Genomic DNA, 72,089 nt, shown 5'->3' on the forward strand with positions numbered 1-72,089 from the left:
CAAAAAGAGTAAATGGTGTTTCAACAAGTTAAAATGAAACCAATTGCATCAATTTGGTTACAAGCATCTCTAGAGCTTCGCTCTAATATAGATCATTGCTCATCTTTTCTTTATGAGCCCACTAGATATGTCATTTTCTTGTAGTCAAGTAGTTTTCTTTGGCACTTTCGCAAAGTTGGTTGAGAAGTTATCATGACTTAAACTAAGTCTAAGGTAAGTGTCGAGACATTAAAGTTTGATAAAATTGTTCCTGAGTTCAACCCTTACTCTTCTAGATGTTTCATCAACATAAAGTGTTGTCAAGTTATATAATAATTTATGTTCACTTCTACTTATTATTAGATGATTGTTCACTTTTTTAATCATATATTTTTATTTTTATAGTTTTATAGAACAATTTTTTCATCCAAAAAACAAATACTTCAAATACTTCACTAGGCCCAATTTTTAAACAAAAAACTAATCACATCACATAAAGGTGAAAATGATATGTAAAATGTTATTTTCTTTGCTCTTCAAAGAATAGAAGTGAACTTTATTAAGAATTTTGCTTAATAAATATAAAACATCATATGAGATCCTCATTTCCTTTCTATAATTCTTCAGAAAAAAGTGATAACAAATACTCTGATAATTTTGAAAATTGTCTCATCACATATCCTTTTTATTACCATCTTTGATCAATGTTATCTTATCACATATCGCATTTATTATTGTTCCTGAATCATTGGCTAATTCTATGACATATAATACAAATAGATTTTCACGCCAATCTTGTGAATATTGATTTTATTTAAGAAAATACTTAAATCTTTAGACTTGCTTAATTATATTAACGAGGTCTTAAAAATGATAATATATATAATATATTGATATTAAAATCAGTAAATTACAAGTAAACCAACACAATGTACATAAAATAAAATAAATAATTTTTAAAATAATAAGCATAAATATATTTATAAAATAAATCTATTAATGATTACAAATTTAGACCATGCAAATTTACAATTTCAAACAAATAGGATATAATTTTTCAAAAGTATATAATCTAATGACAATATTTAAAATTAATTTGTATTTAATTTTTCAACATTAAACTCAAATGATATAATGATTGTTCTTCCTACATAAAAGAATTTATTCATGTCTTTTGGTCATGAATGCATAGAAGGTTATCCCTTCTCATAAGAACACATTGTGACACAAGTTGCTACTAAGACACTACTTGAATATATGAAATTTCTAGAAATGACCAAGATAACTACAAACCATCCAACCTAATGTTGAAAAACAGAGGTATCACTACCTATAGCTAGAGATACCTATATGAAACTAAAGCCACAATTTTGAAGGAAAAGCAAACAAACCCTCCAATAATTATCTTTAGAACAAAAAAAAGACCCTCTTAAGACTAAAACCATTATTTTGATTTTTCTAAAAAAAAAAAAAACTAAAATACACAAATTGATTAATCAAAAAACCCAAACACATGAATCAAAATACAAGACCTTTTTTGAGTAAAAAATGTTAAAACGTGTTATAAAAAAAAATTTGAGGCAAAAAATCACATAAAACCCACAATATTTTTTTATGGACAAAAGTTATAAAACGCTCCCAAAATAATTTAAAGAAAAAATTTTACAACCCAATCCATTTTTTTTGGAGAAAAAATATTAAAAACACATAAATAATTTTGTAAGGGACAAAATTAATAGACTCATGAGACCATGATTTTTAGGACACTTTGCATAGTAATTAATCAATGACCAATTTCATCACATAGTAAAATAAGAAAACACTTTGTGGAAAAAAGACAACACATGCAAGCAACATGCAATTCACAAGCATATATAAGTCCATGCGACCCACACAATGTTATAAAACTTGATCATTCCATAGTTAAAAATAGAAACACGGTCTGGTCAATTAAATACAAAAATAAAAATTTACTAATAAAACTAAACTAATTAAAACTAAACTTTTTTTGACATCTCCTGCTCTCTCATCCTGATGATGGATCACGTAGTGTGATTCGAAACGTTGATGACAAAAATCTCCACACAATCTAATCCAGAAACTGATTAACATAACTAATTAAGGATAACCATTAGAAATATTACAGTATGATTTTAATATTATGATAAAACGATTTAGTTGTTTAGTTGTTTGTTCCAGATATGAAGACTACACTAAAGTCTCTTCTCACATTTGCATATGGTTGTCTGCTCATAGAGAAAACCTATTTAGACAATCTCGCACACAAGGCCTTGAATGGCTTCCAAAATCATCATATCAGAAAACAATTAAGAATAACATGATAAAGAGCAAATAGACAGATTCCAGCTTGCATGAATAGCCACTACATGAGAGATCATCTATTTATCCATGCAAAGACACACACAGAATACTTCAGACACTGTAATAGATACTCGTACATTATAACATCGAAGTCATCAAATTTGCCCAATTTATATGAATGCTCATGAAAGTTTTTGGATTTTCAATTGTGTAAATCAAATCCAAAAAACTTTCATTAACATTATAACATATCAGAATTCAGTGTAAAAGAAAACCGAACTCTTATTGTAAGCCCCCACTCTTACGAAGGAATGATTTTTAAGAAATTAAAGCCCTCTATAATGATAAATGAGGGGGCATGATGAAGCATCCTTTCAAATACATCTATCCTTTCATGAAAATCTATTCAAGGTATTTCATGTTCGTTTAGCAATTGCATTGATGATTTTTCAGTTCCACTGCTGTTTGCCAATTTTCATCATGTATGTCCATCCCTGCTGATTCAAGTACAAGATGAACAACAGAACATAACTTTCCGTAACCAAGATAGAATAACAAAACAAGAAATGAGATCAAGAGACTGCAGCAGTATAAGTCAAATAAAGAAGCTGCTAACGTTGTATACTCCTTGATACCCTTGATAGAATCTACCTTAAAAGCTATTCATTAAAAAACTCAAAGAAATTAAAATGGCTTCTGCAAATCAATATCAAGACCCCCATGAAAAACAATTGGTATAATTACAAAGTATACATCATACTCATGCACAGAAGAGAATGGCAAGAGCTCTTTGATGCATCACATGTACATAGTTTCCCATAAATAAAGACTTTGGACACAGCTTAGATGCTCTTCCATTTACCAGTTCTTCATTTATAGATACGCATGGTTCAGCCTAACATACTAGTTTGCACTTTTCTTCTAATAACCATACAAATACTTGAGTTTGTCTCTTCCAGAGTAAATAATGTTGACATCTGTATAGATCCTTTCATCTTCTAAGCTTTGTTGGATGATACACATCAAAATTCATTGGTTTTCAGCCCTATCCATTTAACATTTTCCCTTTTCGAGTACAATAAATATCCAACAATTAAACCACATAGAGTTCCTACCAGGAATAAAGAGCTCGCCTTCAGGAACCAAATCCAATTTGAGAAAGCTTTTGTGCCATTCTTTAGATGTATGTCTAAAACATCATGGACCTGTCCATCATGATTACCAATGTAAGAAAGTGTCAGTGTTTCCCTATTTGCATAGAGTCTTGTATAACCAAACTCGCTGCTTCTATAAACAGACCTAGCAGGTTGTGGGAAGATTGGATCTGTTGGATGGTCAGGCCTAGGCTCCCATTTTGGTTGCCAGTCTTGCCCCCCCATTCCAATCACAATGTGAACTGGAAGATCGGCACCATTGTCTAGGGTTCCACATGACATGTTTTTTATTGGGCAAAATCTCTCGTACTTGTGAACATGGCCCCATAAGACAAGATGGACTTTATACTGTACTAGAAGAGGTTCCAAGTGCTCCATCATTTTTTGGCGTAGGGGCGCATCCTTAAGTTCATAGTTACTGGTATACATGGGACGGTGACCTTGAACAACTACAAAGGGAGTCTTTCTTCTGTCAACATTTTTCAAGTCTTGCTCGATGAAGGCATATTGATCACTTCCATGTAAAAAATTTGTTTCGGTGGATATATATAAGAAATGTACGACTCCCGAGTCAAATGAATAGTAGAGGTTTTTGGTGGGTGGAGCAGCAGCTCCAGTGGGAAAGGAAGAATTACCAGGCATATGAAACTTTAGGCTGTAAGGCACCCCACATTCACCGCCCCCATCCGTACCGTAAAGTTTACTTGCCCATTCAGGCTTCCATGGTTGTAATGGCCAATCATACTCATGATTTCCTATACAAACATGAAAGGGAACCTTGGACGCAAGAGGCTCAATCTGAGTAAAGAATGAATCCCATAACCATTCATAACCTCTGGCATAGCTGATATCGCCAATATGTGAAATAAATGCAGGCTTATCCCCAAGTCCTTCTATGTCACGTTTTAGCCATTTGACTGTAAGCTTGCTCTCCTCTTGGGTCCAGAGAAAAGTTCTATACGGAACTGACGTTCCCATGTCACCAAAAAGGAAGGCAATGGTTTCATCCGAATTTTTGTCTCGAGATATAAAACTCTGAACCGAACTCCAACCACTTTGATCGCTTCCAACCTGTCAAATGAATAATGCTCACTAAAATAAACTTAATTCTGAAACAAGAAGCACTGAAGAATGAAAAGAACTTAAGAAAGTATTGAGGAACAAGCATAGAAGAACTTATGCCTTGTTTATTTTTACTTATTATTATAATATATGATTTCAGAGTCGTCTTTACTAGAGACTACTTGCCAACATTAAAATCATAGATGAAAAAACAAGCACAGAGATTTTTACAGCTTTTTCAAAGTTAAATTCTCAGAATTTATACAAGAAAACAGTGATAAGGTGAATCTTCTTGAGTTTGTCAGGGTAACATATCATTGCCCACCGTTGCAATGCGAATCCCTTCAGAACCATGTTTCAGACAGCTTCCTAACAAAAACATAATTGGTGTAACATTTTACAGTCTCATTAAGAGTTTTCAAATTCCAACCACATGAAAGTTATGATCTTCAAGAACCTAAATCTGAACAGTTTTGCATAATCTTCAGACTTTCTATAATTGAGAAAAAAACTTGTGGAAAAACTGAGTGATTTATTTGTGAAATTTAAGACCAAATTGCCAGCTCAGGCATGGAGTACAGGTAGATTCTATAAATCTTCCTTCAATCCAGTGCCATTGGGTTCTACCCCCTGCCTAAATTCGAGGGCTGAATGGCAATGCTTAGGCAATGTTGCTGTATCATACAATCAAAAAAATTTAAAATAGTACCAAAAGAAATGAGAGATTTGCTTGGTCAGGATGAATACGCCATCTGCCAAAGTTCAAACCCCTGCATGTGTGATTGGTCTGGGTTCAGCTCCTAGGTAACGTTGACTGACAGGATCTCCTGCTCATGGCTGTTCTGCTAGAAAAACAATTCTCAAGGAAACATGGGGACATATCCTCAACATTGTTTGAGCCATCCCCATAAGTAGAATGTTCCAAGGATGTGGAGTTGCCGAGGGAACATTTCCAGGTTATCCCCAAATTGGAAAGAATGCAAGGGATGTCCCAAAAAATCAAAAAGATGGCCTTCCATAACCAGTATGGGCAGGGATGACCATCTTGGGGACAGCCTGGCATCTCCATAATAAAGTAGCAGTTTGTTTTTAGAAAAACCCAACAATTGAAATTTAAGAAAAAGTAATAAAATTGTGAAAATGGTGTCATGAAGGTTTGCATAGTTTCAAAAGACTTATTTCGGGTTTGATGGCAGGGACTCTACCTCTTGATCCCACTTGTATCACGATAGGGAACATACCCATTTTTTAGACCATTCTAGAAGCCTGTCCAAGTTAGCAGCTTTGTTCCAACAGCAATAGGAAAATGAACTTAAGATAAGCAAAGAAACAAAGGTTTTTTATGTATAGAAATATTGAGAGCTTTTGGAGATTCCACAAGGTGTTGTTGGCAATTTGGCTAAGGTAGACATTGGATGTTGTCATTTATGGCAACATATCTTCAGCATGAAAAAGGGAGACCTTGAGGAATATGTTATGAAGTTTATACTGTAATGTCCCCATTGGTTCCCAGCATTAGTATTTCAGGGATTAGCCTAATATTGGATCCTCATAAGCTAATGAGGATGGTTAGAGGGTCTTCTGAGGATTGGTTCATCTCCAACATTCAGCAATGTATGGATTTGGCCTTTATTCGATGTCATTTGGACTCCAATTGTCATACTTACTATGTATAGTAAGTCGAGGGTAATTGAGATGGACCCTTTCTATTTTTAGAAAGTGTATTTGGTTACATGGGGAATTATGAGGAGAGATTCCTATTCCAGACGGCATGCCAATCAGACAAGTATTTCAAGAGATTTTAAAATTTAAGTGATTTATTTTCATATTTTAATGTTATAAAAGTTATAAAGTCACTTAAGTGACTAAAAGACGAAAGTGGCTTTTAATCCCACATTGCCTAGTTGTTTGTGTCTTCCCTCATATCAATGTTATAAAAGCATGGAGCTACATTGGGATTGAAACAAGGAATATATGCTTCTATTCAAATTTTAAACTGGTTGCCTTAATGTGATTGGAAATTTTTCCAAAGGACGAGACCCCTGAGGAAAGTAGTGAGACTTGACGAAAACCTAGTGGCTCACATTGCGATTTAAGGGACTAGAAGGTTGATATGAGAGCCTTAAGACAATGTACAGGTATAAGGTGATTGAACGCCTAGAATACAGTTGAGTTATCAGTGGACGACAAGTAGAAGTTACATTCAAATGGTAGCCGAACAGTCCTCTTTAAATGTAAGTATTGTTCCTTGAGAATCAATATTCCGTAGTAGTAATTGGCTGGCGTTAGAACAACAATCTTTTGCAGTGCAATACTGCCATATAAATGTGCAGATTGCATTAAGTTGGATAGGCATATCTTAGTTGCCAGATTGCAAAGACGTCTATCACCATTATCAAACGTGCTTGGATGAAAGTGTAAGGTAAAGCAGTGGGAGTTAGACTATCCCATGTTACAGAGATCATCAGAGCTACTGTACAGAAACTCCACAGGCCACATACACCAAAGAGTATTCAATCGACAGCAAGAAGTTGTATTCAGATTTGCAGACCAGTATGAGTCGGCATGTGATTTGAAATGAGTCTGGCAGTAAAGAGATACATTATGGTATTTGGAAGTACGTCTGAAGGTTGCAGGCGGAAGGATTGACTTCAACATCAGCGTTTGAATATACTCATCAACAATAGACGGCTTACCACGTGAGACACAGCAGTTCGATGCAGAATAATCACCAATACGTGGAGTTCCAGTGGACGTGAGCATGACAGTAGGCTTATTCCGCATATTAACAAGGCCAACTTGCTGGTGGCATACTGGGTCTTCGATCTGAATTACTAATGAATTGTTATTAAATGTGAAAGACCGTATTTTTGTCCAAACCGATATATGCATTTTGTTTAGTTCAATAGTGAACTGTTGTGTAATGGACAGTAGGGGAGAAGTATGAAAATTTGGATTGTATGTTAAGGATTAAAACTAAACTTAATACTATTCTGGAAAGCTTTATCATTTTCAGTGATATCACAATTTTACATCCAAGGTGCACACCAACTGTTTGATAAAATTCACAAGTCTAGATTTAAGTTTTTGTTGATCAGTTTTGGCAAAGATCATTTCAGTGGTATCGGAGCAACAAGACCTACCATCTTGTGGGAAAATAGAATATTTGCAAACTGATTTTTATCCAAAAATGTCAGCCGAGAAAGAGTAAAAGGCATTATAAATTCAGCCATCCTATTGGGTACAGTCAGAGGTTCGTTCAAAGTTCAGTTATGGAGTTATAAATGGAGTAATGGCATTTACAGTTCTCAAAATTCTATCAGATTGGAGTAAACGAAGAAGTACAGATATTTGCAAATCTGTAGGATTCTTAATATATTTTGGGCTTCCATATTATATCCTAGAAATTTTGAGTGCTTATGTTTGATAAAAGTTTGATCCTTCGGTGCTATTATAAAGTCTAAAAATGGTGCTTAAGTTGGTTATGAGCATGGAGTAAATTTCTGAAGCAGGCAGTAGGAAAGTTATTTTATTTTTAGTTGTGCATTTGGAGTGACCAGCACTCTAATTTTTGTTTCCTATGGATAGACATAGGAGGACTGGTAGTTCTAGAAGCAGGTGGAGTAATGCGGAATTTAACACGAAAATGAATGTTTTGCAGGAAAGTATGGAAAGACTTAAGCTTCATCAACAGAGGTTGGCAGAGAGTTTGTCAGATCTAGAGATAATTGAGAGGACAACGAAGTATAGAATTTCTACCTTTAGAAAGCTGACTTCAAGGTTTCAAGGAAGGAAGCTTCAGTTCTTTCCGACAGGTGTCCATGATGCAAATGTACCTGTATTTAGTACGAGACTTGATAGTCCTATCTGCAATGTTGATGGTGGAACCATTTTACAAAGATCTTGGTGGATAACGGCACTAAGCTTCAGCACGTTGAGGCCCCTAGAGTTGTTGCAATTAGTGCAGAGACAATTGATGCAGTTATTACTATTGATACTTCACGCTCTCTTGAGGAGGGAGATATTATTGAAGATTTGAATGGGAGTTGTCATAGTGTTGCTTCAGTGCAGGAGGCAGTGGCTTCTTCAGGTGGGACCGATGCATGTATGGAGTCACCCAGCTGTGATGGCAGTGATTTGGGGGTTACAGCGGAGTCAGTAGATGTGGGTTCATGCTCTAGCATTATTGATTCACAGCCTGAAATAGAGTCATGTGTGCAAAGTCGGGTGACGACAGTTGAGAGTCTATTAGGTGATAGGGATGCAGACAGTGTGGACACCTTTGGTGATTTGTTGGATGATGTTATGATTTGCACTAGGTATGATACCCCTTGTCAAATATTGGGTGACGACTCTTATGAGATTATGGATGAGTCCCGGAATCAATGTTTATAGTATCTTATTATTGAGATGGAAGCTGAGACGTGTGGAGATTGAGATTGCGAGGGCTTCTATTTCTTCGGGGGAGTTGTTTGAGGTACATAATAGTTGTGTCTCAGATGCAGAGTTGTGCAAGGACGATAGCACGTATATGAGTGATCTTGTGGTGGACGATTTTGATTCAGTTTCCTATCACAGTACAGTTAGTGAGACACAGAGATTGCATAGGAGTCAGGAGTTACAAAGGCATCATGTGATTTCTCGGCTGAAGGTGAGTGATAGTGACATATATTCATCTCTTGATCATTATGATGCTATTTGGCATATGCTAGCTACATCTGGTTTGGGTGCCCCAATGTCAGATGAGCACGGTGAAAGTAGTTTTTCCCTAGTAGAGGTTCATGCGCTTCGAGAGGTTGTTAGGATCTTGAAGCATAGTTACTCTCAATTGGTTGATGACAGAGATTACCTACTAGAGTGGGGTAGCACCTGCTATGAGGCATTGTTAGGGAAAGAGGAGGTGGTTGAGCTCACCCAAGAGCTTGAGGTGACGATGGACTCTCTTCAGTATACTCAGTTGGCTCTTCAAGAGTCATAGTCACAGTTGGGTGAGGTTACCGTGGAGTTAGAACAGGTACAGTCTACACCAGCCTCAAACCCTGTTCAGTTACATATTGTGGTTGGTGGTGAGTTTGCTTGTTAGAATCTGATAAGATTAATAACCCAGAAAACTAGTGCAAAGAATAAATATCTAAACTAAATGCAAATGATACAAAATCAAAATAGCATCATAGAGTTAGTCTCCAAGAGAGTAATGCAAATGCTGGAAGAAAAATAGCATTAAGAGGATGCAAAAAATAAGAGATGCAAATACAAGCCAAGTAGCATGCTTATATAGGCTAAGAAGAGGGAGGAGGTGGCAACACCAACCAATGAGGAGCAACCATCTATCAGACTAAAGATAGCAAAGTATCTTCCCAAGATAGCTAATGGATGCTCACATGTAGGAAGGTGACACCTCACAACCATTCACCTAATAAGACATGCTTTATTAACCTAAGAGAGATTATTAAAAGTGTAGAAAAAACCTAGCAAAATAGGAAAAATAAAAAACTACACTAACACCCCCCCATAAGCGAAGCTTAGGTGGATGTAGAAATGGGTCCCGGCAAGTCAAGCCTAATGAGGTACCCATGTACATAAAATTCCCCCAAAAGAGAGAGAAAAGAGACTCCCCAAAGAAAATTAGGACTCCAAGTGAGAGGAAGCGGCCCCCCCAAAAGATGAAGCATCCCATACCCCCAGCAAAGCTTGCAAATTTTGTCCGATAGATCCACTTACATTGAACAATTTTTCTTCCCTTAGAAAAAGGGACAAGATCCCAAGTGTGGTTCCTCATCAAGAAACTATACTCTTCCTGCATAGCTGTATCCCACTCAGAAATACCAAAAGCCTCATGAAAGGACTGTGGATTTGAGGCAGTAGCAATGAAGATATGTAGAGCATCCTGGAATTGTGAACGAGTCTGCTTGGTGTCTGATGGATCCCCAACCCAATCACCTGCAAACTGCAAGGTCTGTCTAGCCCAAACTAGACCAAAGAATGGAGAATCTAGAGGAGAATCATCAACCTGTGAATGATGACTAGGAGAGGAAGGAGGTGAGTCCTCTGAATCACTCTTTGCATCAAAAGTGGAGGTAGAAGACTGCTCAAGTGAATCTGACCCATCAAAAGATCTATCATGTATTCCAAGTGACTCCAATGTCAAAGTAGAAGGCAACCCTGTGACAATGCTCTGCTGGTTAAGCTGATGCAAGTAGTGAAAGTTAAGATGGCCAAACCGCTCATGCCATAACTTGCTCACATCATTAAAGTGAGTGAGCAAAACAGTCAAAGGAGGATCAGAAACAAAGTGAGAAAACATATAGAGTCGTGACTGATAATCTGCTCTCCCAACTGCAACTGTAGAATCATTGTGCAACTCACGTATCTCCACTAAATCAGGAGTGAACTCAACCCGCTTGCCTAAACCTGTGTGAGTGATCTGGTGTACCGATAGGAGATTAGTTGACAATGAGGGTACATAAGGAACATCATGGAATGTGCCATCCCCCGCATCAACAAACCCTCTCCCACACATCTCAACAAGAGTGTTATCACCCATCAAAATAGAAGGCATAGTACACGGTTCCAAAGATGCAAGTTCTTCCTTAGATGAAGCCATGTGGTGTGAAGCACCCGAATCAAGAACCCAAGTGGATGGTGAGGAAGCAACTGCAAAAAGAGCCTTGCCCTTTCCTTTCCCCTTGCTATTTTCTTTTTCTTTGTTAGACCCTTCATTAAAACTTTGTTTGATAGACTCAGGAACACTGATATTATTCTTCTCAAGAATGTATGTTAAGTGATCAAGTTGTTTCTACAAACATTTATGTTCATCATGACCAGGTCTTTTACAATAGGCACATTTGACCTTTTCTTTCTTAGGCTTATCACCCTTGGAAGATGGTGTATCAATAGTTGCTTTTGAAGAAACCAGCATCTGATCCTTCTTCTCCTCGCTATTCTTTTGTTTCTTGTCTTTACTATTGTTGTTACTACTTTGTCCTTGTTGTTCTTTTGTGCCTTGGTTGGCAGCCAAGGCATGTGACTTAGAGGACTTAAGAATGCCCATTTGGATTAGCTTGTCCTGTTCTCGAGTGAGATTGACAGCAAAATCATCTAAAGATGGCATGGTGAATTGAGTACCAAGTGCACCCTTAGTAGCATAGAAGGTAGAGACAAACACAGAAATTCTGAACTTAGCTTAGAGAGGATACTAAGAATCAGTTGTTCATCTTTCTTTTCAATTCCACATTGTTTTAACTGCAGCCTTAGTGATTTCAATTTGGTGAAGAAATCTTGGATTGTGTTGATACTATTTATGCAACCAAAACGGTTACAACGGAGCACATGTACGTGTTTTTTTGTTCAGATGCCTTTGTTTCCTTCCGTGGATCCCCTTCCCCGACAGTGTTCTACTACGCATCCATAGTCATTTTCTTTTCGCGCCATGGTCTGCTCGTGCTCGTTTGTCCGCGACTATTGCCTTAGTCACAACTTGTCGTTGCCTCCACTTGCTAGTCGCCTTGACCTGCTCTTTTCCGACTTGCTTACTTGCCTTCACCTCACCTTGCTATACTTATTTCACTCCCCCACGGCCTGTTTTTTTATAGGACTTGGTGTCCATGGCCACCTCATGTCTGCGGCTTCTTTTTTTTCTTTTTCTTTTTTTTGACTATTGGACCTTGTTCATGCCGTTGGTGATAGATTTTAAGTTTCAAGCCATTGACCGAGTCAGTGATCTCCTATCCGTCGAGGGTCCACAACTTGATTGCTCCATTGTCACCGACTTCTCGTACCTTGTAGGGTCCTAGCCATTTCACCTTGAACTTCCCAGGCTTAATCTCATTGCGTCCATTGTATTTTAGTACCAACTATCCAGGTTGAAACCTTATCTGCTTCAGGTGTTTATCGTGCCAAACCTTACAATGAGTCTGGGCCACCTCTGTAGCCCATTGCGCCATTAGTCTTCGTTCATCTAGTTTGTTCAGTCTATACAACCGCTCCCGAAGACTTTCCATGTCGCCCAGCCTATTATCAATTGCTATCCGAAGGCTTGGAACCATGAATTTTGCCGGTACTACTGCTTCTTGTCCGAACATTAATTGGAATGACACATTTCCAGTTGTCACTTTATACGTTGTTCGGTACACCCAAAGTGTTGATGGCAGTTTCTCTTCCCAGTCAACTTGCTCAACACCACATGACTTATAGATGACCGACACAAGGATTTTATTTGTTGCCTCTGCCTGAACATTGGCCCCTCGGGTAGTACGGACTCGACGAGGAGTGAAAAAATTTAAACTCGGTCATGAACAAGTGAATCACATGGTTGATGAAGTGACCTCCTCTACCACTGGTCAATTGAATAGGAATGTCTTAACGAGTGATAATCTGCTCATAGATAAACTTCGTTGTGCTGACCACCAAGTTGTCCCTTAATGCTCGTGCCTCAACCCACTTCGTCAAATACTCTGTTGTAACCATGATGTAGCGGCACCTTCGAGTCCTACTTAGCTTAAGGGGCCCCATAAAATCTAAGCCCCATCGTTCAAACAACTCTTGGGGATGTAATGGATTAAGTGGCATGAAATCTTATTCAAGGGTCTAGCCACACGCTGGCAAGTGTCACAACTTACCACCCACTCCTTGGCATCATTATATAGTGTAGGCCACCATAGTCCTGTGAAGAGTACCTTCCTTTCTGTTGTGTCTAGTCCCATATGCCCTCTTGTCAAGCCTTCGTGGGCTTCCCAAAGGACACTTGGTACCTCCTCCATGACACATCATCTCAATATTTGGTCTGGCCACATTTTGTACAACAGACCATTGATTAGAGAAAAAGTTTTGCTCCTCAACACTAACTTCCGTCATTCTCCTGCTAGCATCTCTCTCACAAATTGCGAAGTGGAGAGGTAGTCGCCAATGCTTTTATAGTATACCACTCTAGAAGGATTGCTATACGGAATAGATGCGCAAATGGGAAATCATCACTGACTCCTTCTAGCGGCTCCCTCGTTCTGATTCGAGAGAGTTGATCAGCTATAACGTGGCTCTCCCCAAGTCGTGCCACGATTGTGAATGTAAATTCCTAAAGTAGCAATAGCCACCAACTCACCCTCCCCTGAATAATGGGTTTGTTTACTAAGTACATCAATGCCTGATGATCTACATAGAATATGAAGGGTGTCGCTCACAGATAATGTTTGAATTTTTGTACAGCGTAAACCATTCCCAGAGCCTCTCGCTCTGTTGTGCTATACTTCCTTTCTGCCCTCGATAACAATCTGCTAGCAAAATATGATCACCCATCTGTACAAGTATTGCGCCAATTGCAGAGTTCGAGGCGTCCACATGCACATGAAACTCTTTATCCCACTTTGGGAACGCCAAGATCGGTGCCCCTAGCAAACTCGTATTTAATTCTTGAAAGGAGGTTTCTTGCTTCGAACTCCAAGCATAGGGTTCTTTTCTTGTCAGCTTGTCGAGGGGGAATGAAACTTGGGCAAAGTTCTTTATAAACCTTCGATAATACCCAATGTGTCCCAAAAAGGATTTTACCCCGCTGACATCAGTCGCTGCTTCCATCTCTACTATCACGCATACCTTGTCAGGATCAGTTTTAAGTCCAATCTTGCATACAATGTGGCTCAGCAGCTTACCTTGAGGTACCATAAATCAACACTTCTTTGGGTTCAAGGCTAGCTTGGCCTGACGACACCTTTCCATGCATTCTCCTAGTGCTGCTAAATGCGTGTCTTGTCCACTAAAGATAGATCAAGGTGCATGGCTTGATTTGTTTGATTACGGGTGACTACCAATAGTCTTTTCAATGTTGAGTAGATTCACCCGCGATTTTGAACAATTGGCTTCCTCGTGATCTCCAGGACCACCATCAACACAATTTATGTGGTGTCATTCTTCTCACAGTCTCGAGCGAAGTGGCCCCACTGGTTGCACGCCCAACATTGAATCATCGACCAACCCTTCGAGCCATATTGTATCCGGCTTTTGTTTTCATCACCTCCTCTTCCTCCACATTGGTTGTTACTAAACCCGCCAGATGATGCATTATTTGTTTATTGATTGGTGGTGGCTGCCCCGAAGGTAGATGGTTGCTCTTGGGTGAAGAGTACCTGAGGACCTCTTGTCCATAAGTTATATGGGCAGTCTTTGGTAGAGTGGCCCATCACCTGACAAATGTCACATATTGACTTCTTAGGACATGCTCCTTTTGTGTGGTTGTTTCCTTTGCACTTTGTGCACCATAATTCTCCCTCTTCACTTCGCCCGGTGCCTCCTTTCATTGTTTTGAACTCCCGCATCATACACTCAATATCTTTTTGTACTGCTGGTACTTTTTTATTGGGTTCCTCATTGCTGCTACTATCCTCACCAAATGATTCATCACTCCCAGGCGATGACTTGCTTTTCTTCTTCTTTAGTGTTTTGTTTTCACTTTCCAAATTCATATCCCTGTCATATGCATCTTTGTACGTCGGCAGTACTATCCTCATTTTTCTTCTCAAAGATGCATTCAATCCATCGACGAACCATCTCTTCTTCAATTCGTCCACGGGTTTGGTTTCCATTTTCCCAAGCAACTCCTTTGACCTTCTATTATAGACTCGGATAGTTTCCTTTCTCCCTTGTTTAGCAATGTAGATCTCTGTGACGATCTCATTATCGTCACGAAGCAATTTGAATTCCACATGAAGTGCCTTCTTAAGGTCAGCCCATGAACTTATTTTGTTTTGTCCATGTTTGAGTACCAGTCAATGGCAACACCTCGTAGGGTTGCAGGAAATGGTTAAGCCATTCGTCGTGATCGATCACCCCATTTGCCGCCTAGATAGTTTTATAGGTACGACAGTGTCTGATAGGATCTTCCTTCCCATCACCAATAAACTTGGGAAGTTTCTGTTTCTGCGACATGTTTCGCCGTAGCACTTGACCCACTTCTTGTGTTCTCGAACTGCTATTGCTAGGATTGGATCGTGGAGGGTTTCCCTAACCACCATGCAGTGTCCTTCCAACACTTCTCACTACCTCGAGGACTTTTGTCTCCTTCGCTTCCTCTTCCACTTCTTGTCAAGTATTTTTGTCTCGATTTTCTTCCGCCCGAGGTGTGATGGATAGATTTAACAATTCTTCACACGTCTGTTCTATCAAATCCAATCTATGCCGTGTCTCTGCCAAGAGTTCCTCACTACTTCTCGCTCGTCAGCGTTCTAGCAAACCGAACCATTCTTCTTTAGTCACTACTCCTGCAATATGCTCGTGGTCACCCTTTGTGACACCTTCGTGGTTCCCTTCGGCGAGTTGTTTTAACCTTCGTCATCACTCAATTTGTTGTGCAAGAATTAAGGCTTGATGTTTGGCTTGTACGACATTGATTTGTTCTCTTCTATTTCTATCCTTATTTAGTGTGTTTGGCATATATACTTTTCATAGGTGAATTTGAAAACAACACATGTATAAAAGAACACTTTTATTTATATAGTCTCCGTACATCATTGTGGTCGTCTGTGCGACCGTTACAAAGGTTAGTGCTCTTTCCCATCACACTTTACTCACATTCCCACGGCCTCAGGGTCATGGGTGGGAGCGTCAGTGGCTTCCATCACGCTCTTCCGATTCTCATCGAATGCGTTCTCGAAAGTTCCGAAGGGTCCGTTGCCTTCATTGTTTCTGTTCATTCTCCTCACGCTGACATTATTGTGCCAGGAATGCTTGTGCAAACAGTTTGGGAAATTGACACAACAGTCAGTTGACAGTGTGCCTCACGTTGAGGGAATCCCACACTATGTCCTCTAGAACCTCTTCCCGTACAACTTCTCTCCGTACATAGGTTTCAATGCGCCAAATGTTTTCCCTACTGGGTAACAGAATTAATGCATACAGAAGGAAAGGTACTTTTAACACAAAATGGAAGTAAAGAACAATCATATTATATTCATTGCTTAGTCACCGTACACAAATGCATTCAATACCAACCTCTCTCCATGAAAGGCAATAATGATTACACATAGTATCTGAGGGGTCGCGAGGTGAATCGTCAGGACCATGTAACTCCTTCGAATATGCCAATTGTCTAACTACCCATTACCCCAGCAACAATAAGATTCGAAACAACAACGACGCCAAATGTTTTACCTACTGGGTAACACAATTAATGCATACAGAAGGAAAGGCACTTAACACAGAATGGAAGTAAAGAACAATCATATTATATTCATTGCTTAGTCACCGTACACAAATGTATTCAATACCAACCTCTCTCCATGAAAGGGAATAATGGTTACATATAGTATGTGTAACTCCCTCGAATATGCCAACTATCTAACTACCCATTATCCCGGCAACAATAAGATTGACAATGACGGTTCTACAAGATCTACTAGTTCTGCAATATTTTTTAAATATGTGAAAGAATGGGAAGAATTTGAGGAAGAGAAAAGAAAGCTAGATGAATTGGAAGCTATGATTGCAAATAGGATATCGAGAGGTAAAGCATGAAGGAAAACTGTCTTTGAAATGCTTCAAATGCAATAAGATTGGTCATTTTGCATCAAGATGTCTTGAGAGGGTCTTCAAGCATAAACCTAGGAAGTTCAAGCCTAGATATCAATAGAAATGTTATTGCATGCTACTGATGATAAAATCTGAAAAGAGTGGGAAAGATATTGTCTTTATTGCTATCAAAGATGAAAGCCCTATGATTGAAGAAAACACCCCAATTACCCGAATTGAAAAGGATGAACAAATGATGTTCACATCATACAACAGGAGACGTTAAAAAAATTGTAAAGCTTGATAAGTATGATGCGGTGTTACTAGATTCGGTAAAGGAAGAGGTTCAATAACTCTTGCTAGTAAAAATAATATTAATGATGTTTTTGTTGATGAACTAAAGCATAATCTTTTGAGTGTTCAATAGTTGGTTGACAAAGGCTACAATATGTTGGAGTTTATAGCTGCAATAGAGATCTTTATCTCTGGGCGTTAATTCCGTTATAATCACTAGGACATTTATGATAAATTGTAATATTAAATATAAAAACATGTCATTTAACATGCTTTAAGGCATGAAAATACGAAGAGTTGTATTTATAGTAAAGAATTATGTTTTGGAAATAAAAGAGACCTTCAGTTGTATTTGAAGGCTTGCTCCTTAGGTTATATATATATCGTTTAAAGCAAAAGGCATCGTACACTTGAATTTTTCATTATTAATAAAATGATCTTTTGTTGTGTGCCTGGTTTTTCCCTTCATGCTCGAAAGGTTTTCTCAGGATACTTATGTGTGTCTCTTGCATCTTTTCTGGTTTTTCGTTATTATTGTTTATCTAATTTCTGGGATAAAACCCAACATGGTATCAGAGAAAGGTTTTATTACAGCAATAAAGGAGAGTGTCTTGTGCTATATGTGGTCATTATTGTTTTTTGATAGTTTAAATGTTCGTTTTTCTTTATTCTATTATGGTTGAAGTTGAGCTTCATTTCTGTATGGTATGAATTTCTTCCTTTCTATTTGATCTTTGTATATTGCTAATGGTATGATAAAGTGGCCCTTGTTTGAATTAAGAGAGTTTTTCTCATTATTTTATCGTGAATTCTTCTCAAACCCACAAACAGGTGGAGGTTCAAATCCATGTTGCTATTGTAGCTTTATTTTGTCATTTTTCTTTCGGTTCATTCAAAGGTGTCATTTCTATTGATAAATTTGCATCCTCTCGTGTTATATCTATCTACCTGGGCCTCCTCGTCATGGTTCGGTTGTGTAACTGTTGCTTTATTCTTCTCCATGCAAGTCTTTGTAATCGCTTCTTTAAACTCTTTCCTTTCAACGTTCATCCTGGTCATAATATCATGGCAAGTTTTAGCATTCATTTCCAGCTGTTTTAATGTTACAATGACTTCTACCTATGTAACGACAAGGCAAGATTTTTAGTCGTGACTCTTTCTCTTTTTGTTAATTTAGCAGTGTTAAGAAGAATCTTATGTGGGTGAATTTGCGTCAGTTAATATGATGCATGATGCAATAGATGATATCAATCCTTTGATACCAAGCTCCTTTTGCTTTTGTGTCTTTATCATAGTTACGAGACTCGGACTCGCCTCTGACTCAGAAAGTCAAAATCGAACTCGGACTCGGCGGCTAGACTCGACAAAGACTAAGAAAATCGAAAAACCTATGAAATTCAAAGATTTTTAAGGATTAACAATTTTTTCATGCATCATTTAGTCAATTAACATCAAATACACAATAATTGAGATAAATAGAAGCTACTTAACACTCATACACAATTTTGCATAGATCACATAAGTATAATAGCGAATTTTTGAAGGAAAAAAACTGAATAACATAATATAAAGTTGAAGATTTAAGATTTAAGATTCAATCCTTAATAAATTCCTGACATATCACAACATCATTTTCAGAAATTCATATACATTGGAAAAAAAACACCTTCCAGAAATCTCTATCTTTTTAAATTTTAAAAAAAAAAATTCAAAAAAGAAAATTCGGAGAGTCCTGGGCTTGGGACTCGACAAGTCCACGTGGACTCTACCAGGACTCAACCGAGTCAGAGTCCAGAGGCCATTTGCCTCAGAAAGGCCGCCTCTACCTTAGACTTGCAGAATCCCGGAACACTAGTCTATATATCATGATTATCTTCAATGTCAGATAAGGTGTGCTACAATATGGCACACATATTTGAATTAGGGAAAAAAATCATCGTTTTCAATATCGTTCAATGACACCTTGTGTCCTTGTCCATTGAGCAACATTTCACTATCATCACCTTCGAGTATCGCATCATTTGATTTCCACACAATATTGAGGAATTAAAATGGCATCAAAATTGAAGGAAATCTCCTTCTGCATATTGCAGATGATCCAAGACGCCAAAATGAATCCCAATAATTAGACCTATCAGCACTTGATGAGGGCACATTTTAGGTAGGAGAAATATGAGGAAGTTATGATAAGAATCCCAGTAATTAGACCTATCAGCACTTGATGAGGGCACATTTTAGGTAGGAGAAATATGAGGAAGTTATGATAAGAAATTGTCTTCATTTACATCTGTAGGTGCTTCGCGTGGTTGAAGCAAGTATCGTGATTTCATATCAATGATGAATGAAAGATCATTTATTATTGCAAAATGGTAAGACTCTATCTAAACGGCAAGTTCATCCTTTATATCTGAAAGAGATATTTTATTCTCACATAAACTCGAAAAATCTATGATGAGCGTGTACTTCCAGTGTGGAGTATTGTGCCTGTTCAAAAACATACCGGAGTCTATAATATTTAGCAAAAGTGTCTTCATGTTTTGAGCAGCAACAGATTACTATTGTTATTTGTCAGATTTTCATCTGATAATTTAATTTGTGTTAACGTTCCTTGATACTGATCACATTTGTCTAAACAAAATCAGGGATTTTGGGGGTGAAACCAAAACATTTTGTATTGCAATAGAGACTGTGTGTTTAACCAAATGATATTTTTTGTAAAGTTGCAAGAGGATGGACTGGCACCAGAATAGAGATGAGTAATCTATATTTTATATAGCTTGTAATAGTGTTTTCCTTTCAGTAGTCACCTCCTTATATGATAGATTGGTTTACTAATCTCTCTTCGTTGCAGGATGCCATAAGAAAAGCAATGATTAAGAGGGAGATGTTTTAGGTTCAGAGGGAGGCTTCAGTGCTTAGGAATCCTCATCATTCTCATATATGCTTGTAATTCTTGTGGTATTTGTTAAATTTGACACTTAAATGGAACTAAGTCTTGTTTTTTATTATGCTTATTTCTATTCTTGTGTGAATAATTACGATTGTAAGAATCAGCTATGACAACTCTTTCACTCTAGGAAGTGAACATATGTTGAGAGAGTACATGATGCAATCCCATTGAGAGATTTCATAATGGGAGTTGGATGTCATATTGAGACATTCCATGACAGTTCACGTTGAGAGAGTTCATGATTATAGGCTTAGCTATGATTCTTACAAGTCTATCATGTTGAGTGATTTCATGGTTACGAGTAATTGTTACAGGTCTATCATGTTGAGTGATTCTATAATTATTAACAATGGGTAAATTGATTCTCTTAGTGTCATGTTGAGAGATTCCATGTGAGTGATTCCATGAATTTTATAGGATCTATGCAATTAGATTTTATCATTGACATTTTAGTTGCAGCCTTGACTAATCAGCTAAAGATTTCCCTCTTGCTAAGAGGGAGTATTGGAGTTTATAGCTGGGATAGAAATCTTTATCTTTGGGTGTTAATTCTGTTATGGTCACCTTCACCTGATAAATTGTAATATTAAATATAAAGCCGTGTCATTCAACATGCGAAGGCATGGAAATACAAAGGGTTGTGTTTGTAATGAAGAGTCATGTTTTGGAAATTGAAGAGACTTTCAGTTGGTATGTGAAGGGTCTCTCCTTAAGTTATATATATCGCTTCGAGCAAAAGGCATTATACACTTGAATTTTTCATTATCAATCAAATGATATATTGTTGTGTGTGGCTGGGTTTTTCCCTTCATTCTCGAAGGGTTTTCCAAGATACTTTTGTGTCTCTTGCATTTTTTCTGGTTTTTCGTTATTGTTGTTTATCTCATTTTTGGGCTAAAAATCAACACAATATACATTTTAAGGATGGAATGTGCACTTTCATAAATAAATCCAAAGTGAAATTGCATCTAGAACAAAAACCAGAGATAGTGTATTTCATTTGAATTCAATAGAGAATAGATGTTTGGTTGCAACGATTGATGATAGTAGGCTAGAACACAAGAGATTGTCATGTCAATTTTGATAATATTGTGAAGATCAGTCCTCCTAATGTTGTGAAATATACGTCAAAGTTGATGAAGCCTACTAATAGATTATGCAAACAATGCACTATGGGGAAGCAAGCAAAAACAACTTTCAAGAGCAAGACATATATTGCTACTAGGATTTTAGATTTGGTTCATACAAATTTTTGTGGTCCTATTGTGACAAGGACTTGCTATGGTGAGATATTTTATTGTTTTTATTAATGATTATTCTAGAATGATGTGGGTTGCATTTTTGAAGAAAAAGTCACAAGCTTTAATAAATTCAAGATATTTAAAGCCAAAGTTGAGAATGAAGCTGAAATGTCTGAGACATGATCATGGCAGAAAATTTACATCAAGAATTCAATGCATATTGCAAAGAACGTGAATAAGGAGACAAACGTCTTCCCTAGAACCCATCAACAAAATGGGATAACAAAGTGAAGAAACAGAACAATCCTTGACACTGCAAGGACTATGATATTGGAAGGAAAAGTGCCTGAGATGTACCAGAGAGAAGTTGTTACTATTGCAGTCTACACATTAAACAAAGTTCAGATAAAGCATGGGACCAGTAAGACACCCCATGAGCTATAATATGGACATCCACCAATAGTTAAGTATTTCAGAATTTTTAAAAGCAAATGTTACATTAAGAGAGATGATGACCTAGGAAAGTTCGACCATAGAAGTGATGAAGGAATATTCCTTGGTTATTCTACTAAGAGCATAGCCTACCAATGCTATACTCAGAGGTTAAAGAAACTTGTTGAAAGTGTTAATCTGAAATTTGATGAAAGATTTTAAATACAAAAAAGAATGTGCAAGAATGAATTAGATCATGATCTGATACAGGTCACAAAAGAACAATATCAAATCAGCATAAAGAACAAGAAGGTTCGGTTGAGGAGATTGACAATGGAAATGAAGTTGATGGGTCTCATGCCCCTAGGACTCCAAGGTATATAAAGCTTAGTCATACTGAAGATCAGATTATTGGGGATAAGAATCAGGAATTTATGATTAGAGGAAGGATTGTAGAGATGAAATTTGTTTGATTTCAAAAATTGAACCTAAAGTATTAATGAAACTCGCAAAGATGATAATTGGATTAAAGTTGTGAAAGAAGAATTAGACCAGATTGAAAACAATAAAACATAGATTCTAGTTCCTAGCCTAAAGGATAAAAATGTTATTGGAACTAAATGGCTTTTCCGAAACAAAGTGAATGAAAATGGTGAAGTGGTAAGAAACAAAGCAAGATTGGTTTGCAAAGGATGTTTACAAATCGAAAGTATAGATTTTGATGAGACATTTGCACCTATTACTAGAATTGAAGTTGTTAGAATGTTTCTTGCTTATGTTGCTTACAAAAATTTCAAGGTATGTCAGATGGATGTTAAATTGGCATTTTAAAATGGAGATCTTGAAGAAGTCTATGTTGAACATCCCGATGGATTTATCATGGATAATCAAAAGGACATGGTTTATTGATTGAAGCAAGCCCCTAGAGCCTGGCATGCAAGAATCGATAAATATTTATTGAAGCTTGGATTAAATAAAGGTACTATTGACAATAATTTATACTTTAAAGTTAAATTCTGATGTTGTTGACAAGATGCGGAAAGAAGCTAAAATGTCTATGATAGGAGATTAAATTATTTCTCCGTTTGCAAACAACTCAGACTAAAAAATCTTAGTAGCTACATCCTGATGATGGATCATGGAGTATCATCCAAAACGTTGATGCTAAAAAATCTTACACAATCTCACCCAAAAGCTTGAATACAAAATATCATGGATTGTGGAAATTTGTTGCAATTAAACTCAAACTAAGACAAGGATTTTCATATCACAAAGGGTATGTGAAAGAATTATTGAAGAAATATGGTATGGAAGACTCAAAGTTAGTTGAAATAATGTTGGTTATAATATGTAAATTGACAAGGGATGATGAATCTCAAAGTACTAAGCAGACTAGATACGGATCTATTATTGTTATTGCAATACCTAACTCATTCAAGACCTAATAGTCTAATGCAATTGGAATTGTTGCTAGATTTCAAGTTGAACCAAAGGAGTCACATGTTGCTGCTATTAAAAGAATATTTAGATACCTTGAAGGAACAATGGATTATGGTATGAGAAAGCTGATAATTTTACACTTCATGCATATATAGATGTTGATTGGGTAGGAAATGTTGAAGATAGGAAGAGCACTAGTGGAGGAGCATTCTTCTTAGGAAGAAGGTAGGTTTCTTGGTTAAGTAAAAATTAGAATTGTATTTCACAATCTACAACTAAAGCAAAATATGTTGTTGCTATTATTAACTGTACACAAGTTATTTGGTTGAAGAAAATGCTGAAGGATATCAGAGTTATTTGTGATGAAACTATTACTATTCATGGTGATAATTCAAATACTATAAATATTTCAAAGAATCATGTGTCGCATTTGAAGACAAAGAATATTTCAATCAAGTATCATTTCTTGAGAAAGAAGGTGAACAAGAAAGTAGTAAAGTTGGAGTGTGGCTACTAAGGAACAAATTATTGACATCTTTACAAAGACCACCCTTACTAAAGGATGCCTTCGAATATTTCAGAGGTATGCTTGGGCTGATGGCCCCAATGGTCTTAACTGGCTTATCCTATATCTGGACTTGATGTTTTGGGAGTTGCTCCTAAGCGGTAGTAGTTGAGTTGTTGGTGCACTAAGGTATGTATGTCTTAGGAGGAATGTTTTTAACGAGATCTATGCAAAGGAAGAACTAAACCTTTTCCCTTGATATCAAAGGGAGAGAGAATTATGTGAAAAATAGGAGAAGAGTTATGGGAGAGAGAGTTATCAAAGAGATATTTTAACCAGAGATAATGATGTTACTTTGTACATTGGAGGTTTTTCACATCATATGTTGCCATCAATGCCAAAGGGGAAGATTGATGTATGTTGGAAGAGATTTCAGTTAAGAATTGTTGTTGGTTATGTTTGGCATTAATGTTTTTTCATTGATGTCAACATATATGTCTGTCAGACAGTGCTCCCATTGATGAACAATATAGAGGGAGTTTCAATGAAGACACAATTTGTTGTGCTTCAGCCAACAAACCTTATAGAAAGATGTTTGGTGAGTCTACATGTTATATTTGTCCTCGCGTGTGTTTATGAGTTGATTCGGAGAAGTTATAGAGGTTTTGTTGAAGACTACTTACAGACAGTATTTACTGGTATTTATTGAGAACTATTTCAGATAGAGATGCGATATACTCTTCGATGAATTTTGGTGGAAAAAAATATTAGTATACAATTAGAGTTACATCATGAAGACTTTGATTTGCGTCTACTATCAAATTTGTTCATGGATTCAAGAATTGGAAATCCATTTGCTCGTTAGACAATACAAGGGAAATTATTTTCTTGTCGACTTAGTCAAGAAACATGTTGATTGGACTATTATGATTAATTGGTTGATGGTAGCATGCCATTTGATATTGTAATCTATTCTATATGTGTTCTAGCCAAAACTTATGTGTTCTAGCCAAAACTTATGGACTGGCATTGATTGATATAATTTATTTGATAATTAGGTCTCATATTGAGCCAACCTAATAAGTGTTAGAGACATGTATAAAGAAGTGAATTCATTTGTGAATTCATGTGGGTTTGCACACATGTGTGTAAGATGATATGATGTAAAGCTGATTATGTGAATTTGGATCAGAGATAATGATCAAAATAGGTTGACAAGAAGTATTTGTGGAATCTATTAATGTACTTCAAAGGAATTGTATTGGCATAGTTGATGCTTTCAATTAGTTCATCACAGTAGATTGTTGCCTATCTTATCTCCATTATCATATCCCCATTTTAAGATATAATTTTAATAATAATTAAATAAATAATGATAAGAATGTCTTTATGTCCATAAGAATGTCTTTATGTCCAATCATCCAGATTGCCTCTTTTGGGTTCCAGCTAAAGATGGTAAATACTCTATTAAACTAGGATACTTGGCTCTCCAACACAACCATTATAATCAGACCACATATCGTGCTTTTGAATTCTACTGAAATAGCTCAGTTCTGCCAAAAGCAGGATGCTTTGCATAGCATGCACTAAAGAACCGAATTTTAACTAGTGATCGTCTTCACAAATTGAACATTTATGATCCCTTTAACTGTGTGCTCTATCTGCAAATTATAGAAACAACCGATCACCTCCTCTTAAAGTGCCCTTTTGCCCAAGATTGTTGGCATTTTGTCCTTGATAAGCTTAATTTCCATATGCCATTACCTAATTCTCTATGGGATTTATTCCAAGCATGGCCACTCTTATACTCTAAATCAATGTTTTCATGTCTTTAAAAGTGGATCGCTGCATCTGTAGTATGGGCAATTTGGTGGGAAAGAAACAAGAGAATTTTTAGACAGACGTCATCTCCAATACCTCAATTTTTGGAAGGATTAGAGAGATCAATTGTTTAGCTTGTTAATGCTTCAATAAGTAAATATAAGGGTAAACATGTTTTTTCTCCTTGGGATGGCTATGTTATTCAACGGGGGAAGGGTTTACTTTTTCCTCATCTTCCTACTCCATTGTGTCCATCCAAGATTCCTCTTATCCAAGCACAAACCAAGTGGATTCCTCCAAGTGAGGGTTATTTCAAACTCAATTTTGATGGGGCCTCTAGAGGAAATCCAGGCAACTCTGGCTATTGCATAGTCATTAGAGATTTTAAAAGTCATGTGATTGCAGGAAAATCATCTTCTCTCCCTCAATGTACTAATAACAAAGTTGAGGCCTTGGCCTTGTTTTTTGGTTTGAAACTTGCAAAATCACTTTCTATATCTAAGCTACATGTTGAAGGGGATTCATCAATTATTATTAATGTGTGTATTAAACGTCATGTATATAATTGGTCCATACAGTATATATTACATCAAGTATGGTCTCTTCTTGATTCAATCTCTGAATGTTACATCATGCATACTTATAGAGAAGGCAATCTTTTAGCTGATTGTCTAGCTAATTTGGGTACTGACGGGGTTTATATTAACTCTTTAATTTCCCCACTTAACCTCTTTGATCTCCCCAACTTGGTTAATATTATGACAAAAGAATATGTTTAGAATAAGACTGAGTCCTCCTCATATTTTATTTGATAGTAAACCATGACTTCTCTATGATTTCGCATGTTTTTTTCTTTAATGGATCTCGCTTGTTCTTTTGAGATATTATATGCAGGTCAGGGTCTTGGATTACACTTGCATCAGATGGCTTTCTAATATCATGGTCTTAATTGAAGTTTTGGATGTAGATTAGTGATGGTAATCTCTGTGACATTTTTCGCTAGGCTCTGGGTCTTGTCTCTGGCACCAATCAATCAATTGTATTCATATGAGTTTTGGGCTCTTTGTAATTACTATATTCTCGATCTGAGAATCTCTAGGACAAGATTCATTAGTGTTGATAGATACTCTCTCTTGATGCAGTATTTCTTCTTTTGCATTGCTTTTTTGTATCAGGCAATGACTGAAGTTTTTCTTTTCTAGTTCTTTTCTCCAAGAGCTTTTTTGAACCAGTTATTATTAATATAAATATAATGTTTCGCCAAAAAAAAAAAATTATGATAATAAAATCATATTCAAGTATAGAAATACGAAATAAAAATTACACATATAATATATTATCAATAAAATAATATTTACTATACTATTGAAATAATTAAATAACAATAAATTTATAATGATAAATGAATAATAATAAATATGAAAGAAAGTGTTATATCTTTCTAAAAAAGATTTAATAATAAATGATAATAAATATGAAATAGATAAGTAAACAAATAATATAATATAAATTAACTAAATCTAATAAAAGTTAACAGATGTAATAAAAAAATGTGACTTTTTAAAGTTAAGGTATAAAAGGGAGGAGAATTCATTTTAAAGAGTAAGGAAGAAAAAAAGAAGAGAAGAGTTAAAGAAGGATTTTTAGAAAAGGGATGAGAAGAAAATGAGTGACATTTTTCAAATATTTTCCATGATGGAAGGATGTGACTCTTTGAAAGGGTTGTAATAATGAATTCTTGTGACTCTTTAAAAATATTTTAGCTATGAACAATTGTGACTTTTCAAAAGGATTTTGATTATGAAAGGTTGTGCCTTTTTTATGGTATTGCGAATATGAAGTTTTGTAAATTTTTGGCAGTATTATGATTATAAATTGTTGACTTTTCAAAGGATTTTGATTATGAAGTGTTATGACTTTTCCAAAGGATTATGATTATGAAAAGTTGTGACTTTTCAAAAGGATTGTAATTATGAAGGTTTGCAACTCTTTGAAAAGGACAGTGATGATAAATACAATATGGAAGGATTAAAAAACAATTATACCTAAAAGAGTTTAACTACAAAACCATCAGAGTAGAGGAAGTAAAGAAACTAAACTAATATATATTGAATGTTGGGAATTGAAGTAATACATATTCTATGAAGGATTATAAAATGAAAAACTAAAGGGAACCAGAGGTGTGTACATTTGATATGTTTATTTCATAAATAACTATGAATCATTCGGTAGATAAAATTATCAAGATCAAGGATTGAGATGAGAGCTTTATAGTTCTCATAGAGATCAAGTAAGAACTTGGTAGAGGACATTCATTAGAATGTCAAATTTCTTTTAAGAGAACTCAAAGATTAGAGGACATTCTTGATTGAATGTCAGGATTCCGAACTGGAACCCAGTGAGGGATTTGTAAAGACTCTTAAAGACAATATATAATATAGTGGTTAATCATATGCATATGTTAGAGACTAGAGACTTGGTTAGAGGTGGGATCTCTACCAAGTAGTGATTATTAATGAGTATGTTCATTAACAAAGATCCAAAGGCCTTAGGGATGCATTCTTTATATGACAGTTACCCAACCAAGATTTATTTTCACTAGAGGATTGAGTAAACCTAAGAAAGATTCTTCTTAAGGATTAGGGGGGGTTAGAAAGGGTAGTACTTAGTTAATAGCTAATTATTTCATCATTACTAACATGTTGTAGGATCTTAATTTCATAATTATATTTTTTTTATCATATAATAACAATCTACTACAGGTTCTTGTATTTGTTCCTTAAACCAGTAGTGGGGACATTACAATGGTATTAGAGCATGATCCTGCCATCTTGTAGAGTAAAAGAGGAGGAAAATAACTCATATGAAAGACTAATATAGCAAGCCAATGAAAATTGGAATAAGGTCAATCATGTCAATAAAAACAACCTAAAAATTTAGAATAAATGACATACATCTTTCAAATCAATAGAAGAAACTATCTAATTGCTTGAGGACAAGCAATTTGAGAAAGGGCGGATTATCATATCCCCATTTTAAGATATAATTTTAATAATAATTAAATAAATAATGATAATGAAATCATATTCAAGTATAGAAATAAGAAATAAAAATTACATATATAATATATTATCAATAAAATAATATTTAGTATAATATTAAAATAATTAAATAACTATATATTTATACTAATAAATAAATGATAATAAATATTAAAGAAAGTATGTTATCTTTTTAAAGGAGAATTAATAATAAATGATAATAAATATAAAATAGATAAATAAATAAATAACATAATATAAATTAACTAAATCTAATAAAAAGTCAAGAGATCTAATAAAAATGTCTCTTTAAAATAAAGGTATAGAAGGGAAGAGAATTCATGTTAATAGTAAGGAAGAAGAAAAGAAAATAAGGGTTAAAGAAAGAACTTTAGAAGAGGAATGAGAAGAAAATGAGTGACATTTTTCAAATATTTTCAATGATGGAAGGATGTGACTCTTTCGAAAGGTTGTAATTATGAATGGTTATGACACTAAAAAAATATTTTAACTATGAAGAGTTGTGACTTTTCAAAAGGATTTTAATTACGAAAGGTTGTGTCTTTTTTATAGTATTGTGACTATGAAGTGTTGTAACTTTTTGGTAGTATTATGATTATTAAGTGTTGTGACTTTTCCAAAGGATTTTGATTATGAAGTGTTATGACTTTTCCAAAGGATTATGATAATGAAGGGTTGTGACTTTTCAAAAGGATTGTGATTATGAAGGTTTACAACTCTTTGAAAAGGACAGTGATGATAAATACAATATGGGAGGATTAAAAAAAAATTATGCCTAACTACAAAATCATCAGAGTAGAGAAAGTGAAAAAACTAAACTAATATATGTTGAATGTTGGGAATTAAAGTAATACATATTCTATGAAGGATTATAAAATGAAAAACAAAGGGAACCAGAGGTGTATTCATTTGATATGTTTATTTCATTAATAAATATGAATCATTCGGTAGCTAGAATTATCAAGATCAAAGATTGAGATGAGAACTTTATAGTTCTCATAGAGATCAAGTAAGAACTCGATAGAGGACATTCATTCGAATGTCAAGCTTCTTTTAAGAGAACTCAAAGATTAGAGGACATTCTTGATTAAATGTCAGGATTCCGAACTGGAACCCAGAGAAAGATTTATAAAGAATCTCTTAGAGACAATACATATTGTAGTGGTTAATCATATACATATGTTAGAGACTAGAGACTTGGTTAGAGGTGGGATCTCTACCAAGTAGTGATTATTAATGAGTATGCTCATTATCCGAGATCCCAAAGGCCTTAGGGGTGCATTCTTTATATGATGGTTGCTCAACCGAGATTTATTCTCACTAAAGGGTTGAGTAAACCTGAGAAGGATTCTTCCTAAGGATTAGGAGAGGTTAGAAAGGGTAGTACTTAGTTAATAGCTAATTATTTCATCATTACTAACATGTAGGATCTTAGTTTCATAAAAAAAAAATTATCATGTACTAACAATCTACTACAAGTTCTTGTGTTTGTTCCTTAAACCAGAAGTTGGGACATTACATTGTCCACTTATTGGATTGTAGTCCAAACTGATTTTTTTCCCCCTTGCTGTAATAGAACAATAAGCTCGAGGCAAGTGCCTGAATAAATGTGCATTCCTTATCAACCCTTAACAGGGTTTTATAGGTGCTAATACATCATCTAGTGGGTTTGATCCCCGCAATTGTATACAATTCAGGGGGTATTTTTGTAGACAAGAACCATTATTCTAGGACTCGTCTAGACCAGTGAGCCCAAAAGCGTGTTGGTTTGACCAAGTCCTAAAGATTTAGCACTTGGACTCTCTAAGTCTGGAAACACACGACCAAGACTAAGGAGTGGGTAGGGGAGTTAACATAAATAAAAATAATGCAAAGCATGTGTCTAACATTTTAGTTACTATTTTTTACCAAAACTTACAACCTCTTAATGCTTGTTTGGTTATGTAAATGAAATATACCATTTAAGTTAGGATACTGATTCGTAGCAGGAGAGCACGAAGGTGGAAGCGGAGGCGAACGGACACACGGAGGCAAGGCAATGCCCTATCGATGTCATCTAGTTGCCATCTACAAGCATCCAGATGCATCCAAAAGCTTGTTATTCGAAAGCCTGCATATGGCGTCCAAATAGCATCTAGTTGCTTGCAAGCTTCCGAACGCATCCGAATGCCCTCCACAAACGTCTAAATAGAAAAAAAAAATGCCTTTTTGACTTATATTTATTTAGGCTTATAATATCATATTTGTTTTTGTCAAATCCTTAAACGGCCCTAATAGAGGCCTTTCAACTATTCAACCATCATTTTGTTTGAAGTTGGGTTTACTCTTCTCATTTGGCTTCCATTTTGGCATTTTGAAGGCAACTTGATTATTTTCGAAGAGGAACAATTGTAGGTTGAGGGTTGGATTCCACAAGTTCATTAAAACACTAAGAGGTAAGCATTTTATCCCATTCTTGAGTGTTTTAATGAAGTATTTAGAGATTTTGATGAATTTTTTCAAGTTTTTTTCGAATTGTTTTTTAAAGAAATTGAAAAAACAAGTTCAAGTATCTATTTGAATGGTTTTGTATCATTGTTTTTTACTAGTATGTTTGATATTCATAGTTTTTTTATTTAATTGAATTTATTCAGTTTCCTATTATACAAAGAAACTACATTGTATTGTGCAAGAATGGTTTGCACCGGTAGTCAGTGTTCAATGGAAGGACAAGGTCAGTTCAGTGGCAAGGCAAGGAGAGAATAATTTCAAAATTGATTTAGGGTCTCCTCTATGGAGACATACAACAAGAATATCACAGGTTGCAAGTGATGACTCCTATATTTGGAGCAGTAATTATTGTCAAAGTAACAAAGGAAAGCCTTTCAATAGCTCTTATTCTCGGGTAAAATTTCATTTCATGGGCCCTGCTAGTAAAGGTTTTGGAACATGCAAAGGTGCAGATGAGAAACGGTTGTCTAATGCATAGATAGCTTCATTTGTAAAAGAACAAGAGGTTGTTGATCATTTGGTTAAAAGATCAAAAAAAAGTTATAATCAACCTCCTTCCTCAAAAAAAATGCAACCACCCACTGAAATGGAACCAATTGTATCTTCCAAACATCCATTCATGCAAGTAACTATACCAGGAGAGGAGGACGACGTAGAGAATCTTGCAACAGCCCGAAAAAGATACCCATCGCACTCTACATTTAAAATGGAGGCAAGAAAGCATATTGATGAAGCCATTGCACGTTGCCTCTATGCTAATGGTCTTCCTTTTAACTTGGTAAGATCACCATATTGGAAGGAAATGATAAGAGCTATCAAACAAGCACCAGCTGATTACACAAGTCCTGTGTATGAAAACGTGCATACCATACTCTTGCAAAGGAGAGAGTTTCTATAGAGAAAGCACTTCAACTCATTAGAAATTCTTGGAAAACTTCGAGTGTGACAACTGTGTCTGATGGTTGGAAATATACAAGAAACAAGCCATTAATTAATGTGATTGCAGTGCCCCCCAAAGGGACAATGTTTCTAAAGGCAATTGATTTTCAAGGGGAAGTGAAGGATTCACAATTCATCTCTAATATTCTCATTGAGGCCATAGATATGGTGGGTTGTGAGAATGTGGTCCAAGTTGTTACAGACAATGCCAAAAATTGCAAGGGAGTTGATGCTTTGGTTGAGGGTCAATATGACCATATTTTTTGGAAACCATACATTGTACACTCCCTCAACTTGATTACGCAACAAATTAGCACTCAAATAGATTGGGTGAAGCAAATATACAAAGAGAGGACATCCAAATGTTTGTGACTAACCACATCATGTCACGATCCATTTTTACAACATATTCACAATTAAAGTTGCTGAAGGTAAATTATTTTTTTGCAATTATTACATTTCATGGATTTGTAATTTAGTTAATATTTACAATTTTTTGTCACTTGACATAATGTTAACTTGCTTAGGTTGTTGAGACCCGTTTTGCATCTCATATTGCTGTTATAAGACGGCCTCTCAAGGTGAAAGATGCTTTGAGCCAAATGGTCATTTGTCCTCAATGGGGTCCGTGGAAGGCCTCAAATATAGAAAGAGCCCTAAAGATTAAGGGTATAATCTTGGATGAACATTGGTGGGTTCATGTGCAATATGTACTGGATATTACCGAGCCCATCATGACTATACTTCGCTTTGCTGATACAAATACACCTCGCTTGGGAGATGTGTATGATGACATGGACACCATGGTTGAGTAGGTAAAACATTCTATACAACCACTTGAGAGTGACCCTACAAAATGTCAAGCCTTATGCAAGTAAAGTGAAAGCAATAATTATTTATTGTTGGGAGAAAATGACTACCCCATTGCACCTCCTTGCATATGCTTTATCTTCGAGATATTATAGCAAGGCGGTACTTTCTATGCCATATAGAATGTACCATATGCTGATGAAGAGGTAGCTAATTAATGCTCCAAAGATTTTGCAAGAATCTTCCAAGATGATGAGATGTATGAAAAGGTGAGGTGAGGCTAGAGTTTGGCTTATTTGCTTTCGGAGCAAAGCTTACTCCATTTACAATTAAGGACCAAAATAAAATGGTGGCAATCACATGGTGGTACATGTATGGCCAAGCATCTACAACCTTTTGCAATTAAAATCCTCTCACAAGTAAGTTTTGATATTTGTTTTTAAATTATGAGTTGTATTCTACAATGAACAATCTAGTGTTTAACATCTGTCATATTGACATTTACTTTTCGTTTGTATGTTTAATTTTCAAAAATTAATTATGTGAACACGATGCAAGTTGCAAGTTCTTCTGCTGCTGAAAGGAATTTGAGTACATACTTCTATATCCATTCAGTGAAGCGCAACCAATTGGGGTCAAAGAAAGCTAAGGACTTGGTCTACATTCATACCAACTTGTGTCTTTTGTCACGTAAGTATGGTGAATACATGGATGGGGCAGCCAAACTTTGGGATGTACTCCCTAAGTGTGCAAACTTGGATGCAACAATTCGTGATCTTAATACGATGATGGATGATGGTGATGATAGGTCCATGACACATGGTACATCTAGTGCAAGTGGAACCATTCTTGGTTCAAATGATATGGACCTTGCAACGGTTGGAGATAAGGGGGATCCAAATTATTTTGAGAATCCTTATGATTCTGACTAGTGAACACTGAATCATGAACTATACTTCTGATTTTGTAGTTTGGACATGGAGTCTAGAACATAAATATTTGTGCTTGTGAAGTTTTAAATTGAAGCTTGAACTATTTAATTGACATGTGCAATATCTTGAATCTTGATCAATGGTGAACTATCATATGATTAATGATACTACCAAATGATGTATGTTTGTATATTTCTAAGTTTCTAACTCTAAGCTCTTGTATTTATAATTTGTTTAAATTCTTTGCATATATTAATATTATATATATAGACGTTTCCAAATGCATCCGTACCCAAAGAAAATTTTTAAAAAGGCTCGCATCCCATATCCGCTTCCGATTCCGCATCCGAATCAGTAACTTAGCATTTAAGCATAAGTAACATTTCAATAGGTGTTATTGGTAGGATTTTCAGAGAGGTTTTCGATCAACAGACATTATAATGCCATTCTATCCTTTAGAATATCTTAAATTTTTCAAATAGTTGAATTTCAGTAATCAACATTCTCTTACTCTCTTTGTTTCACTCTCTTTGTCTCTCCTGAATTCTAGACCTATCCAACTCCCTAGCACTATTCCTTTATCCTTTATGTTTCTCTCTCTCCTCTCCCCCTAAGATCTATACCTATTTCTCTACCTATCTTTTTCACACACCCGCAAAACTCTGCGAGGAGTGATGCGGTTGACCTTATTTTAGTGTTGCCCCCAAAGCTCCATCAAACTACAAGTCTAAGCAAGTAAAACAATGATGAATCATGATCATAAAGTCTACAAAGTATATATCCCTTGCTGCAAATCTTTGCATCTCTGTAGTTAAAGCCACAATCTAAGATTATCTTATTTTATACATTGGACAACTTGATTAGACAAGGACTGCATAGCAAAGTTGGCATGTTACAATCATTGTACTGTTGAATACAAGTTAGGTCATAGTTGGCAAGAAATGGCATTTTACATAATGTAGAGATATATCATCATACCCTACACACAACTCATAGAACAATTCTTTATCTTGGCTAAGGACAAACTAAAAGATAACTAATATCATTTACATAATAAATCCTCTTTGTTAATGAGCTTGACAACAAAACATACAGTCTTGGAGGCTTCAAGATAACTTCAATAATTCCTCACTTGAATGTACACACCAATCACTAAGACACAAGAAAATATCATGACTACATCATCACCCAAGTATTTTAGACACCAACGCATGACTAGTCGCAATGTTGGGATGAGTAATATAGGCTCTTATGAGCCATAGACTTATCCTTTTAGTTTTGGTATTCATTTTGACTCCATGGATTTCATATTCCATAAGGGCCCTTTTGATTGCTGGAATAGGAGTAGAAAATTTGGAATACGTTTTCTATTCTTCGTTTGGTTCGTCAAATGGAATAGGAAATGGGAATACATATTCTCATTTTACCTCTAAAATGAGCTTATACCCATTCCAAAAAATAGTTGTTATTGGAATAGCCATTCCTATTCCCAATATTGCATCCCTATTCTCCATTCCTATGCCTGCAACCAAATGGGCCCTAAGATTCCATGGATTTCATATTCCATAAGTCTTTGAATACATTTGACAATATTCATTTATCTAATGTGTTATTTCCTTTGGCTACAATTTGGGTATATATTTATGTGATCAAAATAGCGTCTATTTGATGAGGTTATTGTATCTCAAAGTTTATTCATTCAAGGGTGCACAAAACAATTTTTTAATCCTTAAAATCTCTAAATTTATTGGGTTTTCAAATTTGTCAATTCCTAGTCCTAGTCTGAATCCAAGTCAAAAATTATTTTTCGAGTCCAAGCCAAGTTCAGGTCTTATAACAATGATGAGAACTCTATGTTCTTATATCGTTTTATAAAATTTACCAACTTTGTTCTTAAATTGATGTAATGCCCTCCTTTTCCAACGCCATAGTTTTTGCCCTAAAATTACAACTTCACATTTTCAAGTAAAGAAAGAAATGGAATATAGTTAGCTTATTCCTTTCCACCAAGCCCATGAGCACAAAATGAAAAACCGCCTACCAGCCCCACATGGGGTTACCACTACCCGAATGGAACTTAGGTGTAATATCCCCATCTAATTCCTAAAACAATACTATGACAAATACATGTTCCGGGCATGGAAGGCCTAAGACATTGATAGTTTAGTTGAATCTAAGTTAGACGTCTAACTGGCTAATTAAATTGTTAGTTAGAGGGAAGATGCATTATTTGTTTACTTACTAATTCAGTTTGCAAGAATTATGATCAATGAGATAAAAAAAATTCACATCATGCCCTTCATTGCTTATTAAGGGAAGATGGTCGATTTCTCCAAGAGGCAAGTTTGTGGAAATATACTCTTCATACTTAAAAAGCACTTAAGAGATTGAATACAGCCGAGTAAAGGTGGTATTTATCCACAGTTTGGCAAGGCCATGGAAAACATGAAAAGAAAGAACTGAAAGGTAGAAACAGCAAAGATTATTGCAAGAAACAAGGATCATAATCAGACATAATGAGCAGACTAAGCATAAGCCTCCCACATGAAACTAAAGCCACTATTCAGGAACAGCAACAAAAATTAGACTCACAACAAGGTGTAACAGATAGAATGATCAGGATCATAATTCCAATTCAGAGTCATCCAAATTGCACAATATAGAGAGGTGGTCTAGGCACAGCAATCTTATTATTGAAGTCCAAAGACACATTTGTATTGATCTTATCATTAAAGAATTGAAGGACATATTTTATATCAATAATTAAGTCAAAGTAGCACAGAAATCTGTGAAAAAAGCAATTTGTATAGGACTCATAGCAATCCAACTGCATGATTATAAGGAGATCAGTTGGGAATAGCGATCTTACCAAAGAAAGATCAGAAGCTTATATTCTTGTAATGATTATAAATAAGTGTGGCACATTTGCATATATAATTATCAGATTTCAGAACTGACATCTCTCTTGGACAGAATTAAAATTTGCATCATATAAGGAAGGTCAAATCATAGCATTTCATATTCATGTGACATACACCCATTAAGTCCTTGCTTGAAGTCAATTTTTATACCAGTTTTACATAGAAATAAGTCCGTAATACATTTCCAATCAAGACCACATTCTCTATAAGCATAATTGTTTCACTGAAGTGCAAAATTAGAGGAATTTCCATAAGGGGATATTACATTAGGTGCTAATTGCATCCCTTATATGTATTCCATTGTAATGTGCATGAGGAAATCTCCTAAGGATTTTCCAAATCCATCTCTATTATTAAGTACCATGGAAGATCATACAAGGCACCTCGAGCCTGTCCATCAAGCTCAAGAACACAGAATGAGACCCACCATTCGGCCTCCCAGTCCCTCTTGGGTCACCACTACTCAAATGATGCTACTTGCATTCCTTGCATGTACCATATCCCCCCTCCATAATGGGATGGTTTAATGGTTGTAGGTCTTAAAGGAATCTTCACCATTATTAATCATGCATACATTCCTACTTCCTATCAAATGAAAGCAAGATAATTGATCAGGCAAATCAAAATGCACTATGCATCATATCAATGCCTCAAACAGTATATAAACTGTTGTCTGATTCATTAACTGTGAGACTGCAGATCTCTTGCTCAGTTGCATTCTTATTCCCTCTTCGATGCCTCGCTGAAATCTTTCTATCATGGCCTTATGCTGTGTCACAAGGTTCGCCGAATTTTTGGCATCAAGTTCAAAATTCAGAGAACCCATCAAAATGAAAAAAAAAATCATATAAATTCACATCAAATTCGTACAATCAATAAAATAGCTGCAATTTAAAGAAAGGGTATTTGGCAAAAAAAATTATAAATAAACATTTTCAGTTACTGGTAAAGCACGAGTTTAGAAATGCTCTCTCGATGACGGCCAGGGCAAATCCCGACAGCCATGTTCTGTCATCAATTGGACTCTGCATTGCAAACAGTAATTTATGGTGTGCATGTTCTATCACTATCTGGACTCTATAGCATTGCCCGCCGTGACATCCTGAAAATCTGCAATGAAAACACCATTATACAGCGAGGGGATTATTGGCCTGATTTTTCAGTTTACCTAAAATTTCCAAAAAACCAGTGAAAATCTGGAAGTATTTGTCTAGAATTGCCTTGGGTTTCAAAAATTTTGCCATCCATGTCCAAACCCTTGGGTTTACCTTGTCTTTTCTCTCGTTAAGGGTTTTGATTTTGAAATTTTAATGGGATTCATTAAAACCATGCATATGTTCATATCCCTAAGTTTTGGCCCTTTGTATCTTTTATATTGTTTTGCCCTTAAGTTGCGACTTTGCAAGAAGCTCCCAAGCGCAGCTTCGCTACGTTTTAATTGCCAGCATCGTTTGGAGGAGCGACTGTGCGATAATTGTTTCTTTTCATGATGTGCAGCTTTGTAGCGGTTAGGAAATTTTTTGCGGTCTATGGCGTGACTGGACGATCAATGTTTTTTTGGTTATCGCAGCTTCGCAAGTTAAATGATTACAGTTACATTTTCTATTGCGACTGGGCGACAAGTTTAAATGGTTAAAGTTTTAATGTGTTCACAGCGTTGCAAGTGATTTAGCTTAACCATGGTTTGTAGTCGTGATAGAGCGAAAGCTTTGTCACTAGGTAGCTGGGGTTTGCGTGGAGTTAAGATTTTCAATCGCGGTGGTGCGACCGTTGTGCAGTTCAAGAATGTGTAGGTTTCCAGTGTTTCATCATTGCCATTAGATCTTTCCAGATCGATGGTGGGCGTATGCCCGCATTTTAAAGTTGAATAAAGTTTAAGCAAAGCGGGAATACGCCTGATTGCCATGTGTATCTGTGGGCCCATTTTCAGTTGAAGTTAAGGTTTGCCTTATCGCCTAGTCACAATGGGTTAGTGCTAACCTGGAGTTAAGGCCGCAATACTGTGATTGCCTTATCGCACATCCGCAAGGGTTAATGTTGAGTAAAAATTTTAAGTTGTGGAGTGGCAACCAAGGATGGATATGCAGTTGTTCGCACGGTCGCAGGTCAACTCAAGTGAAAATATGGTCAAGTCACGAAATTGCAAGAGGTTGACATGTGGCATGACGGCAAGATTTTATTGGGTAACAGCGCAGATCAAATAGATGAAAGTTCAATTTTCCAAACCGTCTAATGATGAAGATCAACGATAGGCGTATCCCTGATTCTTGAACATGTCAGACCTTTAAGCAATGCGGGGAAGCACTGTCATGACACCTGTCCCTGCGGTTTAGCCTTTTGAAACACTGTAAGATTGAGCAATTTTCCTATCTGTCAGATCTTGAGAAGATCGACGATGGGCGCTTCCCCAAATCCTGAAAAATGAAAGAACTTTAAAGAAAGCGGGAAAGCGCGGTGATGCCACGTTTAGTTGGTGAGGTCATTTATTTTGTGGGCCACATAAGGGAAACATGTCCGAACAGCTAGAAAGTTGTCAAAACAAGTTGGCAAATTGGTGTTACCTCATTGGATACAGTAAATGACTGTATTACAACAAAGAGAATCTTGTGGAACCGTTGATCATTTGGAGGATCGATGGTTATCACTTCCCCGCATTATAAAGATAATCGAGTTTTAAAGAAAGCGGGGAAGCGACATTGCGACACGGGGACATGTGGGGTCAACTGTTTCGAAGGTTGCCAGGTAATGCTGCGGTGGAGTACATACCAAATGTCTTATCCTAATTTGCCAAGGCGTATTATGTGCATGCGGAGGTGTATGTTGAGTTGGCTCAGTGGGCCCCAAATCTTAAGGTGGATGGATTAATAATAGGAATCTTTCATGATCATCATTCATTTGGAGATCGACACTCGTCAGTTCCCCGCATTATGAAATTGATCAGACTTTAAGCAAAGTGGGTAAGTGAGGTTTCCACACCTGTCCTGTTTCAAAAAAGGGTAATGCAGCCTTTTTGTTTTAAAGCTTAATCGTCCGATTTGATGTAGATCAATGGCTGGGGTTTCAAATTTCGCGGCGCGACCTGAAATATGACTGTTAGAAGCATTAATTCTGATCAATGCAACTTCGTGTGAGACCAAATTTGTCATAAGATTTCCACTTTTCTCATTATTGAACATTAAGGTTACAAAATTCTCAAAGAGCGGAAACATTCAAAGCTCAAAGTGCATTTTCTAAGAGTCACGAATTGCTGCTAACAAATTTTTCAGTGAAACAAAGAGGAAAGTCGGGTAGGTATCAAAACTTCTGGTTAATTGAGAAATCACAGTCACAGTAAGATAATATATTCAATATGCCTCCACGAAAAGATTTCTCAGGAAAAGTAGACTACCAACAAAGGGTTTTACATGATGATTTCTTAGAACAAATGCCACAATTTACCAATGAATTCTCCGAACGAAAAGAGTTGATACCAAAAAAACCCTAGGTTATTGGTCAGTGAGGGTTTCTACGACAAAGCAAATTGGTTGAGGGATGCTGAGACATCTATTGCAGGTTTAGAGTTGTTCCATAAGTGGTTCGCAAAAAGAAAACTGAACACGCCCTTGGGAATTTGACATTGGTAGGTTAATTGTCCCACGAGTGTTCTTTGATGATGACTTACTCGCAATGTTGGCGAAGAAATATGACCCTATATCAAGGATAGTTAAAAATCATGCTAGGGATAATCTTTTTAGGGTTCCGCCTAAGTTAATTAGGGAAGTTTTCAAATTAAACCCTAATCATGCAGTGCATGAACAGATTGACCTAGAGGATTTGCAGACTAGATATGATGCACAGAGGGTATACTTGAGAAGAGGCCATTGAAGAGCATTTTGTCCCATTAGTAACTGCTTCTACCCCAGAGCCATTATTAAAGAAATTTTTCAATCCTAGGGCTCAGGCACTATACTTCTCTCTTTGCAGAATTTTAGGAATAGATGAACAAGATCACATTCAAGGATCCATTGTTCTCATTATTGCTCAAACACTTCAATATGGCATGAGCTCTATTTTTTATTTTGCTACTCTTTTAGCAAAAGAAATTCATGATGGATTAATGGGTATAGCTAAGGCTAAAGTTGATAAACCATTATGTTGGTATTCCATGTTAATGTATGTATGTTTGTATAAAGGAATTACTTTCTTCTCTAAAGAAATGAAGTTGGAATTGGAGAAGGATGGAGAGAGATTACTAGTCCAACTGTGGAGTGTTGATATGACATGGGAGGTCACAAATGCCAGTTTTGTAAGACTTGACAGATATTTTGCCTCCAAGATGAGGATTTTATTGGCTGGAGATAGTCCTAGAATACCTCAATCATTACTAGAACTAATTAGACTAAAGGATTATGCAAAAAGATTGAAGGTAAGTCACAATTGGGGAGACATTATCCCGTATGCAGTATCCACTATGTTCAGAGTATATGGTTTCCTTGGAAAACCACATGTACTGCTATACCAAGTGCCTTTAAAGGTAGGGATTGCTGAACTCCTATGGCAGATAGGATTGCTAGAAGAGAAAGAGCTGATTGGTAGATCCAAAGGTACCTTTTTTCCTCAAATTACTATTGTGCATAATTTTGTTATTGTTAAAAAAGGGTGGAGAAATTTAGAGAAATTTCTGGATAAATATCAGATGGCCCAATCCCATTCCCGATTCATAGATCCTGAGGATTTTTTTAATTTGTTCAAAGAGAGAACAAGAGCCATATCCCATAAGCATATAGTTTACTTCACGGAAGATGTAATTAGAAATCAATTTTCATTGCAAGAACAAGAGGTTAGGAAAGAAAAGTGGAAAGTATACAGTAAGGCGCCAAATTTTGTAAATGTTTTTGAGCCAAAATATGATCCCCTTGCTGAAAAGAAACATTGGAGAGGCAAAATGGATTTGCTCATGAACAATTTTGCTGGTTTTATGCAAACCTTGAATGAAAAGAAAGCAATCTTAACCCAAACTTATCCAGACAAGGCAGCTAAGGTAGAGACTAGATTGGCTAATAGAGTAATCATAACACTAGGCCAATATACATTGCAAAGAAGACCTGGGTATGTAGTGGCAAAGAGTGTGCAGCCTGTACCTCTTTACAAGAGACAGCTTTCTGAGAGCCCACCTGGTGCCCCTACTTCCAAGAGACAAAAACTAGAATAGGGTTCCTCTTTTAGGGTTGAAGAGTATTCCCCCACACAAACTCCCCTTCGCATAGAAGATGAAATATCCTTAAGGGAACGGCTGAAACAAATGGGAGGGGAGAGTGACATTGTGATCACCACAACAGATATAGAGGAAGGAATCCGTGAGGAGCCCCCTATGCCTACATTAGCCCTCACTGTGGGAGATTTTAGAGGAAAAGAGATTGATCCTGTAGTGGAAGAGGCATCTAAGAAGTTCTTAGAGGATGAAAGTTTTGTTAAATCAAGGGCATTCACTCAATTTTTGTGGAGAAGAAACATTTACAATTTTGAGGCAAAATGCAAAATGATTAAAGTAGAGCAACTTGATAGACAGGACTCTGAAATTGAGAAACAGGTCAAAGTTGACCTTATAGAAGAATTTGCATAGATAACCCCTAAAGGGGGTAGGCAACTACTGAAGGATTCGGGAGTTTTGATATTACTTGAGTGGGACATTGCCAATGCAATGATTTTTGACACAGTAAGGAAGGCAAAAGACACCCAATTTAAGAGTGAGGAAGAAGTCTTACAAGCCCACAAGGGGTTAAAGTATAGCGATGACCATCAAACCTTGGTAATATGGTCAATTCAAAAAAGAGATAAAGCCAGAATTCAAGAAGTTTCAGATTCTAAGCTTATAGGCAGTCTTATGGTCTACAGGGCAGATGAGGTGGATAGTGACAGAGCTGCTAGGATGAGCAAAGCAATAGCAGATTTTGGAGTAGTAGTTGCTACCAAAGATGAGAACAAATTCTTAGAATTGAATAATAAATTTGAGGTGTTAGAGGCATATGAAGAAAGAGGGAGGAGAACAAACCAAATGGAAGGAATGAATGCTCAAATGGAGAAACAATTGGGGAAAAGGAAAGTAGGAGAAGAGTCTAGTCAGCCAAGGATTACCTATCCTCCTCGTCCTCCAGTTGCACCTTTCACCACAACTCCAATTATAGAAATGCCAACTACCCCACAGGAACCCAGATTGTATATAGCTGAAGAATTTGAAGAAGAAAAGACTAAATTATGGTCAATGCATGTGGAGCTGGGTGTTCAGTATGAAAACAAAATAAGAGACACGATTATGTATCTAGTAAATAGGATAGGTTGGCCTGTATTTTATGAGCAATTGTCAAAATTAATGGATGTGTGGAATGAGCTGAAAAGTAATGAGGCCACTTTGAAGCCAATTGTGAACAAATGGAACAGTAGGGATAGTGATGTTACTATTTTATGTTATTCAGTTATTAGTCTTTCTTGTGAACAAGTAGAAAAAACATTTGATATGACTAATGGTCTTTTTGATTTTGATAATAAGAGAATTGTGCTACAGAGGAAAATTATCAATTATTTTTCAAAATATCTTGGTAAAAAAAAGTTTTGGGCTTTTCCCTCATGCACTTAAGGCTGTAGATAAATTGAAGGATAAAGAAAAGTGGGCTAAGGAGTTGGATGATTTGATGTGCATTAGATTAAATAAAGTCGTAAGTAAAAAAGATCACATATGATTCGCCAAGACAACGGAGGAAGTTATGCTGGTTCAGATTTTCTTTGATTCTTTCAAAAAGGATTTTGATGAAATTGAGAAATTAGGAGAAGATATCCTGAAGAAACAGCAGGAGATATTGAACTTCAATTGACCAGATGATTCACTTTTCAATAACTGGATGTCAGATCTTGCTCAAGCAAATCAGTTGATATTTGAAGAAACTGATGAAGATGGTGTGGACCCGGATGAGTTACAAATAATTGATGCACCAAAAGAAAGGAAAGAAGAGCAACTAACTTCAGAAAAAAGAGACAGTTATTCAAACTGATGATTCAACAAAAGAACAACCAATTGTAACTGTGGACATGACAATCCATGATGATCTGGAGGGAGAGCAACGAATTGCAATCAATTTCCAAGTATCAGAACTTGATACTTCATGTGCAAATCAGATTGTCCCACAGTTGGAAGGACAACAAATAGAAATGGATCAATCATCAAACGAAGCCCCTCAGCAACATGAAGCCACAACAGCAATGGTCCCACCACAAACGGATAAATGATAAAGATATTTTGTTGTAGGGTGCAAGAAAGTACCAAGCTTTTGTCTTTTTGTAATAGTGACAGTTTGGGCCCCTTTTGTAAAATCTTTTTGTGCTAAGAACAGTTGTCCTTTTCCCTCTCAACTCGTAGCTTGTTGCATCTCATGCTATATAAATGAGATCCCAAGGCTAGAGGAAGAGTCCGAAATTTACATATTTTTTAGTATTATGCTAGTCTTGCATTCGGTCCAAGCAGTCTTGGTGTCAATTTTATGATGTATTGAACCGTAAATCTAAGAATACAAGAACATATTGAATGAGAAGTTGTCATACCTTTGTATTTCTGAGTTTACATTAGTTGTATAATTTTCAAGGAGAATTAATACAAAGGGAATGTTCTACCATATTTGTTTTCTCTAAATTCTATCTCCATTGTTATGTGTTGGTTATGTTGAGATTGTATGAGCAAAGTTTATGCAATTTAATGCAACTAGGATATGTTGTATATCAATTTGTTGTTGCTTTTAATTCAAGGAATTAAGTAAATGCTTCAATAAATTGATAGGATTTCCAGTTATATAAGAAGGATATTCATAAGAATGGGGTTTAGGGTTAATTGCTGATATAACTGATTTTAAGGCAATTAATTAGGTCAAAATTGTTTGGTAGACTCTAAATGCCAATGGATAGGGCACTAATCATTTATTCAATTGCATGTTGAAGAAATCATGGAGTTGCATGAAGCAAAAAACTTTACAATCAAATCAATTTTTACTTTCATGAATGTAAAGTTAAATTGTTGGTCAGCACTTATTTGCAATAATACCTTGTACGTCATTGTTAGCTGCTACTATCAAGGATTATTTGTAAAATTTAGAAGAATTGTGACCATTTTCTGCTGTAAGGGATAGAAGTGAAATAGAAAGAAAATGTTAATAAGCATATGTTGAAGTGAAGAACCATAAACCAGTCATGTATCCACATTATCCCTAAGGTGCACCCACCTTGGTCAGCACTTATTTGCAATAATACCTTGTACGTCATTGTTAGCTGCTACTGTCAAGGATTATTTGTAAAATTTAGAAGAATTGTGACCATTTTCTGCTGTAAGGGATAGAAGTGAAATTGAAAGAAAATGTTAATAAGCATATGTTGAAGTGAAGAACCATAAAGCAGTCATGTATCCACATTATCCCTAAGGTGCACCCACCATTTTCTGCTGTAAGGGATAGAAGTGAAATAGAAAGAAAATGTTAATAAGCGTATGTTGAAGTGAAGAACCATAAACCAGTCATGTATCCACATTATCCCTAAGGTGCACCCACCTTGGTCAGCACTTATTTGCAATAATACCTTGAACGTCATTGTTAGCTGCTACTGTCAAGGATTATTTGTAAAATTTAGAAGAATTGTGACCATTTTCTGCTGTAAGGGATAGAAGTGAAATAGAAAGAAAATGTTAATAAGCGTATGTTGAAGTGAAGAACCATAAACCAGTCATGTATCCACATTATCCCTAAGGTGCACCCACCTTGGTTTTGTTGAACCTAAAGAGTAGAGAATTCTCGTGATTCTGTAAAGTTGGATCCAAATCTGGAGATTTCTTAGTTGAATATAGGAGGTGGCTAACCCTTAGACCAAGACTTATCCTCAAAATCCTAGTATCAGGTACTTGGTTGCTTGGTAGTTTTGAAATACCAAAAGGGACGACCTGCATTTAAACTTTATGTTTGTTTTATTTGTTTTTAAGCTTAGGTTGTCGTTATGTAATTTTTTAATGTTATCATTGTTTATTTATTAATATATTATTTTTAATATTGTAAGCTTGTGTTTTATTTATTTTATTTGTTATTAGATTATTTATTTTTTATTAGCTTTAGTTTGTTTGAATGTTTGATTTGATGTATATAAATTTTATTCAAACTTAGTATTTGTGATTTTATTTTTTAGTTTTAATGTATAATCATTAATGTATATATTTTAATACTTTTATTTATTATTATATTATTTTTATTTATTTTAATTTTGTTGATGCTTTATTATTATTTTTATATATTATTTCATTATTTTTAGTTTTGTTAATATTTTTTTTTTTTTTTTTATTAATACTTTTATTTTTTTTGTTAATACTTTTATTAATTATTTTTGTTTTTATTATTTTTATTCATCATTATATTATAAGGCGAGTTTAATGTCGAACTTTTTTCAATTTTTTTCGTCTTGCCGAACTTCATTGTTGTCAACTCGAATTCGAACTCGAACCTTGTGACTTCGGCCTTGTCTTCTTGCTTCCCTCAAAATATGCGATCTTTGGAGGTATCTGCCCTTCCATAAGGGAGTGTCCTTTGTTAGTGATGCCACTTCATAGCTATTATTCATCACAAACAATTCCTTTATATACTTGATACATTAAAGTGGAATTATTCTTCTATCTTCCAGGCAACCTTTAAGATCTGCCTTAAAGGTTTTCCCTAAATCCGCTTGAATGTCTGCTCTACTTCTGCTTTATATATGTTCTTTGTTCTGCTCAAACTCTGGTTAGATATCTGATTATATATTTTATGTTAGATCTGCTAGAAGTATTCACAAAGATCTGCTTTTCTTAATTGTTCCCCTCTCATACAAGTCTGCTGCAGTACCCATAATATCTCGCTTTTTCTCCTCCTCAAATAAAACTTTCTTTCCTTTATATCTTCCATGTAAAGGAGAGGTCACATCTCATCATTATATCTGACCTTTTGAGAAGAGAGAGAGCCTTTCGAAGTCGACACACATTGGAAGTGTACAACTCTTTATAATTCACTTCCTTATTTCTTATTCCTTTATTAATTTTTTCTTCATTATCATGCAAAATTCATCTTACTTCTCTCCTCTCCCTTTTATATATCATGTTTGAGGAAGACAACTTCAACAATTCATTGACCATTTACTTAACTAAATTTTAATTATTTTTTATTTTATTCCTCTATATAATTTTTTAATCATTATTGTTTATTATTAAATCCCTTAGTTGCCTTCAATTCGGGCACTTGAATCGGATCCATGGATTCTGGATTTCTTTTTCCCAATTATGATTCGTGGAGGATTCATGTGCATATATATATATACACACACTAAAAAATGAGAGAAATATACATAATTCTAAAACCAAATCATTTCATAGTATGAATTTATGATTCTAGTATGGATCTTTGAATCTAGCGTACTTGATAATTGATTTATTTTCACGATTATAAAGAAAATCAACACATGCACATTGAATTACTGAATTTCAAATGAAATTATGATCCTTGAGGAACCTTGGGCTGTGGCTTGGATCCTTGAGGATTCGGGTTGTGGATCCTCAAGTTGTAGCTTGGATTCTTGAGGATCCGAGCAAGATACTTGATGTTGCCTGTGGATCCGTTAGGATCCGCGGGATCCTTGAGGATCTGGGCAGGATCCTTGATTTTGCTTGTGGATCTATCAAGATCTGCGGGCTGGATCCGGATTCGTGCTTGGATCCTTAAGGATCCGAATTTGGATCTGGCATATCTAGGAAGAATCCAGCAACTAAGTTAATAAATCCTATTTCAAGAAGGGGACATGACAATTAATCATATTACAATTGAGAAAATTAACAATGATAGCTATGGATATTACGATCATTAATATTTGACATCTCTAAATTACTTTAATGATAATCCTTTGTGGAGATAAAAACGATTGTTTCTGCATATACCCAAAATGGGCAATGGCACCAATTGCAATTTTACTATGTTCCCCCGAGTTTCCAGGACAGGTTTTTGGGACAGCAAAATTTTTTGGCGATTTTGGGGATGGGGGGGCGGCAAATGGGGACGACTATATATATAGGGAAATTTTAAAATATACACTGAAATTTGCAAATATACATGTCATTCATATGAAACTAGGCACAAATTTGTACAAGCTAAAACATTATAGAACCTTGACATACACCATTTGAATGCCATCTAGGAAATAATAACCAATTTGAGTACTTAATTGTCAATATGCATATCAATATGTGAAATAAAATATTTAAATATAAGTTTAGCAGTGAACAATATCATAAAAATCTGGATATCTAAATATACCCAAAGGCTAGAGGGCTGCCATAAAGTTTCATCATCATGCTCAAGTTCAACATAGAAAACAAAATATAGAAAAATGAAGCAGACTGCTGCTCAAGCTCTTGGAAGCTAAAAAATCACCTCCTCTTCTTGCAAAATGAAAACCCCAGCCAGCTGCAACACACTCCAACTTCACAGGCGAAACCAAACAAATGACAAAACAACCATTTAATGTGGTCTTTTTGACCTTTTAGGGCATTTGGAGGGGCAGAGTGCACTGGACAACCAAGTAGAGACAAACAAAATAAAGTTTTTTGTTCTAATATTTTTTTAAGCTTCACAAAAAACGGGAACGGTCAGCCGTCCTCAATACGATTAGGGGACTTCTAGATGTCCCCCTTCCATACTGGGGACAGCCAGCCGTCCCCTTTTTTTTTCTCCCAAAAGTCCCCAAGTACCGGGGACATCCCCTACATTTTTTGCCTAATTGGGGACGGCTGGGGGATGTCCCCTACCCATCCCCAGGATATCCACATCTCGGAAACATGGATTTTTTGGCCGGGGACCCGTCCCTGGGGTACATAGCTGAGTTTTTCTATTGGAATTTTCTTTCTATGATTGTAAATTTTCTGAAAGTCTCATCATAAAACACACAAGATGTTCATTATTTAAGAAATCATTCTATGTAAATGACCACGTCTATACTCACAGCAACAATAATGGACTCAGGTTACAAGTGGGGCCCTGCCTTTCCTCATCATTGGATAGGCAGGTAGCTCATCGATTGAGCAGCTATTAACCACATCTAGATGTTAGGTTTGAATCTTGCAATTTTAGACATGGTGTCAGAGGCGCCAAAAGTGTTGGAAACCACAATGATGCGCTCTCAAAGAAAATTTATGTCTCCATCCCAACTTCTCATACTTTTGGTTGAAACTGGGTAATTATTTTGCCATTTCCCCATTTATTTCCTATTTCATATTGCTGGTGAAAAAGGACTCACTTTTCATTTGTTTTCTATTCTTAACGTTTTTGGATGAAATTTGTCTTTAATATACTTCAATTTTCTGTCTGGATAGCTCAGGATTTGTCTGCGATTACCAACAGCTTAATATGTATCTGGAATCAGTGTTAAAATGGAGTCAGTTAAACCGGTATGTAGCAGTGAACTTGAGTAATATTACTCGTCAAAAGTAAAATGGATAATTTCCATCATCAGAAATCAAGCATTGTTATGGTTCTCTGGTAGAACAGCTCTAACTGTAAAATTTCTTGAAGTGAAGCTCTAAATAGAAAAAGAAAATTACAGTATTTTGATCTTTACAGGGAAAGGTAATACAGCAGCAGGAGGAATTACTTCTGAAGTTGCCGGCTTGGAAAAAAAACCAGAGGAACTAGCAGTAAGAAATCACCAGGTCCATCAGGCCTGGTTTCAAACTTCCCAGTTCATAAAAGGGATGATTACGAAAATGCCAGTGTGCTAGAAGAGATGGTTCCGTCCTGAAAACAGGAATATGAATGTGAATTCAAATGTTTGACCTCTTCAAGTTCCCATTCAAGACTCTTCCTATATGCACAAGCAGGGCCCTCTGCATCCAGTTGAGGACATGAAGAGGCAAGATTGGATCATTGGAGGCTCGGCGGAACAATCCAAACTTCCCCTTCCAAGCCACAAAACATGAAAGAGGGATTTCCGGGCATAGCACACAGCTCAAGAAGTTGGAGGTACCCAATGCCTAATAGCACTAGGTGGATAGAAAATGCTTGAAAGTGAATTTTTCATATTTTTAGTTGTTTCAAATTTCAACACCTACAGAAGCTTGAAAAATGTTTGTTTCACTTCCAACCACTAAAAAGTAATTTTGACCAATAACTTATAAGCATTATCTTGTAGTTGATTACAAAACACGTTTGCTTCAAATAATTACCAATGTAAGGTGCTTAAATTTGCAGTCTAATTTGATCCATCGTGTTTAACCCTAACTTCCCCTTACATGTGTTTTTTCCAGATTTATTTTGAACCCGGTTACTATGGAATTTCAGAAGTTAAAAGATTTTTAATAGGAAAACTTACAAATATGACCTATATATCGAACCTTGACTTTGCCATCTTTCTCACCAATCATCTTGATGGAGAGATGGCCCCTGAAAATTCCAATTTAAAAAAAAAAATGGTAGTTTATTTATTTATTTATTTTCTTAAATTGATATTTTCAGGGGCCATCTCTCCATCAAGATGATTGGTGAGAACGATGGCAAAGTCAAGGTTCGATATATAGGTCATATTTGTAAGTTTTCCTATTAAAAATCTTTTAACTTCTGAAATTCCATAATAACCGAGTTCAAAATAAATCTGGAAAAAACACATGTAAGGGGAAGTTAGGGTTAAACACGATGGATCAAATTAGACTGCAAATTTAAGCACCTTACATTGGTAATTATTTGATGCAAACGTGTTTTGTAATCAACTACGAGATAATGCTTATAAGTTATTGGTCAAAATTACTTTTTAGTGGTTGGAAGTGAAACAAACATTTTTCAAGAACTAGCAGTAAGAAATCACCAGGTCCATCAGGCCTGGTTTCAAACTTCCCAGTTCATAAAAGGGATGATTACGAAAATGCCAGTGTGCTAGAAGAGATGGTTTCGTCCTGACAACAGGAATATGAATGTGAATCTTGGTGACCTATTCTGGTCTGCAGAATATTAAAGTATGTTAAAAAAAAATCTTTACCTGATAAAAATAACGCTTTCTTGGCTCTAGTCCTCGCATGACCGCATCATGAATGTAACCGGGATCCCTCCATCCCAAACTACTATTAGCAGGCCCATCACACATGTCAGACTGCTTATAAGTGATAGACAAAGCCTCTGCCATCTTGTGTAGCCCTTCCTCTTCAAGCCCATATTTCACATAGCTCTTGAAATCATCCTTGGTAATAAACATGACACGCATCTCGTCTTCATTGGAAGTAAACGCCAAGTGGATCTGAGCTGGATGATTCAAGTTCTGAAATGTGACTACCTGACTTTTGGCCAGTAAATTGGCAGTGGAGGGCAAAGGATTGTGATCTGAATCCACTGGAGTGGTATTTGTAATCTGAGATTTTTCCCAATGGAATATTCTGAACTCGTAAGGAGATCTGAGGTTTATGAGGGGAATATTTGTAGAACAAGAACCCTTTCTCCAATTTGGGCATGACGAGAGAAAAATGTAACCTATGAAATGATCATCTGCAGAATCGGCAGGAGAATAAATGCCCACCCAGTCTAAATATGAAGGAGAAGAAATGCCTTCCCAATGCAGAGTGATGTTATCTCCAGAAGTTTTCAATATCTTTGGGAATGCATCCAGTGTTATACCACGAGCCACACCCACCATCACTACTGTTGACAACAACATTAAAAATTCAACCCCAATGTAACCCATTTCTGATAGCTAAACTCTGAATATAAAAAAAGGCACAGCGGGTTGATTGACTTCAAATTAAAACCCAACCTCATCAAAGATCAGAAGGATAACCATCAAGCAATCAATGAGTCGGGAAGGGGGAGTTTTGACATTTAAGTTAGCTGTGGAACAAATTGCATACGTGTGAAAAAATTGAACAAAGCGTCCATTGATATCAGGTATACTATGATCATGATCGGACGACGAGCTTTATATTTTCAGAGCATCTGGTCTAGGTCAGAATACCTTGCAGGGATGCTTCGGTTTTGCCAATTCGGTTTATAGGAATATTCACCGTGTATTCGTTACTTCTCGGTTTCTTTTCCAAGCACCAAATTCATCGCAGAAAGCAAACTGGGTTTGGGTTTCATCTTCTCCAACGGATTTATATGCTCTACTAGGGGAAAGGACCCACTATTTGAACGGGTTTCAATGGTTGTGATACGAATTGTTTACTTCATATCTACACGTATTGACTTAGGGTCCGTTTGGTCCCTCGAAGATGATAGGAATTAGCTTTTTCAAAATCAGGATTTGAAAATTTGTGCGTTTGTTTCAAAATTTGCAAAATAGAATTAGCATACAGGACTTCCAATTTTGCCTCAAAACCAGGGTTTCCAACTTCGTAAAAAAGTTAGGAATTGAAAATCAAAACGTAGTTTTGTTTTTTAAGGAGTGTAAAAACAATAGATTGGACTACTTTTTGAAATTTGCCTTCAACTCCAAGCTTACGCATAAAAATGTGTCTTCACACGCATCTTCCAAGTGAAACAAACGGTTTTAGTAAAATCCCAAAAATTGGAATGAAGATATACAAAACCTTGATTTGGCTAAACCAAGGTTTGTAGAAATCCAAGTTTTTTAAATTCCACGAACCAAACGGGCCCTTAATGTCTAATTTTTTTTTACAACATTGCACCAATTGTGACTTTAAAGTTGTTAGTATAATGATGATTACCAAAAAATGAATGAAAATGTACCTTTTGTTCTAAAAAGTAACCAATGATGTGATGCCACATCAGCTGTGCAAGTATGGGTACCCTTTTTGCATGACCAATGGTCTCACTTTTTATTTGGATTGTTTTGGACAACTTGGCAAAAAACACGCTGATGTGGCATCATAATTGATGATGTGGATTGGAAAGCTTAGTTATAAGTAGACGACTCACCAAATAAGCTATTGTAGAAAATTAGGAGTGATTTGAAATTTTCATGTAGGATTTTGATCAGCGCAAAGTTAGGGTGTTCAAGTACCGGGTCCTCTCCCCTAGTAGTATTGGTGACAGGCACATATTATTGGAGATTCATTTTGTATTTATTGGAATATTCACCGAGTATTCGTTACTTCTTGATTTCTTTTCCAAGAACCAAATTCATCGCAGGAAGCAAAATGGCTTTCATCTTTTTCAATGGATTTATGCTCTACTAGCCTAGTAGCATTTGGTGACGGGCACATATTATTGGAAATTCATTTTTATTATTATTTAATTCAATCCTCAAAAGTGCTTTGTTGAAAGGATATTAAATTGTATAGTTCAAAAAAAAATTATATAATTATTTATGAATATTAATTGTAAGAAGGCTAAGAATAAAATAAAATAAATAAATTTAAGAGAGCTTGATGTGAAAATAGTTGTCATAAACTCAAATTCAAAGAGAGCATGGAAGAAGGAACAACCACAAGAATCAACAATAAGAGGAGACAGAGATTTTGAAAGGGAAAAACAAAGAAAATTCCTTGTTAATAATATGAATGAGCCAAAAGTCTGAATAATGAAAGAGAGAGGAGAAGAGATATGGAGCCATTAGCTCATTACAAAAAACTACATGATGATGAGAGTGTGTAACAAAGAATGAGAGAGGGGCATCTCTTTTATAGAGATGAGAAGAGGAGTCAAACTCTCATGTGAATGACCACATTCACAAGTGTGTGCATAACAAGTGTCATGATCTTCTTAAGGAGGAATAAACTATTTTCTTTAATAAAGCAATTACAAAGAAGACTTGTCCTCACACATGGACAAGAGGACAAAATACATAAGGGATACATTGGTTATCTCATTTAATAAATACAACCAAAGAAAGATTGCACATTATAACACCTCCTTTAATCTTTACTTTGGGATATTACAACAAGGGGTATCAAACCCAATTTACAAGAAATAAAACTTGATCTTTGAAATGTCTTTGATTGTGATTGATGCAATTTTGATGCTAGTGGCATTAGTTGGCCTTGCCTGTGGTTGTTTGTCTATTAGTAGAGAAATTAGAGACAATATATAACCATAAAAAAATCTACAACACAAAGGTTAGAGATGAGACTTGTGCTTCTCTTCGCCAAAGAAATAGTCTCCAATGTGGTAACCTTCACACAAGCTCAAAAGTAAGGATTAGGAAGCTCTGATACCATGTAAGAAGATTAAGAACAAAATAAAATGAAATAAATCCAAGAGAACTTGATGTGAAAATAGTTACCATAAACTCTAATCCAAAGAGAGCATGGAAGAAAAAACAACCACCAATGAATCAACAAGAAGAGACACAAAATTTGAAAGGGGAAAGCAAAGAAAACCCCTTGTGAATAATATGAACAAGGCAAAAGCCTAAAGAATGCAAGAGAGAGGAGAAGAGATATGGAGTCATTGGCTAATTACAAAAAACTACATGATGAGTGTGTGTAACAAAGAATAAGAGAGGAGCATCTCTTATATAGACATGAGAAGAGGAGTTATTTAGTAACTCACATGTGAATGATTGACACATTCATGTGTGTGTCCATAACAAGTGACATAAACATCTTAAGGAGGAATAAACTATTTTTCTTAATAATAGAATTAAGAAATATAAACTATATAAATTATATTTTTCACATTTTATTTTAAATCATATTATAACGAATACTAAAATTAATTTAAATATGAGACCAATTTTAGTTAATAGATCAATTAATTTAATAAATAGTTATTTGACAATATTGTAATTATAATAGGCAAGAGACTACAAGACAACGGTAACTTGTGAGCCTCTCATCGGGGAGGTCTTGTGTTCGAAACTACTCAAGCTTAATATATAATAATTAATCTTCACAAATAATAATAAATAAATGATAAATAATCAAGGCTTTGGCTGATTACTTATCAAAACAAAATATTATGATTATCAATTTTGTCTTTATCAACTTTCATAGTAATATGAACCTGCAAGAAGATTTTTAAATGAGTGAGACTTTGGAAAGACTCGGTAAGAAACCTATGAATGTTTTGAAACCTTTCCTCGTTCCTGCATTTTCAGATCTACCAAAGAATGTTAGAAGAAAGAATGTTCTAGAAAAGATTAGTATCTTTCTTAATCCCATCAATATGACCAATTATAATTTCAAAAATATTCAACTTGGTAGGAAAAGAGATACCAAACATGAGCCAAATCTCTTTAGCAAAGCTACAATTAAAGAAAATATGCCTCCCAGTTTCTAGAGTTCTACAGATAGTACAATAATGCATCTCAAAAAGGTCCTTTCTAATGAGGAGTCCATCCAAAATTAACAACCATTTAAAACATTTGATCTTAAGATCAATCATGTTTTTCCATGGCTTATCAAAGCATTTCTTCCAAGAGGAGACATCATGATTAGTGTACCAAACTTTATTGACATGGATGATGATGGAATCATTATAATCAATAACACTGTAGATATTCTTGGCTTTCAACCTGGTTATAATGGTTCAATCTGACCATTTAATGCTCAAAAATCTACTGGAGTCAACATGACAGATAGAAGGAATGTCTTTGTAGGCTTTAATGATCATATTATAGGTTTTCTTTTGAGACAAGGGAATATTAAACTTGTGCTTCAGCTCATCCCACGTAATAAGCCTATCATTTTCAAAAATATCAACAAATTGTGTGATCCCTATGGTAGACCAGTACTTGGCAGAGCATCCTTGGGAGAGGGCAAGATGTTTACTAGCTAAATGCAAATTCCACCAAATGGATCTTTCACCATAGAGTTGTTTGTTATCATGATAGTTCTTATTTGTGATGTGAGGTCTAACATGGTTCCAGGCTTTCCAAATGGATTTAAAGACAATAGATCCTTGCACCACAATAGGAAAGTTGCCACAAATCAAATCACAAAAAGGTAATTTTTTTCCAGAATTTAGCATTCTTAGGGAAACCCCTTTCAATGTTACTTCTAACAAGAACTTTCCAAGGATCATTCCCATCCAAAGAGTGAAAGATCCATTTGGAGGCAAGAGCTAAGCCCCCAATTTTAAGGTCCTTCAACCCTAAACCCCCAAGGAGCTTCTCAATGTGACACCACTCCCATTTAATAGCATGGAGCTTCTTGTTACCATTTCCATCCGACCAGATATAGTTCCTAATGGCCTTTTGAATTTCAAGGATTTGGTAGTTATTAAACATCCAGGTAGAGACATAATATATGTTGTAAGAGAAGAGGATTTTTTGGCAAACCTGAACTCTACCAGCCATGGATAAAGATCTGTTGTGGCATTTATTTAACTTTTTGCTGATTTTTTCCTTAACCCAAAGCCACATATCTTTAAGAGAAGGTTCAGTAGAGAAAGGGATAAAAAGATACCTAACAATATTGTGAGGAGCTCCCTACTGAAGATTATATTTTTTAAACCAGTCAGGCGATTCACCCTCTCATCCAAGACATATGAATTTGGACTGAGAAAGATGAGCCTCAGAGATATCACAAAAAATATTGAGTTTCTTTTGTAGAGCATCAAAATTTTCTTTGGTGGCTTCATGAAAGATAGTAGTGTCATCAACAAATTGACAATTGATAAGCTTGGTTTCATCAGGAAGGGTAATAGCTTTAAAAGGAGAAAGAGAGTTATCTCTAAGGATGTAAAAGAGAGCATCATATGCAATGACAAAGAGGGCAGGGGCCAAGGGACATCCTTATCTAATCGAACGGCCAAGGGGGAAAGGCTCAGAGAGGGAACCATTAATATCAACTTGGGCATGAGCATCTTTAAGTAACATACTAACAGAGTTACAAAAGAAGGAAGGAAAACTAAAGGTCTCCAACATCATGGAAATAAAATTTCATTCGACCTTGTCATAAGCCTTTTTGAAATCCAATTGAAACATAGAAGAATTTTGTTGAGAGTGCTTAGACCAGTTTAAGGCCTCCCAACTAGTAATCAAGTTCTCAAGAATGTATATGTCTTTAATGAAGCCAGTCACACAAATTTGGGAAGAATGGTTTCAAGCCTGAGGGCCAAAATTTTAGCAAAAAAATTGTATAAGACATTTAAGAGAGTGATAGGTTTCCAATTCTTAAGTATAGTCCTATCCCCATCATTGGGAATTAACTTGATGATTCCTCTGTTAATGGAGCTACCCAAAAAACTAGAGCTTAGGGCTTCCTTATAAATCTCAAGGAAAAAAATTTCATATCCATTTAATGTTAGCTTTGTAAAATTCCACATGAAGACCATCAGGGCTAGGGGTTTTGTCATTCTTAAGAGAATCGATAGCTTTTTCTATTTATTCCAGGGAGATATCTTTACTAAGCATGGAGGTATCCATGCTAGATAATTTATTAGGACTAAGGGTTCTCAACTGGTCCCTTGGGGAGCTAGCCTCCAAAGTATCTTCCGAAGTAAATATGTTTTATAAAAAAATAGCAAAGGCCTTTTCAATGCACTCTAAGTCTATAATCTCTTGATTATCAACAACAATTCTATCAATTGTTTCATTTGTATGCTTTTCCTTGATGAGGTTGAAGAAGGATTTAGTTCCTCTATCACCATACTAGAGCCAATGTGCATGAGAACAAATTTTAGCTCCTCTAATTTTGTATTTCTAGTGTTGTCTAAGGGCTTCCTCTATGCTAGAAATTTGAGGGATAAGCATAGGATTAGAAGGGTTAGATTGAATACAAATCTCAAGCTCATTAAGATTAGAGATAAGTTTCTTCTTAGTGAATACATAGTCCTTAGCTTTTTTTTGCCCAATAGTTAATACTAGATTCTACCAGGCAAGAATATTCTTATTCCACCTATCAGCATGAGATGGAGGGATAATGACTTTTGTTAATGAGTCTAATAATGCCAATGGTTGCAAGGATATCATCATCAATAAGAAGGCTAGTGTTAAGGATTCATTTAGGATTGATGATCCTACTAAGGACAAGGGTTCCACAAAATCTAACAAAAATAGAGATAGGGTGGTGGTTAGAGAGGGCAGTGGGGGTGACTAAAACACAGTTACCCTGATCATTCGAAGCAACCAAGAAGAAGTTCTTATTGATATAAAAGCGATCAAGCCTAGATTAAATCCTTGTGGGACCTTGGTGAAAGTTGTACCATGTGTGCCAGATACCCTAGTTAGAGTCCTTGCTACCAGTCAAAGGGTCAAAGAGTAGTTTACCTTGCTTCAAATTATTCCACTAGACTTTTTCAATATCTTTCTAGGAGAAAGGAAGGCTGCCAATTTTATCTTCTTGAGATTTGACCAAGTTGAAATCACCCCCCATAAGCCAAGGAATATTAGGGAGGGAGGTCACCTAGGCATAGAGAGCAGATCTTTCCTTGTAGTCATTAGAAGCATATAAAGAGCATATGCCAAAAGTAAAATTATTATAATTTAGCATGACCCAAGAAACTCTATTACAAGGGGAAATACCACTGTTAGTAATATAGGCATCCCATTTAGTGTTGATTAGAATGGCAACACCCCCTCTCCATGTGGGTGATTAGTGACAAATTTACTAGCATTCATCCATAGAAAGTTGAGGTTGGATTCAAGAGTGAATCTAGTAGTTTTAATTTCTTGTAAGATTAGGACATTAGTAGAATTAATTGTACTAAGAAAGTGCTTATTAAAAAAATTTCTATCGGGACATTCAAGGCCCCTAATGTTCCAAGAGATGCATTTCACGAGGAAACAATAGTGGGAGGTGACACATTACTTCCAGCAAGCTCCTCTAAAGGAGTCTTTTCCACAGAGGTCGCAGTATCCTTTTTTTTTTCGATGAGTTTTAATTTTGGAACCTAGAGGTCTCCCTCTTCTTTTAGAGGCAAGGGGAGCATCTTTGAATTCACTATTATCATTATCAAAGAAGATCGACGAGATAGGGTCAAGATCCATAGTCGGGTTGTCAATTAAATAGGGGGGATCCACAAGAATAAATTCTAGAATAAAGTCATCTGTAATTTCCTTGAAAACTTTAGTGGGAGGTTTAGGGCAATTAGATGAGGCCATAGAGGGGTGCTCACTAGCTTTGTGCATGGGGGGAGAGAATGGAAGAGTGGTGTCTGGGTGAATGTTTTGTGAGTTGTTAATAGTGGGAGCAAGCAATAGGGAGGCAAATAGGGATATTAGCCTATTTATTAGCATGCTTCTTCCTCTTCTTTGAAATAGTTTGGAACCCATTAGTAGAATCATTGTAGATAAGAAAGGTGGAGTCTAAATTAATGGAAGGGTTTTGGGAAACCAAATTTGATTGGTGTTGTTGAGATCTGACTAAAAAGATCATTACTGAAAGAGATTATTGAAAGAGGGAGATTGTTAAAGTAGAAAATGTGTTTTAATCATTGTTTTGTCACTGATGTCAAACCTATTATTTGCTAGTGAGACAATTGCTTATAAGATTCAAGTACTATCACTTAGTTGATTGATGAAGAGGATTTGATCAATAAGATGTAACAAAATCACCTAGAGGAAAGGTTGAGTTATGGATATGTAATGAAGTACAAGGATTAGTTAAGACAATGGTGAAATGATGTATTGATAATCTACTTAAGGTTACAAAGGTTGGCTATACTTTAGAAACTTTAGAAGAACAAGTTACACAAAGGTTGTCTGCCAAGCTTGACCAAGTTGATAGTAGGTGCTGAGAAAAGTTAGTGCAAGCTGAGCAGAAAATTAGTTGGAGCCAAGTAAAAGCAAAATCTAGTGCATGCTAAGTAAAACAGTTGATGCTGAGCAAACACAATAGGTGTCAAGCATCAGTAGAATTTAGTTGATGCCGAGTGAACTCATAGTTGATGCCAAGTAACACAATATGTGATGAGCATTAGAAGATTAATAATGTCAAGCTGCTACATTATTAGAAAAGTCAAAGATTCACTAAATCTGAGCCGACAAGTTTGTTTTCTTGAAGTTTGTGAACCAGGTGGAAGATAAGATTGATGAGTTGGTGGCACAAAATTCTAGGTAAACCATTTATAGGAAAATTCAAATGGATTCTAGGACAAGTTTCTAGAAGAGACAAAATATGGGGTAGATACATTGTATCCTACCTAATCCATCTAAAACCCTAAAATGAACGATGGAGAACAAAGCGATAAAGTATTCTAATTTCCTATTTAAGGAATGTTTAGTCATGAAGCAAAGTGTCAAAAGGGGGAGATATTAAGAAGGTCAGAGAAGACCAAAGAAGAACAAAGACAGAGAGTCAAGGACTTTGCTTCGTTAAGTGACCACAGAAGTGACTACATTGGCATACCAAGCAAGAAGGCTTAAGGAGATAAATGCTTGAAGGGTGAACAAGTTGTCAGAGCTACAAAGAATGAAAGCCAAGCATAATTGAGGATTGAATTATGATATTAAATCTGCAAGATAAGTTGTAAGTTGTATCATATCAAAGCTCTACTATTACTCTCTAACAATTGTATCAGTTAGGGTAAAATCCTTTGGACTAAGGTTGACTTAACAGTCATTAGAAAATCCTTTGGACTGAGGTTGACTTAACAATCATTAGAAAATCCTTTGTCAGGGTGGCATTCCAAGTGAATGGCCTAAAGTCCTCTAACAAGGCTCACTTCTAACAAGGTGATTGAAACCCTTAATTGGGTTACATTTAACAGTGTGTATTGTAACCTTTAACAAGCTTGGCCTTTCATAGGGCATCATTTCAGAAGAGTGAAAAAGGAGTAGCATGTTACTGGTGGTTTTTCCCAAATTGGGTTTCCATGTTAAATCACTATGTCAAGTGTGTTGATGAATCTTTATGTTTCATGTTTATATTGTTGCAAGTTGATTTAATAGTAACTTGCAAGTTTTGGTGATAAGCTTGGATGCATACACAGATATGAATGTTTAATGGGTTCACTAAGCTAAGTGAAAAGTTTTATTTGTACATCTAGACCTTGAATAATTGATTCACCCCCCACTCCCCCCCCCCCCCCCACCTTCTCATTTATTCTAAAGAATTCTAACAATTGGTATCAGAGCCATCTGCTAACAGGACTAGTTTGAAGGTACTAGAAGCACAAAGATCAAGATGTCCAAAAGAGAAGTACCCAAGCTTAACAGAGACAACTTCCCTGCATGGCAAAGTCTAATGAAGTTGCATCTTGGAGGAATAGGAGATCATGCACAATCTACCATCTCAATGGAACATGTTGATCCTACTAGAGTTCCTACTGCAAAAGATATGAAGGAGAAGAAATAACACAATTAGGCAATGTTGGAGATTGCCTCTACCATAAGCTATGAAAAATTTGATGATATCAAGGGATGTGACATTGCAAAGAAGATGTGGGATGCATTGAACACCATTTATGGAGAAGACAAAATGTTGAAAGAGCCAAATCTGAGAGCCTCAGAGGTGAATTTGATGACATGAAAATGGAAGAAGGTGAGAACATTGCTCAATTTGTTGCTAGAATAGAATAAGTTGTTGGTGCAATAAGAGGAGCTACTGGTCATATAGAAGATGATACTATTTTAAGTAAAGCCTTAAGAACATTACTACCTATTTATGCTATTAGAGTTTTTGCAATCCAAGAATTGAGACGTATTTCAAGAAACAATCTAACTCTTGCAGGTCTGGTAGGTAGACTCACTGCTTTTGAGCTATCTAACTTTGACAACTACAAACCAGAGAGTCTTGAATCGACTTTCAAGGCTAAGTTGCTATTGAAAGATTCTTATGAGAAGAAGTAGAAGAAGAAAAGAAAGATAAAACATGTGTCCAGTGACAGTGACACTAATGAAGAATATGTTGAACAATTGGAAGCACTATTGGCAAGAAGATTCAACAGAGGAAAATGCAAGTTCAAAGGTAAGTTACCCATCATTTGTTTTAATTACAATGAAATTGGTCATATTGCTGCTAGATGTACAGAAAAGAAAAACTACAGAAGAAGTGACAAATACAAAGGTAGAAGAAATGAAGACACCAAGGATTACAAAGACAAAGGCAAGAAATGCTACATTGTTGAGGAGGATGATTCTGATGAACATGATGATGAAGTAGTTTATGTTGCAATGAAGGATGAATCTGATAAAGATGAGGCAACTGCACTTGTGACTTTTGTGAACAAGAATGACAGATGGATTATTGATAGTGGATGCTCACATCACATGACAGGAGATAAAAGCAAGTTCATTACCTTAAGCTATTATGATGGAAATAGTGTTAGATTTGGTAATGATGCTCCATGTTTGATAAAAGGAAAAGGTTCCATCAAACTTACAGATAAAATCTCATGTGACAATGCTTACTATGTTGAAGGACTAAATTATAATCTATTGAGTGTGTCACAACTAAACAATTTGAGATGTAAAGTTGAATTTTGAAATGCCAAGATATATGACACAAATGGGAAATTGATAGGAAAAGGAGATCAAACTAGAAACAATCTATTTTACCTTGATATAGAGGATGCTACTTGTCTTGTTGTGAAATTTGATGATGTGTGGCTATGGCACAAAAGATTATGTCATGTTAACTTTGATAACTTGATTAGTATTAGTGACATGAAGAAAGTTAGAGGATTGCCCAAGCTAAAAAATCTTGTTAATATGATATGCAAACAATGTTAGCTAGGAAAAATGTGTAAGTCAAGTTTCAAAAACAAAACTTATACCTCTAAAGAGATACTAGAGATTGTTCATACTGACTTGTGTGGACCAATAGAAGTGTAAAGCTACAAGGGAGACAAGTACATAATGTTATTTGTAGATGATTATTCTAGAATGATGATAGTTCTGTTTCTAAAGAAAAAGTCTGATGCTTTTCAAATGTTTAAGTGGTTCTTGGGAAGAGTTGAGAAAGAAACAGGTAAAAGTCTGAAATGTTTGAGATTAGACAGAGGAGGAGAATTCATATCAAAAGAATTTGAAATGTTCTATAATGATAGAGGAATCAAGAGACCGACATCTGCACCTAGGACCCTTCCACAAAATGGAATTGCTAAAAGAAGAAATAGGTCATAATGGACTAAGCCAGGACACTTATGATGGAGAAGAATATTGCTTTGAAATACTGGAGAGAATTTGTAAGCATAACTGTCTATACCCTAAACCGAGTGCAAATCAAGAAAGGTACTCATTCAACACCTTTTGAACTATGGTATGGATACTCACCCAATGTAAAATACTTTAAGGTATTCAGAAGCAAATGTTACATTCTTAAAGATGCTAGAAATGGAAAGTTTGATGCAAAAAGTGAAGAAGGTATATTCCTTGGCTACTCCACAAGAAGTAAATCATACAAGTGTTTAATTACTAACACTAATAAGATTGTGGAAAGTGCAAATGTGAATTTTGACGAATATACAGAAGTTCATGATGTTGAACCCATCAAAAGGCTAGAAGAATAAAAATCATTTTTATACTTCTATGAAGGAATGCTTGCTAAAGAAGAAGCTGCAAATCAAGTTGGAAACCAACATCAAATTTCAGTAACTACCAAGTTGTAGCTTGTGAATGTCGAATTGAATTTAGGAACTGAGCTGCATTCAGATGCTGAGTTACAAAATGAAGGAAATACACATTCTGATTTTGAGGTTAGTATACATGAAAGAGATACTAAGATACCTAACAAAAATACACAAAGTGACTCTAAAGCTAAAAGATAAAATGAAGAAACAAGAATTAAGCCAAGACTATCCACGTATGTTAGAAGTCACCATCCTACTGATCAAATCATTGGAAACAAAGATGTTAGACCAATGGCAAGAAATAGACTAAGAAGTGAATCATGCTTGCTAAGCATGAAAGAACCCAAGACAGTAAAAGATGCATTAGAAGATGTTGACTGGTGCAAAGCCATGGAAGAAGACATTGAGCAGATAGAGGAAAAAAAAACTTGGAGTCTAGTTCCTAGACTAGAAGACAAAAATGTGATTGGCACCACGTAGGTATTTAGAAATAAGTTAGATGAGAATGGTGAAATCACAAGGAATAAAGCAAGACTGGTTTGCAAAGGATATGCACAAGAAGAAGGAATTGACTATGGGAGACATTTGCCCCTATTGCAAGATTGGAAGGAGTAAGAACTCTACTTGCTTATGCTACATACAAAGGATTCAAAGTCTATTAAATGGATGTTAAGTCTGCATTTCTAAATGGCATACTAGAAGAAGAAGTTTACATAGAACAACTAGAAGGATTTGTTGATGAAAATAATAAGAATATGGTATGTAAACTGCACAAAGCTATTTATGGTTTGAAACAAGCACCAAGAGCATGGTATGAAAGACTTCATAAGTATCTTGTGAAGATTGGATTTGAAAGAATTGATGATAACAACAATCTATACATAAAGATAGAAAAAGGTAAAGACATTTTGTTGTCTAAAATTTTTGTTGATGATATAATATTTGGAAGACAAGATGCTTTATGCAAGGATTTTTCTAATAAGATGAAACATGAAATTAAAATGTCAATTTTTGGTGAGATCAAATTCTTTGTGGGACTGCAAGTTTATTAGTTGAAGTATGGCATATTTATCACCTAGTCAAAGTACATCAAGGAAATATTGAAAACATTTAGACTGGAAGATTCAAAACCAATAAGTACACCCATGATAACATGACACAAACTGTCAAAGAATAATGATTCTGTCGAAGTAAATCGAGCACTATACATGTTTATGATTGACAAGCTGCAATATGTTGTACATAACAAACTTGATATTACATTATCTATAGGGATAGTTGCAAGATTCTCTATAAATCCCAAGGATAATCATTTAATGGTGGTGAAGAGAATAATGAGATACTTGAAAGGAACAGAAGAGTTTGCCCTATACTACAAGAAGAATGAAAATTTTGATTTGAGAGCCTACACTGATGTTGACTAGGGTGGAAATATAGATGACAGAAAGAGCACCAATGGATGAGCACTTTTCTTAGGCAAGAGACTAGTTACATGGACTAGTAAGAAATAGAGTTGTACTTCACAGTCTACAGCTGAAGCTAAATATGTTGTTGCTGCTATGAACTATACAAACATTATATGGATTAAGCATCTACTCAAAGGAATGAGGGAAGAAATAATAGAACCTGTGATACTTTATTGTGATAACACTAATGTTATTAATATATCAAAAAATCCAGTGATGCAAACCAAGACAAAGCACATTGCAATCAAGTATCATTACTTGAGAGAGCTAGTTGAAGATAAAGAGGTGAAGATGAAGTATGCCAATTCAAAGGAACAAATTATTGATATCTTCACAAAACCATTACCTAAGGATGCACATGAATATCTAAGAGGTAAACTAGGGGTAATACCCCTATCAAAGGTTATCTAAGTAACACGAGGACTGCCTTATATCAAATAAGTTGATTTCTAAATGTCACAAATTGATGTAGAGGATCTTACTTTAGGTGATGCCTGAAGTAATCAAATTGTTGAAATTCCAAGACAGTCAGAAGCAAGGTGATAGAGAGAGACTGGAGATACTGCAAATTCTATACCTACATGTTAAGATGAAAAGATGACATGTCTTTGGCATTGTTGTTAAAGAGAGAGAAATAGCAGAAACTAATCAAAAGCTAAGAAGGAGATAAAGCATGAGACAGAGCAAGAGAAAGCATTAGACTAATCATCATCAGAGGAAGATTCTAAAATAGATTAGGAAGAAAGAGCAAAGAGGGAGGAATATCATAAACTGATATTCACCTAGAAGTATATCAAAGATTGTTATCTTAGAGGGAGATAATTGTTGATGTTGCTAATCATAGGTAAACACATATATGATAAGGGAGAAATCTTAATCTACCTAGTAAGAGGAAGCTACAAGAAAGAAACTCATTGGGAGTCATAACAAAGAAGTTTTGTAACCTAATGGAAGTTGTTGATAGAGGGAGAAATTTTGATACAAGTTTTCTTTTTGGTATTGTCTTACTATTTTAACCTAGTCAATTTGGTCAAACAAAGTGTTTTACCAATCAGGTGACTTGGTCGATCAGTTTGGTTTGTCATCAATGCCAAAGAGGGAGATTGTTGAGATTTTATTGAAATGATCATTGCTAAAAGAGATTATTGAAAGTGGGAGATTGTTAAAGTAGAAAATGTGTTTCAATCATTGTTTTGTCACTGATGTCAAACCTACTATTTGTTGGTAAGACAATTGCTTATAAGATTCAAGTACTATCACTTAGTTGATTGATGAAGAGGATTTGATCAATAAGATGTAACAAAAGCACCTAGAGGAAAGGTTGAGTTATGGATATGTAATGAAGTACAAGGATCAGTTAAGACAATGATGAAATGATGTATTAATAATCTACTTAAGGTTACAAAGGCTGGCCACACTTTATAAACTTTAGAAGAACAAGTTACACAAAGACTGTCTACCAAGATTGACTGAGTTGATAGTAGGTGTTGAGCAAAGTTAGTGCAAGCTGAGTAGAAAATTACTTGGAGCCGAGTAAAAGCAAAATCTAGTGCATGCTAAGTAAAACAGTTGATGCCGAGCAAACATAATAGGTGTCGAGCATCAGTAGAATTTAGTTGATGTTGAGTGAACTCATAGTTGATGCCAAGTAATGCAGTATGTGCAGAGCATCAGAAGATTAATAATGTCGAGCTGATGCATTATTAGAAAAGTCAAGGATTTGCCAAATCTGAGTCGATAAATTTATTTTCTTGAAGTCTATGAACCAGGTGGAAGATAAGATTGATGAGCTGGTGGCACAAAATTCTATGTAAACCATTTTAGGAGAAGTTTCTAGAAGAGACAAAATATGGGGTAGATACATTGTATCCTAACTAATCCATCTAAAACCCTAAAATGGAGGATGAAGAACAAAGCATAAAAATATTCTAATTTCCTATTTAAGGAATGTTTGGTCATGAAGCAAAGTGTCAAAAGGGGGAGATATTGAGAAGGTCAAAGAAGACCAAAGAAGAACAGAGATAGAGAGTCAAGGACTCTACTTTGTCAAGTGATCACAGAAGTAACTACATTGGCGTACCAAGCAAGAAGGCTTAAAGAGATAAATGCTTGAAGGGTGAACAAGCTGTCAGAGCTACAAAGAATCAAAGCCAAGCCGAATTGAGGACTGAATTGTGATTTGAAATCTACAAGATAAGTTGTAAGCTGTATCAGATCAAAGCTCTACTATTACTCTCTAACAATTGTATCAGTTAGGGTAAAATCCTTTGGACTAAGGTTGACTTAATAGTCATTAGAAAATCCTTTAACATGGTGGCATTCTAAGTGAATGGCCTAAAGTTCTGTAATAAGGCTCACTTCTAACAAGGTGATTGAAATCCCTTAACCAGGTCACATTTAACAGTGTGTGTTGTAACCTTTAACAGGGTTGGCCTTTCATAGGGCATCACTTCAGAAGAGTGAAAAAGGAGTAGGATGTTACTGGTGGTTTTTCCCAAATTGGGTTTCCATGTTAAATCATTGTGTCAAGTGTGTTGATGAATCTTTATGTTTCATGTTTATATTGCTGCAAGTTGATTTAATAGTAACTTGCAAGTTTTCGTGATACGCTTGGATGCATACACAGATATGAATGTTTAATGGGTTCACTAAGCTAAGTGAAAAGTTTTATTTGTACATCTGGACCTTGAATAACTGATTCACCCCCTCTCTCAGTTATTCTAAAGAATTCTAATAGGTGCGAGCTAATTTTTGAGGGCACATCTTTATTCAAAGAGGGAATATATTATTCACGGTGGTTTTCAGGCTATTTTTAGTTATACCAAGAGAGATGTTAAGTTGCAAAGACTTAGACAGGGGCATATTGCATTTGATAATAGGACAATATTTTCTAAGATGACACTCTTTCCTGCAAAGAAAATAGGCATTAAGCCCACCAAGGACCTCAATAGGGCATGAGAGAACATTATTAGCTATGTAAATACTGATATCGCTAGGAATTTCTTTACCAGGATTTAGAGAAATTGAAACCCTAGCATCCATGTGCGGGAAAAGTCTAACAGAATCATCCACTTACAAATTTTCTAATAGGTTCTAGAAGCTCAGGCAAAAATCGCCAAAGGAAAGAGGGGATTTGCTAAACTAAAATCTAGTGAAGGGCCAAAAGTGCCAAAATCTCATCATGAATGGCCTTAGGGGTCCAGGCAAGGGCACAAAAGGAGGTATTACGGACAACCCAGTATTGTTTTTTAAGAATAGCAGCCTAAGAATCATGTTTGTTAAAGAAGATAACAAATAAAACCTTATGTATTTGTCTACAAAAAGATATATGGTAACCAAGCTTAAGATTCCAATAATTATGAAACTAGTCATCCAGGAATTGTCTAAGCAGACATTTTTCAATTTCATCAGCAGCAAAGAAAATAACAGAGCTTCTTAACCTATTTTTTCCTTCATAATTTCCAAAAGCATTTTAGGGTTAGGTAAAATAGAAAAGGAGGAAGCATTCCCAGGGTTCTGATGTGTTTTTCCAGCTTCATTTTTAGTAGTAAGATTAAACCTAGCACTAGTGTTAATGACATAGGTGGAGTTCGTAATGGCCTCTGAGAAGGATTTGGGTTTCTCTAGAGCCGAAGCCTGGTTGGAGATTGCATTAGGTTTCCTAAGAGCTGAGGCTTGTCTATTAATGACCTTACTCACATTAATGTCATCGGACACCAAAGGTGAGGAAATCAGAGGTGAAGGGTTAATGGGAGGAACGATCTCTACCAAATGGCAGAGAGGAGAGAGAGGAGCAAAGGGGTTAAACAAAGAGGAAATAATGAAAGGATCACACCTGTCTTTCAAATTTGCTTGAGAATAGGCACCAACATCAATGTTGTCAAATATCTTTAAAATTGAAAATCTAGTAGACTATTCAAGACTGTCAAGTTGCATCCCTTCCGATCACACATCACTATCATCGATCATCACGAAAAACAACAGAGCTCCTTCCAATGTTTGTTGTATATTTAAAATATCTCCAAATGGGATCCAATTCAAAAAAATTTCATGATCAGTAGGTTATGGGTCGCCACCCACCAAATATATAATTTTAAAATTTTATCTTTTCAATATATTGTCTAATTGTATATTATATATAAGTTTCGTATTAGATAATTATCTTTTATAAAATATAATCAATTGACTAAAATCAACATATTATTATGTATCAATTATCAATTTATTAATTTTATTAAAGTTATTCTTGATTAAATTGTATTAAGTATTTGAGCTAGTAGACAAATCTCACCATTGTGTGACACTTGTTAACTTATAGCTATGTACCTTGTTATTGTGATTTGTCTTAATTTTTTAAAAAATTTGTATCCTACATTTTCACTTAATTTAGTAAATCTATATAAGCGACATGAAAAAAATAATGTATGATACTTATTATAGCATTGATTTTTAAATTTTATTCATTTTTTTATAGATCTATGTAGAATTTAAAAAATAAAATAAAATTTTGAGGGATCTTATATATGTTAGTAATAAGATTTGTCACTCCAAGTGCTTTTGTAAAACTAACTCTATTTTCCATGTGGGCAGTGACAAATATTCCAACAGTTGGAGATCGCAACTGATGACTATCAAATTATAGTCTTCCTCTGTGTTTGAGAGGGGTAGCTCCCTCGTATGATGGGTGTATTTGTAATTTTAGGTCTAATTTTACTTGGAAAGTACATAAAGGAGAAAGCATAAAATGTAAACAAGAGAAATTTCACTAATAGACATACAAGCACTTAATGATATTTCAGGATGAATAATGATTACAAAGGGGATATTTAGCACCACATGCATATATGACAAATAATGGATAGGAGACCATGACATATGAAAAGATACACCATCCTAATTCATGTTGAGATACACATACATGAATGCATTTCATGGCAATGATTACATGGAATATTTATGACCCACATAAATGTATAATAGAATAACCAACTTAACATGAGATAAATTAATGACCACAACTTAGGAAAACATTTGGACATACAAACAATTATACTCTTTATTAACTCGAAGAATATACAAACTCAAAATAATTACACATAATGCATAATCAAAAGTTAATTAATGTTCACTAAAAATTCCTCCAACATTTCCCCTTTCTTGAGAATTATCCTCTCCCTTTTACATTACAATTGGTCTTGTATTTACAATAGGATTTTATGGGATAACAACCTACTCTCTAGGTTAATAACTAACTTTATTTTACTTATTTTGGGAGAGGTTAACTAACCCCATAATTTTACACAAAACAAGCATGTTAATTAACCTTGACTAAGTTAACCAAATAGAACCTGAAACTTGAGCTTTAGACCTTTTGAGAAGGATGAATATAATCAATCCTTATTGATCATATTTTGATATGGAAATCATTTCTTCTAATTACATCACTTTGTTAATGAACACATAACCATGTTTCCATGAAGAGATTAATAAGATAAGGCATATATATGTCCACCAAATATTGACTTTATGTTCACCATCTCTCCAATTGTGTATATATCTTCCAAATGTGCTTTTCTTGCATGATAGCATATATTGAGAGGTTGGCCCCTGCATAGATATATATACCAATACCAATATACTCTTATATTTCCATCTTTCACCATCAAATTCTTCTCTCATGACCTAAATGTATGAATTTGCAATTATAATGTGTACATTCGAGGATTCAAAGTTTTTGAAACAATTCTCTCATTGAAGTCCATAAGAGAAACAATATTAAATATTCAAAAAATGATCTACAATGTTGGAAATATAGATGGAGTAACTGAGAGGAGGGCTGAATCAGTTACCACAAAAATATATCCACAGATCCTTAGATGTCTTAAAAAAGGTATTGCTACAACTCGGTAACCATACAAAAAATGTTGTAACTCAGTAGATGAAATGTTAATATATTAAGCATTTATAAAGATTTGACATGCATGCATAAAAGAAACAACATGAACACAAGAGACACAAGATTTAACATAGAAACCCAATATGGGAAAAACCACCAAGTCACTAGTTACCAATTTTCATTTTTTTAAAGTGAGCTATGAAAGGAGCCAACCTGGTTAAAGGTTACAAAACACACTGTTAGGTGTGACCCTATTAGAGGACTTAATCACCCTGCTAGGAGTGGCCTTGCTAGAGGTCTTTAGAACAATTCAATGGAACTGTCCACCTTGTTAGAGGATTTACAAAAATGGCTGCTAAACCAACTCTGTTAAGAGATTTACAAATCACTGCTACAATGATGAAAAAGTAACAATGAAGTGACCTAAATGAGATGCAACTTAACTTTGCTGATACAAATCTCTTGTCTGCTTCAATAGATCCTCCCTGATCAAATACAACTTTGTTGCTCCTCAAGGATATCTAATCCTTCCTTAAGATTTGCTCACACAATCAATAGACTTGCATGCTCGCTCATTACACTCATCCATACAATTGAATTCACAACTTGAACTTTTATTTATACCTTACAAATTTGTCAAGTCAGCTACATTACAAGTACATTAACCAATAATCATTACACCAGTCGACTACAATCATCACATAGAATAATTAAGCTTTATTTCCTAACACAATGAAATCTTTCACTAGCTGACCCAACTTGGTAAACACTGCTCCATAAATGATTTCTAGTGTTGATCGATTGCAGCTCAGTACACATTGAAAATCTCTATAAAAATCCCTGGAGACTGAGTGAACTCAGTAAGAATTGATCTACCTTCGCTAACCTTGTGAGCTTGATTAACACCAACTTCTAACTCAAAATCCTTCAATGCCCGAGTGAGCTTGGTAAGAACTATTTTCTGCCATATTTTCCCTTGATGACCGAGTGAGTTCGGTAACAATTGCTTACAAAAGGTAAAGTCTGAGAACACTTGGTAGACACTATAAATATTCTTGTAAACCAACTGAGCTCGATAAATGCTAATAGATGACTTTGATTGATAACTGATATGACATTTGTGTAACATCAAAGACAACACACAATTTGAACAATTGTATCTAACAATCTCCCTCTTTGGCATTGATGGCAACACACCATGTCATAGCAGAATGAAATTTGAAAACAAGTATTTCTCTAGAATTTTACACCTCAAACTTCAGTTATCTGTAGAAAAACTCTCCCTCTTTCATTGTAATCTCTCTCTCTTGCATAAACTCTCTTTCTTGCAAATTTTAGAAAGATATGACAATAAACTCTCCCTCTTTGACAATACATGGCAAAGACAACACAACTCAAATGAATTTTAATGTACCTTAAGTACTGATTCATATGCAATGTCTTCATTATTTTGCTACATCAACTAATAGA

The 72,089-nt window shown here is 35.5% G+C and overlaps 1 pseudogene across 1 annotated transcript; it reads right to left on the minus strand.

Moving 5' to 3' along the window:
* Positions 1-2,981: 2,981 nt before the first annotated feature.
* On the minus strand, positions 2,982-51,978 carry LOC149570681 (putative inactive purple acid phosphatase 2; annotated as a pseudogene). The gene is made up of 2 exons (XR_016363006.1): positions 50,893-51,978; positions 2,982-4,526 (listed from the first exon to the last, which is right to left on the minus strand). The product of XR_016363006.1 is annotated as a putative inactive purple acid phosphatase 2 (transcript).
* Positions 51,979-72,089: the final 20,111 nt, after the last annotated feature.

The sequence above is a fragment of the Cupressus sempervirens genome, chromosome 3, assembly GCF_028749045.1.
Source record: "Cupressus sempervirens isolate cs-2001-9-10 chromosome 3, ASM2874904v1, whole genome shotgun sequence".
Taxonomy (NCBI): Eukaryota; Viridiplantae; Streptophyta; class Pinopsida; order Cupressales; family Cupressaceae; genus Cupressus; species Cupressus sempervirens.